This window comes from Cynocephalus volans, chromosome 8 (assembly GCF_027409185.1).
Source record: "Cynocephalus volans isolate mCynVol1 chromosome 8, mCynVol1.pri, whole genome shotgun sequence".
Taxonomy (NCBI): Eukaryota; Metazoa; Chordata; class Mammalia; order Dermoptera; family Cynocephalidae; genus Cynocephalus; species Cynocephalus volans.
The window spans coordinates 64,814,806-64,886,894 of NC_084467.1; the positions used below are offsets into that span (position 1 = coordinate 64,814,806).

Consider the following 72,089-nt stretch of genomic DNA (forward strand, 5'->3'; position numbering starts at 1 on the left):
GTCTTTATCTGTTGTTGATCTTTTTCTACTTTTCCTACTTTGCTTTTTTTTTTCATAGTTTGGGCTTTTGAGTAACAATATGAGGCTTTCACCTCTCAGGATTATAAAAATATTCTACCATGTCTTTGTTTTACATAATCTTACTTATTGTCTTTAAATCTTTGAACCACCTAAAAGTCTTTGATGCTAGAAGTGAAGTCAGATGCTATATTTTTTCCCAAATTGGTAGCCAGTTCTCTTATTAAATAACCTCTTTCCCCACTGAAAAGCTATTTTTATCATCCACAAAAGTGAGAAGCATTTCTAGATTCTATTTTGCTCCACTGACTTAGTTATTCTTGGGTTAATATGACTATACATTAGAAACTCTAAGGTGGAAAAAAATGTTCATTTCTGCTGGAACTGGTTCCAATTCATATTTTTTCTGAATTTTTCTGGTTACTTGCCTCCTTCTCCCCTCCACCAAAAAAAAACCTTTAGAAACATTTTGTCAAGTTTCTAAAAATTACTATTAAGATTTTGATGTGAATTACTTTGAATTTCTAGAGTGTGAAGGAAGAATTTACATGACTAACCAAGAATCTTTTCTTCAAGTATTCTTTCAGGTCCCCCAGGAGAGTTTTATAATTTTCTGTTTAAAGTTCCTGTATGTTCCTTGTAAATTTGGTCACTTATATTTCAATGCTTTTTTAAAATTAGAAATAGTAATGGTATTGCAATTGTGAATGAGATTTTATTCTATTATATTTTTGAACTGATCATTACTGACATATTGATTTTTGTGTTTATTATGCAATTAGCTACCTTTCTGAACTCATTAATAGTTTTTCCATTGGTTCACTTGCATTTTCCAGGTTTTGAATAACATAACTGTAAATAATTATTTTTCTACATACTCCCTACCAAATCTAAAATTTTTAAATTCCACATAAGTAAAGAATATGTCTTGTTACCAAGTCTTCACTAATCTTGTATAGAAATAATGCATATTGCCAGTAAATAAATTTAGCTCTTTTGTTTAGCTCAGGAAAGTTTTCTTTAATTATTACTCTTTCTGGAATATGTTTCAAGCGCACCTATAATTCAAAGATTGCATTTTCATTTTTTGTTTATTCTATCCTATTTTTCTCATCCTTTTTTTCTCTGCAGTATTGAAGTATCACATTTACCCACATGACCGAGTAAGTTTTCTGTAGTGTGAGTTATGCTCATTTGTACCCCCTATGGGGATTTGCAACTGGGGTTCCCCATTTTTGCATATTTTAAGGTGTTCACTTTTCACTCTTCCCCTTTATCTCAATTTACTATTGCTGTCTGTGGGTATTTTACATGAAGTTGGGAATAAATAAATCAGGAACTGACCATCTGTGGTCATATTTAGCACACGTTAAGTGAGCATCTGTATCACACAATGGTTTGGTGATCAGTATTGGACTGTCCCATGTATGACTTAGGGATCATAGACATTGACCAAAGTGAGCCTAGGTTTCTTTCTATAATAAAACATTTACATTTCTTAGGCTCTTTCCTTGGATGTAGGATATTCCCACAATATGAGCCGTATGGATTACTGAAATTGTCATATGACAATTTTTAAATGACCTTATTTTAAAGCAGTGTACTAAAAATGGTAGTATTAGAAAGAGATGATTAAGAATTGAGCTGAGGTATTTTTCTGTCTGTGAGATGTGGTTGAGAGGGCTCAGAGAGCTAGGTCAAAGTGACCTGGTAGGTTACGTCATTCTTGGGAGTTATCTTGTGCAGAAAAAAGCTCTTTGCACTGAATCGTGGAAGCTCCTGGCACACACATAATTTCTTGCCTAAATAAAGCTGAGTTAAGGACATTATAAAATTCTATCTGGTTTTATTTCTCCCTTTCAGAAGCATCCATGTTATTTTTTACTTTTATGGCCAAAGCTACTACAGATGGAAAGAGCTAACAAACGCATTAAAAGTATTAAATGTGTAACCGGAAATCCCAAGCTACCCTGAGAACCTCCTCTGTGTCCCTACGTCACCCCTTTGTATTTATGTGTTTACATGACAGTATCAGTTGACTTTAAGACAAGGAGAATTTCCCTCAATGTAGGTGGGCCCCATCCAATCAGTTGAAAGCCTTAAGAGCAAAAACTGAGGTTTTCTACTTTAAAAATTCTGCCTCAAGACTGCAACAGTAGAAACCCTACCTGTATTTCCAGTCGCTGGCCTGCACTACAGATTTTGATTTGTCAGTTCCCACAATTGCCTATGTATGTCCTATTGATTCTGTTTCTCTGGAGAATGCTGTCTGATATATTCCCTTATACTCTAAAATATTTTTCTTGGGTCTCACCCCTACTCAACTGTAAACTCAAGGATGTCTTATCTTTGTATCCTCAAATTCCAGCACGATACCCTCTCAAACTCTAATTACTCACTAAATATTTGTTGAACTAATGGATGACTAGAATAATCCCCTTCATAACAGACTGTCAAATCAGGAGATAGGTTAAAACTGAGGCAAGGAGGATTAATAGGGTCAGGAACTAGGAATCCCAGGCAAAGTGAAGCTGGAAAGCAAGCAGCTCAACTCCTACAAGAAGCTAGAGGGGATAGCAAGGTAGGAAAGCCGAAGGCCTAGAAGTTAAAATTTAGAAACGTATGGCTTTTTATCAACATCCTACTAAAAAAAGTCAGCTGAATTTGAATCTCCTCCCCAGTTATGTGACTTTGGCATGTTTCACATGTGGCTCAGGGTGTCCAATCAATTTGGTCTGTAACACATTATATGATTCTAGGTCACAGAAGTCAAAGCAAACAGGAACAGAAATCCAGAAGTTGAGAGGTGAAACAGCGCTTGTTTATTCTATGGGTTATTCTCTACTTTACATAGCCACAAGGCTACCTAAAGGTACCAACCAAGTAGTGAATGTAGTTGGCCAAAGGTTGGGACAACACTTGAACTGGAATTATAAGGAGATGGGTGCAAGGAACATATCTGATGCTATATAATCACAAATATGGGAGTTAATGCATACAGTTTGGCTAGTTTTGCCTTCGAAATTAACAGAACTGTATGAATGGATTGTGAACTAATGAGTTATCTGTGTGTTTTAGCTCATTTTACGGAAGAGGCAAATGTGCAAACATATTAAACCAACTTTTATGGAATAATTATTGTTTTATCTTTTTGCAAGGGATGAAATCCTCCACTTTAGGATGCACATAAAATGTGCATTGATGACATTGCTTTTTTAACACTTTTTTCAAAAAATGTTATCTTACAAGACAGTTAACCTATAAAAGAAATAGTGGGGCTGGCTGGTTAGCTCACTTGGTTAGAGCATGGTGCTAATACCAAGGTCAAGTATTCAGATACCTGCACCAGCTGGCCACCAAAAATAAATAAAAGAAATAGTGAATGAACCTGAAAAATGCTACTAGCAAAAACACTTCAGCCATGGCACACACAACCAGAAACCAATGATACCCCTTGATTATAGAAATTAGCAGTGCTTTCTGTTCACTACTGAAGCAGGATTCTATGTTCAAACCAGAAATTGTCATTCAACAGAACAATTCATGTCAAGGCAACCAACCACATAATGTAACAAGAGGCAGAAGCATGTATTCATGATGAAGAAAAACAAAAACAAAAATAACAAACAACCAAACCTTACTTCCTTGAACACCATATTGATGGCAAGATTTCCAAGAGGTCATCCCTCTATTTAGTTTAGATAAAGACTTCCATCACAGGACACCATCAGAAAGTAATTGTTAGGAGTTGAGTAGAAGTGATGTGAGGCAAATACTACACAAAGACAAACTACATAAACACAGGTTTTAATTGTCTATAGAATTTATTGCAAGTTACCATGTTATGAAAACAAAAACCACTCAGTGTGTCAAATTGTGAGCTTATCAATTTAAAAATATATGACCCTCATCACACAAATAACTTTAAATCTACTCTGAAAATCTAACCAATCAAGAAGCACCTACTTGGAGATTATGTACTTAGTATCATACTATACTAAAAAATAAGGCTGCTGTTTCCACAGAACCTACAGGGCGGTGGGGGGGGGTTCACTGGCAATCAACCAATAATGTAGTGAATATTCTAATATTTGGGGAAATACTGAAAAAACTAACAAATTTCTATGGGAATTGTTTATTCTTGCTCTTCCAAGAGACTTATAGATGCAGATGAAATTAGTTTGGAACATAATTTTTAATCCAGAAAATCTTCAAAGTCCAATATACTTATGGGCTAATCAGAGACTAAAGAACCTCTATAAAGATAAGTATACTTGGAAATCCTTGGAAATTGAGCAGTGTTATTTTGATTTAACATGTTTAAGTCAAAGGTATGAAATTAATGAAGTATTAGTTAAGAATTTCTGGAATGTACCCCAATGCGAAATGACCATCAAGATGCTATCTCCCACTATGATGACTCCTTGCTTCAAGATAGAACGCATGAAAAATATTGCCAGCTATAAAATAAATTTTACTCCACTGTCTCTGCTATTCAAAGAATTCTTGTTTTTTAATATAAGAAACTCATTGAATCAAATGAATTTTAATTAAAGATAGTGTAAGTAAAACTGGGAGAAGGAAAACTTCTAACCACATAGGAAATCCATGAAAGAATTAATAATCATAAGAGAAGAATCATTTTTCCAGCAGCCCCACTGCCATGAATGATATTTTCATGAGCCTGGGCCACCTTCTCCAATGGATACTGAGAACCTATTACAGGTTTCAGCCAACCAATTTCCATTCCAGCTTGAAGGCCTGCTGCGAATTGCTGAAATTCCTCCTAAAGGAAAGAAAAAAAAAATGTTTTGTCAGTGGACCATATGACAATTTTCAGAAGCATTAAAAAACTTCAGAATCTAAGATGATACCATAAAGACTCTCTTACAAACATGTGGCTTTTGTCAACCTGTCCAGAACTATAGAAAAAGTAGTTCTCTGTAGGGTTACCATAAGTCCCATTTGCCTTAGAGTATTAGTTTACAAAATTCCTATTGTTCTGAAATAATTACTAATAACTTTTCTCTCTCAAAAGCGTCCTAACTTAAATAATTACATCGTTGCCCTAGTTATCCTTCCAGTGACTAATCCTCAACCTACTCCTCCAGTCAGATAACTAAGTTAAACAATTATTCAAACTTTCAGTCTGCCTGACTAGGCAAACTGTAGCAATGTTTAAGTTAACCAAAATCAGAATTACTTCTTTTCCTACTTTAGTTGATGACAAGACAGCAACTCCAATTATACTAGTCTCATTTGCCATGGTGTCCCGTGGGTTTATTTCAATAGGACCTCTGCTGCCAACAATCTATTATGAAAAACAACATAAAACAGTTAAAGATTACTGTAAAATAGTGTTGAATTGTGATAAAACTTTAAAGTGGTAAAAAAAGAAGAGAAATACTTACCATTACTCGTCCTCCATATGACAGAAGTTTCAAATCATTACTAAGATTTACGTTAGCTAACATTTCAATAATCACATCAACTCCTTTTTCACCAACAGATTTCTATATAGTCAAAAAGAATGTAGAGTAAGATAAGTAAAAAAAAACTGTAAAATAACTATTATCATACCATATATTACAGAAATATGTTTCAAATGACATATAAAATGCTACATTTTTAAGACTAATGCAAATTTAAAAATGACCTAATTATATAAAGATGATGTAATTCCAAGGTACCAGCCACAACATGTAAAATCATAAAAATTTGTACTAAATAAATTGCTGTAATGAAAGAAAATTTGCCTGGAATTTTCAGGTGCTAGACATAACATGAGTATGAAATACTTTTTTCTTAGCTGAAAATTTTCTTTCTTCAAAATTAACTTTCATAGAGAAACAAACAACAAATCAAAAATCTAAAACTCCCAGGGGGCTCCCATTTTTATTAAAAAAACTAAAAGGAAAAGAAGAAATCATTGGCTGTTTGGTATTGCAGGATTTTTTTGGGTGTACACTCAGTTTTGCACTAAATGGTTTACAATCTGCTTGACACACTACATATTTTCTTTTGAGCTCTAAGATATTGGTTCCCAACATCCAAAACTGGCTTTTAAGCATGTTATACATCTCTACATTATATTCATTTTATTTTAACAACAACAAAAATGAGTACCTGTGCCAGGCACTAGGTATCAAGAATGCAAAGATTGACACAGGAGCTCAAAACAAAACAAGGGAGAAAGATGAAAAATACTACGGTCGTAGCTATAATGTAATGAGCTAAGTGCTACAGTAGCAGAAATACAGCACAGACGAAAAAAGTTAAAGTCTGATTGCCTGCAATGGTCACAGAAAGTTCCAGAGATGATGACCTGGGCCCTGAAAGGTGAATAGTTTTCTATGTAAAAAGGAAGAAAGATGAGCAAGAGGAAGTTAGATATGAGGCAGAGTCAGCCTGGACAGAAGAAACAGAAAAGCGAAGATGTAGGGGACTGAAGCAGAAGGAGTGAGTGGAAGAGATGGAAGCCATAAGACCTCACGGTGTTAAAATTGGATTATTGCTAAACAAAAACCATACTCTTAAGCTAACTGGCCATCTTTGATCTTTATAAATATTCTTGGACAATGGTATCAGGAGTGAGTACTGGATACTAGGTTTCCTGGACATATAACAAAGGAATGTCTTTGCTCAGATGATTTAGTGTTAATAAGCTCTCACTCATATTTTTCCACAGTTTGTAATGAGTACTTAGTACTCAGTTCCTGGGAAATTCTAATTCTTTCTAACATGAGGAAGTGGTTTAGGAATTAGCAAAGTAATCAGTGTTAGTAAGCTGCCACTATAGTTCAAATGGGGAACTTCAGAATTTGCTTAAATTCTGTTTAGTGCAACAACTAAATACTGTCTTACCACTTTGGGTGAGGAGGTGATTAGTTCTCCAAAACATCCAGTTAACAAATAAACTTTATTCCCTGGGCTAGAAAGGTCCTGTTTGTAATCTATAGATAGCTCACCTTCCATGGAAACTTCACATCAGTAGAAACTGTATTAAGAACACATCACAGCTATAAACACAAAGCTGTGGCTTTACTTAAAATGCATGGCATTAAAGAGCACCAATTCTTATCACTATAAGACTCTAGAGAGGATATTCTTAAATTTAATACACATAAATAATATAGAAATGATAGTGAAGGTTTAAAAATTAGATGTCTTTGCTTTTTAAATTAATTAAAACTTTAAAACACATGTAGGCATAAGACACACATAGGCATTAAAAAAAAAAAAGAAGCAAACAAGTTTAAGAGTAGTTGGTAAAAGAACTTATTAAAAACTACATAAGCTTCCAAGGAACAAAGTTTGACTTCTGCAAAATTTTAGAAAACTTTACCTTAATTTTATCAATATAATTAACTTCTCGGTGGTTAAACACTTCATGGGCTCCATTTTGCAAAACAATCTTTTGTCCCTCCTCAGTACCAGCCGTGCCCAAAACCTTTAAGCCATAAGCTCTAGCAATTTGGCATGCTGCTATTCCAACCTGAAAAACAAAAAATAACAGTAGTTATATACTCTTGCACTCCTGCAAACACTTATTAAATATATTCAATGAATTTAAGATTCTTCTAGGACCTACCCTATCCTTAAGGAACCTACACTATTCTTAAGGAGTGTAAATGAAGAAATAAGAAAAATAGCTAACTTTTGAGTATTATAATGTCCCAGGTACCCTACTATATACTTTTTACACATTGCTTTATTTCATCCCCACAATGACCCTATGAAGTAGATACCATTATTGTCCCTACTCTACAGATGAGAAAGCTGAAGCTTCAAAATATAAGTAACTTGGAAAAAGGAGCTAGACCAAATCAGACTGCAGAACTTAACTTTTTATCCATTGCATAAAAATGTTTGCTTAGCAACTGCTTTGTGCAGAAGGTAAAGGATTTAAAGATGGTCAGAACATGTTCACTGACCTCCTCTTTTAACTGTGCATATAAAATATTAATTAACACAGATGAGTTCTCTACCATTTAAGTAGAAGAGACAAGTACATGGGCAAATCAATTCACTCATCCATACGCTGAACATTTATTGAGTGTTTATTATGTGTTGGACATGGTAATTAAGAAACTTACATTCTAAGGGGGGGGGGAAGATAAAGACAAACAAATAAATGAATAAGATAAATTCTGAAAATAAGTGCTAAGAAAAAAAATAAAACTGGCTCTTGGATTAGAAACTGGCTATTGGGTTAGGAAGAGGGGCTATTTAGGTCATCATGAAAGGCCACTGAAGAAATGAGAATTGAAAGAAGTGAGGAACAAGCCACATGAACAACTGGGCAGCCACGTGGAGAAAGCTGCAGGCAGTGAATGGCCACGGCTAACCTGGTGAAGCGGGAATTCACTTGGGATATTCAAAAGACAGAAAGAAGGTCAGTGTGGCTCATGGATGGGGCACATGCGAGAGAGTGGAAGATGGACCAGATAGGGTGAGTCACACAGGCCCTTGAAGGTGGAGGCAAAAAACTTCAGATTATTTTAAGAACTATGCAAAACTATTGAAGAGCTTAAGCAGGGGAGTGATATGATCAATTTACGCTTTAAAGAGGTCACTCCAGTTACACATGACGCATAAACAAGATCAGGGGGGTGGTGTTTAAAAACAGGAGTACGAAGATCAGTTGGTAGCTGGTAAAATAGTACAGGTAAGAGATGAAGTTGGCTTGGATTAAGGTGGCAGCACCTGAAAGAATAAAACAATTTCAGATATAGTTTAGAGATAAGCTGACAGGACTTACTCATAGATTAGATGTGGGAGGTAAAAAAAAAAAAAAGAGAGAAAAATCAAGGATGTCTCCTAGGTCTTTGGCCAGATTAACTGCGTAGATTAACTGAGAGGAAGACTGGAGAGCATCGAGTTTGTGAAAGCATCAAGAATTCACTGTGAACATGCTGACCTGCACAGTGCTACCGAAGTGACGATGTTCAGTAATCAGCTGAATACGGGTATGAGCTCAAAAGAGTTCAGAGTTGGAGACACAAATTTGAGATTCATTATCTTACAGATGGTATTTAAAGCCATGGGATTGGGTGAAAGAACTAGAATACGAGGTAAGTGTGCTTAGCAGAAAAGAGAAATAAAAGTAATAGGAATATAGATAAAAGAGCAATTATTTCAATAACAATACTAGGAAGTATGTTTGATTACATGCCAAATGAATGACACAGATAAGTTTCACATACATTTAGAGCAGAGTTTTGCCAATTTGGCACTACTGACATTTTGGGCCAGGCAATTCTTTGTTGTAGGGGACTATCCCGTGCATTGGAGGATGTTTAACAGTGTCCCTGGCTTCTACCCACTAGATGCCGTTACCCCCCTTCCCCAGTTGTGACAACTAAAAATTCTCAAGACACGGCCGACTGTCCCTGAGGGGAAGGGGGATGATGCAAAATCACCCCCTATTGATAACCACTGATGTAGAGGAATAATTGGGTTGGTCAAGATAGAAAAGAATTTAAATGAAAAATGATGACAGAAACTAATTAAAATTGAAAGAAAATCATAGACTCCCAGACCTGAAATGGACCTTAAAGACTGTATGCAACATGGGAGTGATGAGCCTGAACTCAGTCAGGCTATGGCAGGATTTGTCTGATTTAACCAAAACAAAAAAATGCATGGAACTCCCTGTCTGAGCAAGGAGAGAGACAACCAGTTAGACCAAATACAATACACTATGGGGACAGCATGATTGATTTTTGCTACTTTAATTTTCAACTTAAAAAAACAAATCTCTAATAAAACCATATTTTAAACTGAAGATTCAATGTAAACATATCTCCTCATGCTCTAACTACTTTAAAGGGGCACTCAACAGCTCTTTTAAAGGCCCTCTTGATTCTTGTCAACTATTTTACTAGCAATACCAGTAGATTATGTACAAATATGTGTCAACTATTTTTCTTCTACTTATTCTGCTAAAATAGGCAACTGCCCACCAACATATCCGGATAATAGCTGTGTTCATAAATTCCACAACCATTTTAAACACACAATATAATCCCCAAGGAATTTGAATTCAATGAGGACAGAAAGTACAAACAGAAGCAAGGCAAAGTCCAATACTGTTTCCCTCTGATAGGGCAGGGAGGATCAGAATGCTTCACATGCCAGGTTGCCAGCCTGGCCCTGCCAGCCAAGGATTTAACAAACTCAGTCAGCTCAGGGAACAGTGTGGATTTTACTTTAAAAAAAAGTAAAAGCAACTCATGGTGAAGCGACTAGGCTTTTTACAAGAGGGTAAAGGGAATAAAAAGAGATTTCCTTTAAAGTCTTCTCTCCCCTTTCTACTGAAATCTTTCCCTGCTATACAGAGCATAAGCTTAGCTGTCTGAAAGTCACAACAATTTAAATAAATTCATGTGTTTGACAGACCCTTTAGTTATTTAGAGTTAAATTTAATTTAACCCAAAAATAGCCTCTTAGGTGAAGCTAAACAATGGGAATTTTTGACAAGGTATAACTTTCATATTTTCTCAAGCCTCATAACGACAATCTTTGTGTTTTTTAATAGTCTGACCTCTGAGATCCTTCAGAATTGATCTACTTGAGGTATATAGGAAATGAGGTTTCAGACCTTGTGATTCATCTATTTAAAGAAACAGAAAGACAAAATGGAATGATTTCTCTGTTTATCTAGCCACTTTTAGAGGTAAATTCACATTTTCAGGATTTCAGGGGACAATTTGCCCTTTATTAGGTTACTTCTTTTAATCTACTCCCCAGAATACACAGTGCTCTGAAAGGGTTAACTGGCTTCCTTAAGGTGAGCCATCTAGCCCCAGGCCCTTTATTTTAAAATGTGAAATCTTGTCTCCAAAATTTTGAAAACCTCTACTTGCAGGATAGAGTTCATGTGGATTTCTTGTTAAATTCCAACCTCAGAGCTCTAACTTTTCCTCTAAGCTCCTCAGAGGCAGATTGGCAGCCAGTTTCTGAAGAGGTATTTGACAGCCCACTGAAGGGCTTATTTTATAAGTTCTGAGTCCTCCCCTCACACTCCCGCCCCCCAACACATTAGCATTTTATGCCACGGGTTGTGGTGTTAAGGACACAGCAGTGTACTGTGCACTCCACGAATGTCATCAAAGCGCAGCAGGCACACAGTGGAAGGGAGGTAGAAAGGACTAAGAATTCACAGTGCAGCTTTGCGGTGCTGTCTGGGGCAACACAGGTAAAGCTTTAATGAGCCTTAGTTTCCTTATCTAAGGGAATATGGAATTAATATTAACCTTAAAGAACTGTTTAAAATTCTAAATAAATATTCTCATAACATGTGCTACCTGAAGGCACAAAAAAGGCCAGTTTATCTTAGTCCACACCCAATACAAGTGGAAAACCTAATTAATACACACATTTTTAATGGGGTGATCTGTTGAATTTATTAACCAAGAAATGCTAAACTAATGACAAAGAATCACCTTCAAAAGATAAATTTTTTAAAAGCTTCACTACATATAGGAAAAAAGGCACCCATGACCATATTTATAAATTCGGCTTTTAAAAACGACTTAAAGAACTATAATGTGAAATCCATAAACCCAAACCCATTTAAAAATAAACTTTAAAAAAATAATACTTACTCCTCCACTAGCACCATGAACCAGAACACTTTCTCCAGCTTTCACACGGGCACTGCAAAAAAATGAAAAAGCATAGTTCCTATCACCTTATTTTTTGAAGGTAATTAAGCACAGGTGTTTTACATTAGCTTTAAGGCATTTCTATCCTTAATCCAGCTAACACTTACCCAAAGAGCAAATATATCCCAAAATATTTTCCAAGCTCCACAGGATCAAACAATGGTTCTTCAGAGCCACAGATAAAAGAAAGCCTTCAATTCACTTATTCATTCAACTAATGTTTATTGGGAGTCTTTATGCACCAGGCACTGTGCTGGATGCTGGGATCACAGCATGGTGTTACTTCTTAGGGCCTGCAGTCCTTGGAGGTAGCATTAGTAAGACTGCTGAGCCTAAAGGAACTGGAGTCTCTCATTCCCACATGTTTCCCCAGAGTGTGTCTCAAGGCAGCTTTATTATAGCCCAGGCTTTATTCTGTGGTCCAGACTAATGCCCACATAAACACAGCATCTAGACTATTTTTTGCCAGGGCTAAGAAGATATTTCTACTTCTCCGTGCCTTTGAACATCAGGTTGCACCATCTGCTAAGCTCTCATTTCAGAAAGCAATGCTGAGTAAGCAACGGTAGGAGATTAAGAAATACCATAAATCCTGTCATAAAGGTTCCCATGTCACCCTCTAAAATGTCCATATCCTCTGGTGAAATTACATATTTTTTTCACCTCTTGATCATATTACTACTTTTCTGCTACATAATCAAAGCAAGAAACAAACGGCAAGATGGTTAGGGGGATGCTTTACCATTCCAGATGGACAAATGTTAATGTCACAACCAGCAGATGCTGTGTGATCCAGATCTGACTCTCAGGAAGAATCTTACTTCCTAGAACAGAGTGGGGTGGCCACACTGTAGAGATATTACCTTCAGTCTGGGAATGAGAACAGAGTAAACCAAAGTCCTACTGATGGCTGTGTGTCAACAGCTGGCAAATGCCAATAATGAGGAATAGATGAAGCTTTCTCCAACACTTGCTTGGAGATAAGGGCATTGAGGGCAGAGACTTAAACTGAGAGTCTGAATGATAAATTGAGATAACTATTTCCAAAAAACTACCACGTTTTAAAAAGAAAAATACAAATGTAAGAGGATAAGATTGCCAATTTTATAAAATGGTATATGAAATACTTTATAATAAATTTTTTAAAAAATTTTATAAACATCTCCTCAAACACTAAGAATACATTCTCCTAAATCCTCTGCCCTGGTGTGAATGGGGGAAAAAGCAGGCAAACTCGCTCCCGGACCCCCACTACTATGATACTTCTATCCTTGTATAGACTCACTGTGATGGTTAATTTTATGTATCAACTTGACTGGGCCAAGTTGTCCCTATATTTGTTCAAACATTATTCTGGATGTTTCTGTGAAAGTGTTTTTTGGTTGAGAATAAAATTTAAATAGGTAGATTATGAGTAAAGCAGACTACCCTCTACAAGTAGGTGGGTCTCATCCAATCAGCTGAAGGCCTGCAAAGAACAAAGGCTGACCTCACCTAACCAAGAGGGAATTCTGCCAGCAGACTGCCTTTGAACTTAAACTGCAACTCTTCCCTGTGTCTCCAGCCTGCTCCCCTACGCCATCAGATTTTAGACTTACCAAGGCTCTACAATTTCATGAGGCAACTCTTTAAAATCAATCTCTGTGTAATTATGATTGACAGATTGATTTTAATATATATACATGTGTACATGTATACATGTGTGTGTGTGTATATATATATGCACACACAGTATATATATGTGATGGTTAATTTCAGGTGTCCCCTTGACTGAATTAAGGAATACCTAGAGATTTGGTAAAGCATTATTCCTGGGTGTGTCTGTAAGGTGTTTCCAGAGAAGATTGGCATGTGATTTGATGGACTGAATGGGGAAGATCTGTCCTTAATATGGGGTGGAGGGGGGCACCATCTAATCAGCTGGGGGCCCATACAGAACAAAAATGCATTAGGAAAACCAGTTCTCTCTCTCTCTCCTGGAGCTGGGACACCCTTCTTCTCCTGCCCTTCTCCTGACCGAAACCATGTTGGGACCTAAGACTGCATGGGCTTTAGGGGGGAAAAAAAAAGATGGTTTTTCTTAGCATGCATTTCTCTGAGCTCCTTCTTTTCCCATGGTTACTTCATATTTTGAACCTTGGATACAGGGCAAGACAACATTTAATAAATGTAAAGTTGTTTTCCAGTCAGCCTGGAGTTGCAAACTTGCTATGAGTCACATACTATCCAGACCCTGAGAAACCAAGGAAGACGTCAGTAAAGCTATGCTGATTCCAGCCCTCTAGTAGGGCCCTAACATAACAGCAAGGATGGCAACAGAAGCCAGATGGATCCTTGGTGAGACCTTGTACCTGGCTCCTTGCACGGAGCCCCTACAGCTCGTGTCCCCCCCACCTCCTGCTTTTGACTTCCCAAGTTCCATTTCCTCAATCTCCTCTTTAAAAAGTCCTCAGTAAATTTGAGTCAGGGAGATAGCTATAGTCTGGCCAAGCTGCTACATGTTTACCAGAGAGATGGGATAGCCTAATATCTCTCCTCTAGTCACTGGTATTCCTGAATTAAAGCTGAATTAAAGCACTGGTTTTTGTTAGGGGCAGACAGCTGGACTACGGCCTGATAACACTTAGACATCAGAACTCCAGGATGTCTGGCTTTTGGACTCCAAGACTTAACACCAGCGGCCCCCAGGGCTCTCTAGCATTTGGCTGTAGACAGAGTTACACCATTGGCTTCCCTCCTTCTAATGCTTTCAGACTTGAATTGAGCCACACTACTGGCCTCCCAGTGTCTCCAGCTTACAGTCTGCCTGGCCTTCCAAGATGCTGTCTCCTAATTACTGAAGACTCTAGTACCTGGCACACAGGCTTTCTCTTCCACCCCAAATCCAGCCCCAATCTAGGAGATTTCAACATTCACTGATTTCAACATTCCTGACTCTTCTCCGCTTTGGCCACAGGGTCAAATCTGGTAAACACCACCAACTATTCTACCTGAGAAATATTGGACACGAATAACCAGTCCTACGATGACAATCTCCTATCCTCATCCTGTAAACCCATGCTCTCTCAATACCTTCTCTTTGGCTTCACAGAGATCACTGTCTCCTGACCACTCCATTTCTGCCCACTGGCTGCTCCTGACCTCACTTCCTTCCCTACGCAGCCTGGATCCATGGTAGATTGCCCCAACTTCTCTCTTTCTCTCCCCAGTGCTCTCTTTTCCCTTTGCACTATCCCATTTTGCCACCAATATTCCAGCACTGGGTTAACAGTAAAACCTAACTTCCTTGATACTTTATCCAAATGGCTAAGTACTGCAGAAGAAAATTACATGACCATGCATTCTGGTGTCCCTTCAGATCTGATTCTCAAAAAATCGCTTTACCTCCTACTTAATTATGAAAAGTGAGGCAATCACATATAAGCTCCTTCCAGACCCCACCTCCTTACCCACAAACTTTTCCATAATTATACCATCTTTACCCCTTCTAGGTTTTACAGATGAACTGTCCTTTTGATATTTGAAGTCAATCTCTCTAACTATGTCCTAAGTCCTTTCTATCTTCCCTTATGCACTCTTGTTCCATCTGCCACTTCTCCCTCCTAGATCTTTTCTCAGCTATAAAAATGTTCAAGTCTTGTCCATCCTCAAAAACGTTTTTCCCCGTATGATCCTCAAGTTACCTACTGTCACTTTGTCTCCTTCGTTTCTTTAAAGACGAGTCTCCATTCAAGGAATTGATTTCCTCTTCCTCGACCCACTCAATAAAGTTTCTGTCCCACCACTCGACTGAAAACGCTCTGACTAAAGTCACCAATGACCTCTTAATTGCTAAGCCCAACTGCTATTTTTTCTGAACAGACTTCACTGCTGCATTTGACAGCTGGCCTCCCTCCTTCACAGCAATGTTTACTACTCATCCTAACATTACCAACACTGATTGAGCACTCACTCTGTGCTGGCGCTGTACTAAGAACTTTGCATACATGACCTCATTTAATTCTTACCACCCCCAGGAGGTAGGAGCTGTTATTACCTATGGTTTTCAAATCATTAAACTGCAGTGGAGATGGGAAAGTAACTTGACCAAGGTCATGCAGTTAATATTAGGTAAAGACATTATTCTAACCCAGATCTTTGTGTTCAAACCTCACTCACTCGCTGGATGTTTAACAGATACCACAACCTCCAGACTCTCCTGGCCTTGGGATCTATTCCCTTTGGTTCTCTTAGGACTCTGTCCCTTTCCCGGAACTACACTCTTAAATGTTGATGTTCACTAGAGTTCTATTCTCACTCCACTGTTCTCTCACTCCCTGAGGGATTTCAATCACTTTCCATCTTTTCAGCTCTCACCTACATGCTGATATCCCCCAATTTGTGTCTCCAGCCTTCAAGCTTCAGACTGTTTTATCCAATAGGCTACTGGACTTCTCCATTCAGATGTCTTTCTCACAATTTCAAGTCCAAAACTGCACACAGCTTCTCTTCAAAACTTTCTCCTCCTTTTCATAGTCGACTTTGTCACAATTAAACATTACCCAAGCTAGAAAGCTGGAAGTACTCTTAAGCTCTTCTTCTCCCTCATTCTTTAACCACAGATAATCACCAAACATTCCTGACTTTGCACTCCCTCCTCCCCCGCAAATAGTTGTCCTTTCCTCTCCACTTCTTCCAGCATGACCTTTGCTCTGGCAAGGACAGATACATAAGGATTCTTTCTAGCGGAGATTCCTATAAGACCCTCCTGTCTCTCTCCCCACTCCTGTCCTCAAATGCATCCCTCACATAGCAGATAAGTGACCTCAATCAAACAAAAATACAACAATAGCACTCTCTTGAATAAAACATTTGGTGATTCCCAATCCCTTACAGAACATGTGTGAGCTCTACCATCTACTACCTTTTCACAATCTGAAACCTACCTATTAGATGATGACATCTGATATTTATAGAAGGATGACTATGTTCCAATCACATTCCTTGCCAATTTTTGCCTTGAAATCTTCTATGCAATAAAACCAAACTGCTATAGCTCTCCCCACACACCATGCTGTTTTTTCCCATACACGATGCTATTCCCATAATCTAGAGTCCTCTCCTCTCCCAGCTACCCTTCCCAGGTGAATTATCTCTTATCCTTTTCAAATACTTAGTGGGTTTGATCACAGTATATATTGTAAGGTCCCAGCCATGGAAACTGATCAGTAGGTCTTCAGTAGGGCCCTAGACTGTACTTTTAAATTGTTGCCCAAATGGTTCTCACAGATAAAAAGATTTCCGAATCATGGTTTTAAAATAATCCAAGTCTTATACTTCGCCAGGAAGCCCTACTTATCCCCACAGCCCATCCCTGTGATCCCATAAATGTCTATGTACATGTCTTTCACCATACTTTCCACATTATATGTGTCTTACGTCTAACTCCTGTGGAATATACTATAAAGCATATGTACTTCACAGGGCCTGGTTTTCCAAAGCCCTGTAGTTTCAAATATTGACCTTGCAAGGACAGGAAATTTTCCTCAGGCTAAAATCTCTGTTGCAAGATAAGAATTGTGGCACAGCAGGTTGCTGGCTCAAAGACAGACTAGTTACTGATGGTTATGTAAAGATACTGAGAAATTGCTATAGGAAGGAATGTTTGCTAAGATCAAACTGTTGTTGATAGGACCACTTAATTGTCTACTGGAATGTCATCTGGCTTGTTTCACTGAAAGTTACCAGCCTATACTGTTAAACTATAACCCCACCTTTGTTCTCTTCCTGTAACTTCCTGGTCTGAAAATAAATGCAGGAAGAGAACCCCAATTCGGCATTAATTTCCCAAGGAAGAGTTGCCTCTCACTGGAGGATGCCTGGGAAGTTAACCTCTTCGGGGCTTCTCACTGCTCGGAAGAGATGGGCTTTGAGTAATCCTTTGCGTCATCCTTTGCGTCTCTGTCACCCAGGGGAAGTGGGGTGACAAATCCGTGGGGGCAAAGCAAGACAAAGCAACAAACTCCCTTAATAGACTGTGAGCATCTTTAAGACAGTAATTGCTCTTCATTGTACCCTCAGTGATTAGTACAATCCTCCAAATTAGTACAGTTCCCACTCCATAAAGTTTAATGGAAACCAAAAATGATAGACGGATGGATGGACAGGAGCAAGGAAAGTAGTTAATAATGCCCTCCTTTGGTGTTGGCTATAAAATTGCCAGAGTGTGTTATTACCTGTGGAGCAGAGCTCGATAAGCAGTAAAATACGGGATCCCGATGGCAGCTCCTTGTTTAAAGTCCAGTTTTTCAGGCAGCATATAAACAGTGTGATCTGCTGCAAGAGCATACTCTGCATAGCCCCCAGAGATCGTATTGTTAGTGAAAACTCTGTCACCTTTCTAGGGGAAGAGACACATGAACAAATGCATGAGGGCTTTAAAATTATGTTAAAATGGTCACAATCCTTTGTAATGCAGCCTTCATAACGAGAAATAAATAAGTCTTTATATATCATTTTCTATATTGTAGGGTCTCAAAAAAGTAACTTTAAAATACTGAGCATTTTAAAATGTTTTATTAATGGGAACCAATGACAAAAAAAATTAAGGGAAATAGAAAAAGTAAAAGAAGAGGAAGGAGAAGCCCTACAATGGGTTCCCCTTTACCGAGAGCTGACTGTGCCAGGCACGGCATTAAGTGAGAATATTATCCAATTTGATCTTCACAACAGCCTGTGAACTGGGCACTTTTACCATCTTCTCTTTAGATTAATCCCGCCATACAGATGAGAAAACTGAGGTACAAAGAAGTTGCATAATTTCCTCCGATCAAGCAGTTAGCAAATGGCAGTCAATACAAACTGTTATCTTTTGTGCAAAGTATTAGGGAGAAGAAACAGAGTGTAGTTTCTTCCACACACCAAACTCCTGTTCTAATCTTTTCCATGCATTTCCTCATCCCTGCATTTCCATTGTCTTTCATGCGTATAACCTAAAAGCAGGAAACCAGGCCAAGATCATGACAGCAGGATGAGCCAAGACAGGCTTCTTCACTTGTCTCAGCACCAGAAACACAGTAAACTCTCAATAAACATCCGCTGGGTCCTTGCAATTGAAAAGCAGATGCATGACTGAAGGTACAGTAATGCCCTAGACAAGTATTACAGGTCCAGTGTTATTTGCACACCAGGGTAAATTAGACCGCCCACTACCACCACCTGCACTAATTCTTCCTTCTTGTAAAAAAATAAATAAATAAATATTCCTTGGAACAGGCAAAATATTAAGGCAATGACTGCTCAGTCTACTTTAATTGGTCCTATAATAAAGAAGTATGAAAAGGTAACAGCACTATGTGGTGGGATAAAAATGAAAAAGATTCAGAAGGCATCCAAGAGTCAAAGACAAGCATCCACACTTAACAGTTTCACCTGCTTATGGTCAAGTACAACTATGTTAAGACTAATCCCGTTTTTGCAGTTTAAAAAACATGGTGAATTGATTTTAAAATAATTCAAACATTTACTAAGAATCCACAATATGAAAAGCATTACTTTGAATTTGTTAAGGGATATTAAAAGCAAAACACTGTCCCTGATTTCAAGCATCCTAAACTAGGAGGAGAGATAGAAATAATTGTGAAGAAAGCAAACATGATGTGCCATCAAAGTTAGGCATGTGAAAAACAAAGGAATTACTTCTAAGTTGAGAAAATTAAGATTAGCTTTATTGAGAAGCTAATATTTGAGGTAGGTCTTGAAGGATAGGACAAGATTTTGGAAACTATAACAGGGATTACTCAGTACGTGTGAAGAAAACAAAGTCAGCCAAGAAATAGAGGGAGGAATAAATGCTGAGAAATTACCATTTATTCCCAATGCATAACCAGTCTAGTGTATGGTATGTAATAGTTTCAGAGACAAAATGGAAAGAAATTAAAGCTGGAGGTGAAATCCCTTGAATCCATGTTTGTAACTGTCAATTTAATTCTGTCAAGCAGAGGAACCAATATGTACAAAGACAGAGAAATGAAAGAGTATAAGATCTACAGAGAAGGACAAACAGTTCATTACTAAATAATAAACTATCATATGAGAAGTAGTGAGAGATAGGAATAGAAAGATAGGTAAGAGAGTCTTATTTCATAACAATTAGGAATTTCAACAGTGCCCTGAAATCTACAAGGAATGAACACAAGAATTAAAATAGAGGTGTAAAGCAATCAGAATTACATTCTAGAAAATGATTCTTTGTACAGTAAGGATAGATTCCAGGGAAAAGGAGAGAGAGTAATAATTTAAGTGTCTATTATAGAAATCTAGGACAGGAGCGTAGTTAAGTAGGTAAGATAACCTGAACTAACTACAGGCAGTGGGGATAGAAAGAGGAGACAGAAACCAGTTCTAGTAAGGGAGATCTGCCAGGGGAGAGTGAGAAGGTGAGCCCAGAAGTCACCAAGACAGTCACACAGGAGAAGAGCAGATCTACAGTAAGGAAAGGTAAGTTTGGTTTTAGACATGTTCAGTAAGAACGTGGAGGTTGACCATGTGGGTCCAGTGCTCTCCAACACAACTTTCTGTAAGGATAAAAATGTTCTACATCTCCACTGTCCAGTGGGGTAGTTGTTTGATGTACAGGACAATTAAGCATTTGAAATGTTGCTAGTTTGACTCAGGAAATGTATTTTCTATTTAAGTTTAAGCAAATTTGAACTAAAATTGCCACATGTGGCTAGTGACTCCTGTTTTGGACCACACAGATCCATAGCTTAGTAGAAAATTCTAAGCTAAAAATATCACATGGAATAATGGAAACTAAGAGTGCATGAGATCATCATGAAAAAGGTACAGAATACAAAAGGCAGAGGTCTAAGTAGGGACTGAGACCCCTGGGCAGCACTAAAAATTGAGGAGCATCCAGAGAAAAAGATGCCTGAAAAAGGATGCCCTGAGCGGAACGGGAGAGAACAGGAGAAAATGATGTCACAGAAGCTGAAGAAAAAGTTTTTTTAAAGAAAAAGTTAAGTGGCTGAGAGTGTCAAATGTCACAGAGAAGTCAAGAAAGATAATGACATAAAAGGGCCCATTAACTCCAGCAATATAGAGGCCATTAGCGACATTAGCAAGAATCGTTTCAGTGGAGCGATGGGGGCAGAAGCCAGATTGCTACAGGCTGAGGAGTGGAAAGCTGTGTGAATTTGCCCATCTTCCTGCACAGGGGCACGTTAATCTTTTCTGTCTCAGCCCCATCTTGGTAAATGTGCTGCCAAAGTTGAGCAGGTCAAGGAATTATGAGGGAAGATGCTAGAACATGAGTATACTATAAATATACTATCTATGTTTTATATGTCTTTTGGCATATAGATAACAAAAGCCATGATCATAACACTTTCATTGACCTTGGTCTAAGTCAGAGCTCCGAAACTGTATAGTGACCCTGCATTTTTTCATGTTTTACTTATTCTTCAAAAGAATTAACTTTCCCTTTATTTTGTGGAGCTAAATTTATAAAAGAAATTTAAAATTACATTGGCTCGTGTGCTATAAAGAATTAGGAAACAGTATATCTTCATTGTTTGTTTTCTTTCCTTACATATTTCTATTAAATCAAAAGGATCACAGTTCATTCTGTAGGGATGTGAAGAGGCAGAAATTACCCAGCATTTATTCCCAATAGCGCAAACAAATAAAACCTCTGGATAAAAAGTAACTTCTTTTTTGACTAGAGGAGTCCCCCAGGTGGCAGAAATTGTGTAATGGGCCTTTTAAATCCTTAAATATGACACATTTTAAAGCTATGTTGAAATATTTTAAGAAAAAATATTAAGGTAAAATAGCAGTAATTAAAAATGTAATACCTTGAAAGCAGATACATTATCTCCAACAGCCTCTACTACCCCAGCCACATCTGAGCCAGGAGTATAGGGTAAGAGTGGTTTCCTACTGTAAGTACCAGAGCGAATATATGTCTCCACTGGGTTTACTCCACATGCGTGGACTTTGATTAGAACCTGCAACAACAATATATTTTAGTTCAAACACAGCATTTGGGCATTCATTCAGCATTTTGCTAGGATTGTGTGATTAAGAGAGCTATAAAAATGGAAAAATGAAACAAAATGAAGTCCTTGCCTTCAACAAGCTCACATTCTAGCTTTGCAAACCAACATGTAAATAAAAAAACAGAATGTCTTATGTGCTGTATTAAAAACATTTTGGGAAAATAGTGAAAGAATAGTGAAAGAGGAGATATGTGGCAAGGACCTCTATATGTTTGTTCAAACTATTCCTCCTCTTCCTGGGTACATAGGAATAACATTATTTCCTGGCCTCCTTCATGGTATGAGTGTAGTCACATGACAGTTCTAGCCAATAGAATGTAAGCAAAAGTGATAAAAGCCACTTGCAGGCCTGGCCTATAAAAACCTTCGCAGGCAATCCACACTGCGCTTTTACCCTTTTACAGAGGTCTTGTAAGACAGGTGATGAAGGTGGCCAAGCCACATGATAAAGAAGCCTGGGTCCCTAAGTCACTGCTGGAGGAGAGCTACCCACCAACATGTCAGAATTTTGGAACTCAGTGAATGAGAAATACATTTCTATTGTTGAAGCGTTGAGATTTTGAGATTATATTTATTACAGGCACTAATTTTATCTTAATTAATAAAACATGATTACCCCTGCTATAAGAATAAGGGAAAGCCTTACAGAAGTGGTATTTGAGCTAGTCCTTAAAGGATGAGTAGAAATTCTTTAGGAATGCAAGAAAAACGATATTTCCCGTTAAAGGAATAGTATGTGCAAAGACAGAAGGAATGAAAGGGCCTCTTGGCGAAACTGAATAAAGTTTGATGTTATTTCAGTACAGTCAGTTGAGACAGATTGATAAGAAATAATCTGTAAAGATAGGTTATAGCCAAATTGTAAAAACTCTTACAAAGCATCCTAGGGAAATTAAACTTGGGAGTTATGGAAGATGCAGTAATAAAAATCCATAATTTTGAATCAAAGGTATATTGTTAAAGTCATTGGGAATAATTAAACTCTATATTTAAATTCTCTTTAGTCATACATGAAAAAGCATGAATGCAAAAGAAAACTGTTTTCCTACCATGCGCAAAATAAAAATCATGAAAGTTTGTAATAAAATAATTTATTTGAAACTACTTATGATTCCATTCAGAAAAATCCCAATTATTGCACTACATAGATAATTCTCAACTTCAAAATTTTTCTTATAATCAGAGGTTATTCCTTTTCATATGTCTACTTCACTAATTATTAGATTTATGTTAACTTTCTCCAACTTCATACATATAAACGTATAAACTTTGTCCTAATTCAATGTCTTTATAAATAATTATGTCTGCTTCTTTTGAACACTAACTTGATGTGCTAGACTCACATTCAATGTAATTATTGCCTGAGTAAAGTAATTATTTCCACCTGATGGCTTTTTGGAATTGGTACTGCAACATCCGACTGGAGTTTCAGCACTTCTGGTCCACCAAACTCAAAAACTCTAACAGCTCTCATCAACTTCAGTCCAGTTGCCATGGTGATCTAGATATTAAGAAAAAAAAAATTAATGTATTGTCATATTGTATCTAGGCTATCACTATGTTTTTTGCCCCTGGAGGGAGCAGATCAAATAATTTTCAAACAATAATTTAAATCATGAGCTTACCAATGATCTCATTTCATGCTTAAGGACCTTTCATCTTACAAATCCTTCAGCTACAAAGCAAAATACTTTACAGTACTTCCTGCAGGGATTCAGTGACCTCAACAAGGGAATTGAGCATGCAAACAAAAACATCTGGATAGACATAGTATAATACCGTATCTTTGGTTTTCTTTTGTGTAAGCTTGGATTGAAACCTCCTGGAAATTTTAGGAGCTAATATAAGTTTTATTAACAGATAAATAGACCTCTTTTTGTTAGATGATGAACTATTTCAAACATATAAAGAATAAAAAAATATATTTACCCGACATCCAGCTTTAACAATTCTTAACATTTTAAAAATGTAAAACATTATAGATATAATTGAAGCCTCCTCTACCCATCCACAAACCCATCGGTGGCTCACCCTTTCAAGAGGGGACTATAATATAAAAATAGTGCTCAACATTCCCAAGCATGTTATTCCATCACTACATACATATGCATTAAAAAGAATATGTGCTGTTGTTTTGTGTGTTTTCAAATTTTATTTAGATTGGATCATACTGTACTTAATTCTGCAATTTGCTTTTTTCTTTCAGCATTAAGTTTTTGAAATTTATCAATGTTGGAACAGTCGGCTTTACATAGTTCATTCACTTTAACAACAGGTAAAAAATATTAAAAACTAAAACACTGCTCGTATGCAATCTTTTATAAATTACATGAGCTCACCTAACCTGTCTGTCCTACCACTGATAATATTAAAATAAAAAGAAAACTCAGAGTTAAAATAAACTCTAGGAAAAGGCAAAGAACATTTGAATATAAAATTACGTAACTTTGGAAAATCTGTACCTGCAAAGATGTAATGAAAGGGTTTTGACTATATCTCCATAATTTTATGTGTGGGTTAACAAAATTTCTCGAAATTAATCAAACCAAATATTATAAGATTCTGACACCACACAGAACATCTTCCTCAACCACAAGCATTTAAACATCAGAAAGAGGTGCAGAAATTAGGACCTAAGATGAAAGAACTCAGACTTTTATTGTATTACAGTTCAGCACAGGACTACTCAGAACAGAGCCCATGCTGGCTATAAAATGTCATTCAATGTACAGGGAGGAAATTCAAAAGTATTTTGGTGATGTTATTGATGGAAAGTTCTTGATATAATTAATCAAAGTTTGAGTCCATTTTAAAACCCTTAAGATTAAAATGATTTAAAACAGTGCCCAGCACAAGGGAGAAAGTGAAATTTCCCAAGGTTGTTTAGCAATGATATATCCTGAAGAGCAGTCCTCATATAAAAAGCAACAAAGCAGGTAGAGGGCATAAACCAAAGGGCACTGTAGAACAGGGAGGCATCTCTGAAGATCTGTCAAAGAGCTAGGACAGGAAAAGGTAGCCCAGTCCTCCCCAGCAATCTCACTACTGTGCTTCCATTCATGTCTTCACTCAAGCTGGAAATTTCTTAGACAAGAAGTGAATGTATAATGAAAATAAAACAAGTATAATGAAAAAGAAAAGGTCACCCAGATGAGTTTTCCATGGGGTAAATAAGAACACAGAGCTTCTTTTTTCCTTTTCCTTTTTGCTTTCAACATGGTATTATGGGAAGAGTGTGGGCTTTGGAATCCAACAGTTCTCGATTGGAATCCCATTTCTATCATGGCCTAGCCACGTGGCCTGGGGCAAGGCAGTCAACCTTTTCAGCCTCAGTTTCTTCATCAGAACTGGGATCCCACTCAGAGTGACTGTGCTGGAGACATGGCAAGCTCCAAGCACAGAACTTGGCAAATGTATGTTCCTGTATATAGAAGACATTGTTATTCCTTTCCCATATATTCTTCTTTCCAATTTCTTACTTATAAAAACATACTCCACTCTATAATTCTATAATCATCTTTAATTTAATATAATAATATTTACAGGACTCTGGTTATAAAAACAATCTCAAAGAATTAAGTCTAGATAATCATTTAAACAAAACATTAATACCAACATTGGTTGTTATGCATTCATCATGGCTTTTCTGAACATTAACTGTATGCAAGGCACTGTGCCAACCTCAGAGAACACAAAGGGCAAAGAGAAAATGCCCCATGCCCCAGCTCCTGTGTGCTCAGAGCTCTCACCCTTACACATATACACACACCATGTAACATGCTCAGCTCTTTTCCACTTTCAATATCAATTCTTCTTACCTATTTATTTCAAACATTCGCATCGATCTCTCGACCAACAGACATCATTATCATCCTCAAAAAATTCTAGCAATAATAAAATCAAAATTATTTTGAAATAGGGATCTATATCTCGTATCTAACACATATTTTCCCCTCTACATTTAGCATTGACTAAGTTGGAAGAAAGGAGCAAAGGAAGGAGGAGAGTCATCCTTAACATGGATTTAGAAGACCTACCTGCCTTGCCCAGTACTACCACATTATCCTATGGAGCTTATAAAGAGATGGGGCATGACCTTGACAGCACTATCTCCTACTTTGCTTCTGTTGATCTTAATTCCACTGCGCCTTAGCCACTGTGATTGATCAGGCTCCACTCCGCACTCATTGCCTTTTTACTCAACTACCCACAGGATCACCATCTGTTTCCTAACACAGATGCTCTGTCAAAGGGAATTATAGAAAGAACAAAACAATGTGGCACACTAATAGCAATAAGAAAAATTCTTAAACCCTAGCAATAACTGACTTCTGAAAAGCACATTTTTCACCTCCATTGATACAATTATTTTCACAACAGGTATTTTCTGCTGAAGTAAAAATAAAATCAACATCCATTTTATGGAGGAGAAAACATCACAAGAGATTAAGAGACTTGGTCAGGGTCACACAGAAGCAGAGCTATATTTCAAGTCCTATACTTTAAATGTTGTTAGCTGACTTTTTTCCCCTTACTGTATAATCCTTTTCATCTCACCTTTTGAAACATTGGCACAGAGGACCCTTATTTTCTTAGAAATAAACTTTATATTGATAATAATGAGACAGACTGAGATGGAAATGTGAAACTGACCTAACCTGCAGGTGGAATCTCATATTTCATGACTAAGGCATCTGCTTAGAGTATGAAATTTCCCATATGCCCATAAGTCAGGAGATGCAGTAGAAGTAGAAAAGATATCATTCTATTAGGAAAATTAATAATTCCTTTATCTGTGAAATGGGAATAGTACTATCTAGCATAGGATCCTTGTGAAGTTTAACTACAACAGCACTGGGAGTGTCCTTCATAGCACGCCTAGCATACAGTAAGCTCTACATTATTTAGACTAAATCATCTATATTATTCAGACTAAATTACAAATGATTTAGGGCGGGCCTGTCCATTGCTTGTTTTTTAATTAAACTGTGCTTCAAATAGGCCTTTCTATTTATCAAATATAAACTTTAAAAAATTATTTAGAGTACCTTGGTTTAATTTTTGGTTTTACTTTTTACTTCTAAAAGATTGTCAACCTTATCTTATAAATCTAGGAAACATGAAATTTCAAATTTTTCCTCAAACAGTGATCTTTTCCAGACTATGCTTGAATCTATTTGGTTTAAATGAAAATTACAGGAATAGAAAAAATGTTAGAAGTATATTTTAACATAGAATGAACAGACCAATTCACAAAGCCAGAGCAAAGGCACATTAGGAGACAACAGCAGAAGTAAAATAAGAATTTCTGGCAAAAAATATAAAAATGAAAATTTGGAAAGAGAATCATGTGCTGCTGTTGATCAAGAATGACTTATGTAAGCATATGGTTTATTACTCTTAACGCAGAAATGTAAAAAAGAAAAAAATTCAAAGCGGCCAGAGAAAGTCTGTTCCTGGCTGTGTGATCTTGCCAATTTACTTCACTGGTCTGGATCTCAGTGCTCGTTTCTGATAACGTGGGGGAGGGAAGATTTTAACAGATCATTCTGAACCCCTCCAGGTTTCTCTGATAAGTTAGGATGGAACAGACGGCTCCCCAGTGCTAGGGGAATACAGCTCGGTGAGATTTGCTGCTGATGACCAGACATGGAGAGTCACAGTGGCTTCATTCAGTGTGACTCACATGGCCATTTCCATTAGCTGCGGACAAGCGGTCCAAACTTTGGCCTTTAATGGTTTAATCATTAACGCCCCTTCACTGGTCAGTGAGACGAGCCTCCTCTGGAAACATCCAACGATATATACAGGGCGTTTTGCAATTTTTTTCTTTTGAAGATTATTATGGGCGAGGGCCACAGGGTAAATTAAACTACACATTTCCCTACAAAAGTAAGACTGCAACCCTGACGACAAAGCTTGCAGGAAGGCCGGGCGGATAGCGCCGGGAAACCCGCAGTTGCCCACGGCTGGGCTGCGGGCAGGGGCCCTCGCAGACCCGCGTGCGCTGCTGCAGGGATGGCCAGGCCCCGGCCGCAAGGGAAAATCAGGCGGGTGGCGGGCGAGGGGCTGCTGGGAGGGAGCCGCAGTGTGACAGCCGAAACGCAGACCCTACTGGAAACCACGGCTGGGAGCCCGAGACCAGCAGGTCAAACTCCCCAGGTGATGTACTCCTAGTAACTTGCAGCCCCTGCAGGGGAATGGCTTCGGCCTCGAACTCCTTAGGCACCGGTTCTCGGGAAGGACAGAGGTCAGGAAAGGAGCGCAGTCAAAATCAAGCTCGGTTCCATTTGGACGAGCGGCGGGGAGATTCGCTGTCTGAACTAAGGAGACTTTTTAAAACCACTTACCCGGCTCTAGAGTGGAATCAGAGTCTGCGAGGGATCCCTCAGATTCCACACAAGGAGGAGGCAGACCCACCTATCGCCAACTTTTATAGGCTCCGCCTTGCCGGAGTGCCTCTCCCCGCCCCCAGGAAGGCGAACGAGACTCTCTGGAGTTCGAAAGACGAGGAAGTTTGGGCCTCTTCGGCTACCGCTCGCTTCAAGATGGCCGCCCCCGAGGAGAGGCGAGGCTAACGGGAAGGTGGAGAGTGCAGCCTCTCTCTCACGCATGGATCGCAGCGCAGAGTTCGGGAGGTGGAAGGCGCAGTGTCTGAGCAAAGTGGACCTCAGCCGGAAGGGCAGTGTGGACGAGGATGTGGTCGAGCTTGTGCAGCTCCTGAATGCGCGAGAACAGTTTTTCACCACCAGCTCCTGCTCAGGCCGTATCCTCCTCCGAGATGGGGTGAGGTGCCTTTGTGCCCTTCCAGCACTGCCCTCTAGTGAGCAACTTTAGGAGCCCTGTGCCCACTCAGTGCAACACCCAATCCGGCCTGTGTGTGTTTGTCCCTCTGGTGGGTGGTCTTTATAGGTGAAACTTAGAGGGTAAATTAGACAGGTGTTTCTAAAACCTTAAGTATCTAATAATCATCTGGGGATCGTTTAACGTGCATTGATTCTGTAGGTCTAGGGTTGGGCCTGATATTGTGCATTTCTAACAAGTCCTCAGGTGATGCCGAATTGCTGGCCTGATAACTATCTTGATTGGCAAGAGTTAGAGAACTTGATTTTGTGAATACTAAGGGAATTTAAACACTTCCTTGCCTGGCGAGGTATTGAACGCTGCTCTTCAACTGCTTGCCAAATCTTTACCGCTGCTCTTGATTGAACATCATCAGTGTTTAGGAGTTCACTGCCTCCTAGTGGCCCACTCTATTATTACAGCTCTGGTAGTTTTTACGTAGTTCGAAGTACAGCAGATGGTATGAGATACTAAAGATCTCAGGCTTTGGAGTGATACCACTTAGATTCGAAACCAGTTATCGGAATTACTGGCAAATAATCTTACGAAAGTTATCTAAACTCAGCCCCCTTCCTGTTTCCTGAACCGAGGATACTAAAGTGTATCTGCTTCATAGGGATTTTGTCCGGAGGAAATGGGATAATTTATTTGAAAGATTTAGCATTGTGCCCGGACCAAGTTAAATGCGCTGTAACTGTTGTGTATTGATTTTATTAGTAGTATTAAATTTAGTGCGTGGAAGACAACATATTTATAGGCTCATTCTTTAGGTCTATCATTGATCATTCACTGGTCTCCCAGGTTAGCAGAGCCTGTTCATTTTTATATTGCTTCCATTCCCTCCTGTGCACTGGCACTCTTGCCCACACATTCTCTCTTCCCCCATTTCCACTACCCTATCTTACCTGGGTTTTTGCAGTGGTTTCCCTACAAGTCACTGAACTACAAGTCTTTCTCCTCCAAACCGTGTTGCACACTGTTAACAGATTTGCCTTTCTAAAGCACACTCTGCTTGCTGCTCATCTTATGCTGAAACCTTTTATTACACATTTTTCTACGTCAGAAAGTCCAAACCCTTACTCTAGTGTACCTTTCAACCCTGTTTTTCACTACTTCATTTTCAGCTAGTTATTGAAACTAAACTATTCTTTCTCATCTTGTATTTACCTGTCTTTGCCTTTGCTCATGGTTTTGTTTATTTTGTTTTTCTCCCCCTGAAATATTTCCCCCATCTCTGCATATCTGAGGCATGACTCTTAGACTCACCTCCCCCACCTGAACAAAAACATGCACACACAAACTAATACATACTGCCCACTTGGAGTTAATGACTACTTCTTCTGAACTGGCTTAGGACTTTATCTGAAACCTTTTTAATTTTTTTTATCTTATAGCTTGAATTATGTTTATTTTTACTCTGCCTTATTTCAGGAACTATTTGGAGCAACTTAGAAAAAAACAACACAAGAAAAAATGAAAATTGGGAAAATCTGGATGAAGAGAATATAGATAAGATGAAGCCAGTGATGGCATTAGTTCCTGTAGGCTTACTAGAGGTGTTCCACACATTTGGTTCTAAGATATAGAGCAGCCAGCACAAAATCAGATACATCAGGTATGGAAGTCTTACAAAGAACACAAAAGTTATTCAGGACATGCACAGCTCTTCCTGGTTCCAAGGCCAGACAGCAGTCTCTTGAGGACCCATTGTATAAATAGTTGCTTTGTAGAAGTGCAGTGATTTCTGTCCATGTGGTTCCCTGCATAATCTTTCCAGTGTCCTTGAGAGTAGGATCTGAGTATACCCGTAGTACCTAACAGAACTTTGCAAATAACCGTTTGTCCAGTTTAAGTCAATGTTAAAATGTTTGTCTTCTTGAAACTTTGAACTTTCAGTCTTAGCTCCACCCTTTGGGACTACATATAAAGTCTAATCCAGAGGTCACAATTTATGTGTACAGAGACCAGGGAAGTATTATAAAGGTATGATCAGCACAGGTGTCAGTAAAGAGTCTTGTGAAGGATTGGGACAGTGCTGTCTTAGAAAAGGAATTCAAATTCCTTTTTTTTTTTCTTTAAATACTGTGCTAGCTAAATAAAACAGCTAGAGTACAATTCAGGTGCTGCTAGTATTACCCCTTGGAATGGTCCCTTTCCCCTCACAAAATCATGACCATATTTCAGAAAATATTTATTACATACGTTTACCTTTCAAATAATTTATTCTGTCAGATTTTTGAGTTCATTTTTGTTTTGGGGTTAACTTTACTCAAAAACTCATTGAATTGTTTTCAGTAGTACTTAAAATCATAGCTTAGGTTTATTAATTTAAGAAAGCCTACAATATACTTTGCATTATGCTTATTATTTTTGTAAATATTATATGATTAAATTACATTATTTGTTATTTTAGGATATAAATAGTTTTGAAGTTCAGAAACAAAACTGTTGCTGGCTCCTGGTTACACACAAACCTTGTGTAAAAGATGATGTGGTAAGTTTTTATATATAAATTTAGAAATAAACTTAAATTCACAGTTACTTTAAATACATATGAAAAGAATAGAAAAGTCAAGGTGATTTTTGTATATAATTATAATGGCTGAAGATTATACAGCCAGAGAGCTTTCATTACAATGGCTTTTTTGGGTTGTAGGAGATAAAAATGTGCAAGTAAAAATATGCAGGCATTACTTACTGCTTCGACATAGCAGAAAGCTCATGGACATTGGACACAATTTAGATCCAAATATCTTTCACTTCTGGCATTTAATAACTCTGTAACCTGGGACAAATTATAGAAGGAGAAGGGGATCAGCACTATCTATATTTTACCAGCTTCACTGATGTAAATAAATTATACATTATTTACCTGGATTGCTTCTTGAAAATCTTCCTATCTGTGGTGGGTTATTTAATTTCCCAAATTAAAGTGTTTAGGTGAATTCATATAAGTTTGTGTTAGCCAGGCCCTCTTCATTCCCACTGAATTTAGAAATTCAATTCTGTCTTAAGCAAAGAAGATAATTTATTTAACTGGAAAGGACAGGGTGGAGCTAGAATAGGCATTGCTTATTCAGATTCTCAAATGTTGTCTTCAGAGTACTCACTCCATCTCCATCTCTGGGTGCTGGTCCTCTCTTCGTGTTTGCCTTTATTCTCTACTGCTGCAGATGGTCTTCTTTGTGGCAGGAATGATAGCTGCCAGCAACCCCAGCAGAAAAAAGATCTCTTTTTCCTAAGATTCATGTATCAGCTTCCAGAGAAGGACTCTGAGTTGTTCTGCTTGGATTAGGCGTGCTCTCCCTTAGATCAATTATTTTTGCTAGTGGGATGGAATAATATCCTCAGTCAGACATAGGCAATTGGTACCTCCGATATTATGATAGGGAGAGTGATGAGTGACAGTGTCATGATTGAAAGTCCCACTAGAATCAAATGGTGTGAAGGAGGGGGGATGCTGCCCAGGGAAATAATAACTCTCCTGTATAAATTCTAGCTCAGACATAACATTACATATTTCACTAGGTGGTCAGGCAGTACAACAGGATAGACTATAATACAAGTGCAGCCAGGGTAAAGAGGTAGGTAAGAGCAACCCGGAGAAGAGAACGGTGCATGACTCAAGGTTATTAAGAACAGAGAGCACATACACCAGGCTCAAGTGGTATAGTGTTTACTTACAACAAGAGGAAAGAGACAGTATACAAGATCCAGCCTTTTGCAATGAGTCAGTCCCCATGGCTAGCAGATTGTCCCACAGCTGATGCAGGCAGAGTGGCTGCACCCACCTCACTTCATACCGCAGTAAAAGGACCCCAACCCTTGCCCCGTGGGGTCCAGAATAAAAAAAGCTGGGGACATACATGAGGGCTACTGATCCACATGTGGCTAAGCAGTTCCAAGGGAAGTTTACATGTGCCCAGTTCCAAGGAGCAGGAACACACTGGCTGTGCCCTGAGCTCTTTGTATACAATGCGACTTGTGACTTACCAGTGCTCCTGGTTCCTCTTGGGAATGAAGGGGAGGCATCAGGCTGTGCGTGGACCCTTCTCTCACATCACATTTGCGTCTATCTCAATCTAATAACAAAGAATTTAAACAGTCCTCCTAGTACAGTTTTTATTATATCACATTCCTTAATGAAAAGTCTGTTACAGAATTAAATACATTTGTAGATTACTTTTTCAAGGTACAGTTATAAATGGAAAAAAATGGTACAAAAGATTTATGGGAGAATTGGAAATGAGGTCTTTTAAGAAAATAAAAAAATTAATAAGTTTTTGGTGAAAGAAAACCAAGATAGCAGAGGGAATAGTTACTGCAGAAAAAGTATGCTGAGCATCTGAAAGTTTCTATGAAAAATGTAGTTATGTATGGAGCAAAGCGTCACCAAAGGACAGGATCATACAGTTGGGTCTGATATTATCATTTTTCATTTATTTAGATTAGAGCGCTGAAGAAAGCAAATGGTGATGCCATTTTGAAATTTGAACCATTTGTTCTTCATGTGCAGTGTCGACAGTTGCAGGATGCACAGATTCTGGTAAAATTTTGTAATAATACTGGAAGTTATAGGTCTTTGGGTAGATTTAATTTTAGGTTTTAAATCTTCTATAAAAAGTAATGTGATATTAATGTTAGTTTATTCAACTAGTTTTTAATTATTCATTTGTTGGATCAGTCTATTTATTTATTTATTTATTTTTAGTATTAGGGGGGAAAAGTAACTAATAATTACTAGCAAAACATAATATCCAAATTGTGGTTCCTCTTTTCTTCCTTAACCTTTCTATTTATAAATTTTGCCTCAACGTTTTATATTTTGTTTTTGTTTGTTAAGCTTTTAGAAAAAATATTGTGGAACTGTATGTAAAATTAAGTGTTTTAAAGAATATTTCATTTTCTCGTCATTTAAATAAGTATTAGGTAAACATCTGTTTAGTCTTCATTCTCTATTTCATCTCCTTGTTTATTTTTATACTTTTTATGTGTTTATATGTAAATTTAAATTTCATTGCGAGCATTCATTCAGCAAAAACGCATCCCCATGTATCAGGCACTAGCTGTACAGTGATGAACGAGGTTAGTGACCTAAAAGTTGGGAGACAACAAAAACAAATAAGTGAACAGGCAAATAAAGAAAACAACTCCAATTTGCCAAATGTTCTAGGAAAGAAAAAAACAAGCTAGTAAGAGAATAGCGTGAAGGGCAGCCTACTTTAGGACCGGCTCCTCTGAAGAGGTTTCTTTAAGCTAAGACTTAAAGGGACAGGAAGAGCTAGGCATGTAAGTGGGAAAATGAACATTCCAGGCAGATGGAAAGGTATATGCAAAGCTTCTGTAGCAAGAAGAGCTTGGTCTGTTCACAGAACAGAAAAAACAGTGGGTCTGGAGAGGAACTGGAAAGAGAGGGTGAGAGAGGGAGGCCAAGTGGTTGAGGGCCTTGTAGACCAAGATAAAAAGTTCTGATTGTGTTTGGAGTGCAAGGAGAAGTTATGGAAGGGACAGTTCTAAGCAAGGGGTGGCCGAGTGAGGTTTTTGTTCTGAAAAGCTCAATTCTGCTCCAGCTTAGAGAAAGGAATGCAGTAAGTGGAATCAGTTAGGAGTTGGTCGCAGTGATCTAAGTGGGAAATGGTGGTGGCTTGGCTGAAGGTGATAGCACCGAAGAAGGCAAGACGGGGATAGAGTCAAAATATATTTGTGTTTGAATCAACAAACTTGTGGGGTTGCCTAGGAAGGACAGCCAGAGGGAGAAGGGATGAAAAAGGATCAAGTATAACTCTTTAGGTCTGGCTTGAGCAGCTAGATGTATGGTAGTTCCTTTACTCAGATGGGGAGTGCTGGAGGTTGAAGGGGTGAGAATCAAGAATTTGAATTCTCTCTTAACTGTAAAGTATCTTTTTTTTTAATGTTCTATGCAAATACTATGCCATTTTATTTTATTATTATTTTAACATTTATGTGTACATATTTGTGGGGTACAGTGTGGTGTTTGAGTACATGCACATACTGCACAATGAATAGTTTTGTATCTGTTAGTCCACTACTTCTCCTCCTCACCCCACCTGCCAGCCTCGTAACCATTATTCTACTCACTACTTCTATGAGAACCGCTCAAGCACATGAAAAAATGCTCAAAATCACTAATCATCAGGGAAATGTAAATTAATGTCACCTTCTGTTCTAGCTCCCTAGACTCTCCTATTTTCTATTTTCAACAAATAACCTATTTCCTAAATAGAAGTGGCTTACAAAATGACTTACAAAGTCATCTCATAAGTTCAGAATGTTTGTAATGTGTATGCTTTTCACATATTATTAAAACAAAGGTTGTTTTAGAGACAGAAAGGGCACTGATAATCCCTGTTCTTAGAGAAAACATTTCACTCATTTAAAAGAAAGATTTTGATTATTTTGTTTACTTTTAAGCAGCATGGTTACGGGAATGATTTTTTTTTTAATTTTTATTTTTTGGTTGTTTTCTGCTTTATGGAAACAATCACTAGCCAAATGTCTCTGTTTTATTGAATTCTAGTTTTTGCCTTTCTCAATGACACTTCCAAAGTTGATATTTCAGTATGTCTAGTAGGAATTCTAATATGGCTTTTAAGCATTGTCCATATTGGTTAGCAAAAAAACCTTAATAAGTTTTGGGATTATACATGTTTCTGCAGTTTGTGGAGCTAAACAGATGATCTGATTAGCTAGGGTATCAGAATTTAACAAATTTTATTTTCTTACAGCATTCAGTGGCAATAGATTCTGGTTTCAGGAACTCTGGCATAACAGTGGGAAAAAGAGGAAAGACTATCTTGGTAAGATACCTTTCGGTAAAGAGCAGTTCTTTGAGTGTGAAGTGATCTGAATTATTGAATAACCTTCTAATTAGACTCCTTCCTTTAGTCTCTCCTTATTCAAATCTTACCATTTCCTTGTTCAAAAGCCTTCAGTGACATACTTTCTCCTATAGGGCAAAATCCAGAGTTTAGATACACAGTTGAGGTTTCATTTTATAACACTGTCCTTCAATTACTTTTAACCCAATTCTTGACTCTGTGCCTTCCTCATCCTGAGTAGTCAAGGCCTAATTAAATAAGCACCGTGATGTAGTGCAGGGAGTCACAGACAGTCAACATAAAGTCTTCTATATTGATACCGCAGGACCACAGCTATGCTATATGAACTTGGGAAAGCTCCTTAATCCCTCAGGATCTGAATTTTCTCAGCTACATCAGGCGTCCGGCAAAATACTGTCCTAGAGCCAAGTCCATGGGGAGCCAGATCCCACTATACTCATTTGATTAATTATTGGCAAAGGTTGCTTTTGTGCTACAATGGCAAAGTTGAGTAGTTTTGACAGATACTGTGTGGCCTGCAAAAATATTTACTGTCTGTCTTTTTACAGAATAAGTTTGCTGAGCCCTAGATTAGGTGATCTTTAAGGCCCCCTATAAGTCCTACAGTTTTTTTTTTTTTTTTTTGAGTCCTTTCTTAGCCAAGCCAACCCCTAGTTATTCTGCCCTATTCGGATCTCCTGTGTTGTTCACTGTTTGACATGGCATGCACTGTTTGTCTTTGAACGATTTTATGTTACTCTCTTCTAGCTCCCTAGACTCTTCTATTTTCTATCTGTTTTCAACAAATGGCTTATTTCCCTAATTGAGGTGGCTTACAAAAGAAACCTATAGAGCATGGCTAAATAGAAAATCAAAGGCCACAGTACTAGTTTATGTCCAGCACTGCATCTGGTGTCCCAAGTGAGAACAGAGCCATTTTTTTTTTTCACCTTCCTCTCCTTTGTCTTCCATATTCAATTAGTTACAGACTATCATTTCTGCCTTTCATTTCTCACACCTGATCCCATCCCAGGCCCTCTGCCAGTGCCCCTATTTCAGCCCTCTTGTTACCTCACCTCAGTGTTTACAGTACTTTCCTTCTGGTTTCCTCCTCGAGTTCCTCCAATCAATACTGTCAGAATCCCCTTTTAAAAATTCAGAGTCTCCAGATATTTTCTCTGATATTTAAGGCTTACCCAAACTAATCTGTATCTATCCATTTATGTTCATCTCCCATTAGCATACTTATGTTCCAGCCATACAGAACTATTAGTTATTTACCAAATGTATAGTGCTCTTTCATGTCTCCATGCCTACAGATAAGTTTCTCCTCTGGCTGGAATACCCCCTCCCCATTTTTATGTCTGATGAAATCCTTTAAAATCCCAACTCAAATGCTGCCTTTCCCTTAAACCTAAGTCCTCAGACTCAATTAGTTGCTCCTGTTCCACATTTTCTTAGCATTGTGTTTCTTCTGTCATAGCACCTATGTTGTTTTGTAATTTTTGGTTCACTTGTTTATTTCCTGTTCTAGAGTGTAAGGTGTTAAAGGCAAGGTCAATGTTATATTCATCCTGTATCTTCATACCTTACAGGGGGTCTAGAATATTGCAGATGCTCAGTAAATGTTCATTTAATGAAGTCGGATTCCTCATAATAGTTTTTGCAGAGTTGTTGTTCTTAACCTCTATCTAGTGCTTGGATCAACTTGGAACATGTTGGCTGCTTCGTCACCTGTGTTACTAAGATTGGCAACCCTAAAGCATTGAGAAAGCAGCCACTTTGTGTGGTATAGGTGAAAGAGTTTACTCTTAAAACCACATTCTACTCAACAGTACTAAGAGACTTCAGCATCCAGTCCCTTTGTATTTGTCCTTGAGACTTCTGTTGAAGTTTCATTTATTTCTTTTCTTTAAATTGTGTATTATAGCTTTCTAAGCTATAGTGAGATTGAAAGTATTAAAAGTTATTGGATTCTTTGATATTAACTTCTGCTTTCTCTGAAAGACAATGTGTAGAATGCCTTTCTTTAGAATTGACTGTATATATTGGGAAAGTCTATTTAATTTCTTTTGATTCAAATGTGTTCAGCTAAATTATATCAAAGCACAAACTTAAATGCTGTAATGGAACTAAACTATGTTCAAACACAGTCCTGAGTGGGCCTTTTCTTTAGTTATCTTTAGTGTCTCTAGAACATGTCTTCATATCTATATTGTTTTTTCTTTGTAGGCTGTCCGGAGTACACATGGCTTAGAAGTTCCATTAAGCCATAAGGGAAAACTGATGGTGACAGAGGAGTATATTGACTTCCTATTAAATATAGCAAATCAAAAAATGGAGGAAAACAAGAAAAGAATCGAAAGGTATATTAGTTGTGTATTTCCACGTTATTCTTATATACCTGGGTAATCCTTGAAATTATTGATACATACCATCTTCAGTTTATAATCCCAACTACTTATCTACTTGTAGCCTTATGAACAATAATAAGAAAATGACCAAGGTAATAGAGGGAAGTAGGCCAGTCTGTAATGGGCACCAACTAGAGCCTAAGGCAGAGGCTCCCTGGGGTATGATGGGACACATGACCACCAGAAACGGGCATCAAGGAGAAAAACATAATAATTTAGGAAAGACAGCCCAACAGCTACAGGAACCATAACTAATCAAGTTGAAGGCAGCCAGGTAAGAGGTGCATCTTTACACTTCTCTTGTTCTTAAACTTCACCTCCTGGCAAATGAAACTCTTTTATTACTTTCGTTTTCAACTTTTTCCTAAAAATAGAGTTGATATATAACAGTAAGTATTCTGCCTTTCATATATGAAGATATTGTCACTGACCTACCATCAGCAAGATATATATTTCTGAGTCAGTCAAGGAGTGATGGTCAATTTGATGTAATTTATAATTTCCTTTTTTCCTTTTCTTCACCCTCTTGGCCACCTCACATCCAGTCAGTCACTGCCTAAATGTCTCTTCAGCCATTCTTCTCTCGCCCATCTTACTGCTACTCTTTTTGCTCGAGACCGTTGCAGTAGCCTCATTAGCTGGTCTTATAGTAGGGTGTTTTGAGTATGTCTCTCTTCTAAGCATTCTCCACATCATAATCAGAATCATGTCTATAAAGTACAAAGGACTCCTTTTGCTTATCTGCTTAAAATTCTTTAGTACCTACAACTTTTTTGAAGCAGCTAAGGCCAGAAGTGCCAGTGGTAGCAGTGTAGCATGGCGAAAAGAGGTACAACTAGGCTCCAGAAGCAGAACTGGGTTCAAATTCTGGTTCCACCAAGTTACTCAATTATTTTGGCTTCATTTTTCTTATCTCTAACTTGAGGGTAATACCTATCTTAAAGAATAGTTACTAGTATTCATTAGATAGCATATGTATAAAGACTAGCCCTGTCTCTGTCATGTCATGGACTCTCAGGGTAGGATAGCCTCTCTCCTTCTTCGTTGACTCATGGAGAATAAATTTATAACCACAGCAGTACCACCATCCAGGCTTTCTCAACTGAGGTTCCTTATTTGAACCATAGAATTCACAAAATTATCCTAGTGACTATTTTCTGAATTCTCCTAAGGATGGTGTATAACATGTACCATTTTAGATACATTGAGAAGTTAATTCATTATATACAATGGATGTCTTAGGGCATTAAGGCATAATTTTCTAGACAAACCCTAATTGAGAAAAACTGACCACAAAAACCTGGCCACAAGTGCTTGCACAAACATTCTAGTTAAAGTGAAGATTTCAGACAAGAAACTGAAAAGTACCTAGCCACTCCACTGGAGTACAGAGTTTAAAGTATAGATAGGCACTTATTGGTACCATTTCAAAAGTTTACTACATTGTTAGATAGTAATCCAGTAAGACTACTTGCTAAAACATAGGAGGTAGCAAATCAGTTTTCTGTTTCCTTACTTGAATTTCAACAAGCTTATAAATATAGCCCAAGATCAACTAACTATACACCTGGTGTAGTTAATTGAGCCACGTTCACCAACTATAAAATCAAATTATGCTTTAAATCCATTGACTCAAAAATATGTTTTGAGATTATAGTGTGCCTGCTGCTATCAAGAGCGACATCCTCATCATATAAAATCAGGGAAAAATTAAAGAAGGGTCAAAAGTGTCTTAAGATACTGATTAGAAGATTACATGTGAATTCAGAAAGTGTGAACAAATTAGGTAGCTCTTTTGGGAAACAGCTGTACATTTAACCAAATGCAGAGAAAGAGACACTCTTCTGATGGTGAAAAGAAAAAATAATAATAAACACTGGAGGTGATGAATTATACAGTCAGATATTGAATTCTAAAACTGGTTTGTCATAGGACCAATGTTTCACAATTCAAATATCTATAATAGGAGAATCTTAAAAACTCAAAAAATCCTGAGCAACATTTCAGAAACAAGAAATATTCTGGAAACATGAAAATCAAAGTTAAGAGGTAAAATACTTTTAACAGAAAAAGATCATGTTTGTTAAGAACAATCTCAAACCCACTTCTTAGTGGGAAGAGATTTGTCTAACAGTAACAGTTGGGTTCCTGTTGTTTCTGGAGCTGGGCAAGACAAGGCCTTCAAGTAGCAGCCTGTTTTATATACAGCCGATTTGGAGACTGGAAGAGACAGGGAGTGACACCAGACATAGTAAGGTAATTTCATACATAATGATTTCCAAGCGATAAGCATGAAGTTTGGAGATCTTTTTACTAGTTACAAGAAGGTCTATCTTTGTAGACTATTAATAAGAAGTCAGGACATGGGTCAGATGAAACCACCATTTGATTATGAGTAGAATGAAATTAGCCATGCTCTTCTTTTTACCAACTGTGTAACAAGAAAATGTTAAATAAAATGTAGAATAAAAGGGCTGAATATATTGGCATATAATATGTGACATATAATATGTTGACAAAAATAAAGCAGATCTGGAAAAAAAGTAATTCAATCTACTTCCAAAGGTTGATTTTTTAAAAAATTTTTTTTAATTGTGATAAAATATACATAACATGAAATTTACCACTTTAACCAGTGGCATTAAGTACATTCACATTGTTATGTAACCATCACCATTGTCCATCCCCAGAACTTTTCTTTTTCATCTCAAACTTAAACTCTGTACCCATTAAACAGTAACTCCCGATTCCCCATACTTTCAGACCCTGGTAACTACTGTTCTATTTTCTTGTCTCCATGAATTTGACTATTATAGATATATAAGTGAGATCATACTATAATTTTTCTTTTGTGTCTGACTTATTTCAGTTAGCTGATATCTCCAAGATTTATCCATGCTGTACCATGTATCAGAATTTCATTTCTCTTTAAGGCTGAAAAATACTCCGTTGTATTTATAGACTGCGTATTGTTTATCCATTCATCTGTCAGTGGACATTCGGGTTGTTTCCACCTCAGAGCTATTGTGAGTAATGCTGTTCTGAACATCAGTGTACAAATACCTGTTCGAGTCCCTGCTTTCAGTTCTTCTGGATACATATCCAGAAGTGGAATTGCTGATTCTTATGGTAATTCTATGTTTAATTTTTTGAAGAGCCACAGTACTGTTTTCCACAGCAGCTGTAGCACTTTACATTCCCACTGGCAATGGTGGGAACCATATCCTTGCCAACACTTACTATTTTCTGGGTTTTTTTCGATAATAGCCATCCTAGTATGTATACAGCGGTATCTCATTGTGCTTTTGCTTTACATTTCCCCAATCATTAGTGATGTTCAGCATCTTTTCATGTGCTTTTTGGCCATCTGTCTATCTTCTTTGGAGAAATGTCTGTTCAAGTCTTTTTTCCATTTTTTTAATTGGATTGTTTTGTTGTTGAGTTGCAGGAGTTCTTATATGTTCTGGATATTAATCCCTTATCAGATATATGATTTGCAGATATTCTCCCAATTCTGTGGATTGCCTTTCACTTTCTTGATATTGTCCTTTGATGCACAGAAGTTTTAAATTTTGATAAAGTCCAATTTGTCCATTTTGTCTTTTGTTGCCTGTGCTTTGGGTGTCATATCCAAAAAATCATTGCCAAATTCAGTATCATGAAGCTTGTCCCTATGTTTTCTTCTACAAGTTTTATAGTTTTAGTTTTTACATTTAGGCATTTGAGTTATTTTGAGTTAACCAATGGTTAATTTTTAATAGCAATAAGTAAATGACTGAGTCTAAAGGCTGATGAGACCTTTTTGCTACCCTTTTTTCTGCCACAATTGCTCTCCAAGTTACATAAAAACTCCTTGTGTAAATCAGCCTAGCTCTTATGGGTGACATAGTATTTGGTTCTTGGCAGCAAGGATGCCAGTTGCCTTTAATCCATTGTAAAGGTGATAGACTGGGTGAAGGTGAATACATATTTATTTGTTCTTTCAACAAATATTTATGTAGGGCCCTGTAAAAGTTACAGAACTGCTAGACACTGGAATTCAGAGATGAATCCAATATGGAATGTGCAGGGACAGCTCTTGTAGTAGCTTAATTGGGAGTTAGGCATGTAAATAACTATAATCCAACATAGAAAGTGGCAAGTACCTTAAGAATGGTATAGAATATTCTAGGATTTCAAAAGAAGAAATAGTTAATTTCATTTGTGCAGAAGAAGTGTAATGAAAGAAAGCTTTATGGAAGAAGTCGTTGAGCTGGGCCTTAAAGGTAGGCAGGATTTTTATATGAACAGCCCTGAGGAAGGAGGAAATGCATGATAGGGAGAAGGAATAGTATGAGCAAAGAAAAAGAGATGGCAATACTTAAGCCATACATAAATAGGGATCAGTGAATGGTCTGATCCCCCCTTCTTTGCTTCCACGTAAATTTCTTATTCTACCTCTTTGTATAATATTGTTCTCTTGGATTCTGTCCCTGGCCCATGGCTTCAGCCACTTCCCCATATACTGGTACATCTTCCAAATCTCTAGAGTCCTGAACCCACATATCCAATAACCTATTGAACATACCTAATTAAGATATCCCACCAGCCTTTTCTTAATGTTTCCTATCCTAGTCTCAACTCCGCAGTGATTTCCTTGGTTTTTCAAATTTTTGTCATTTACCAGCATCATTACAGTTTATGCCTCATTGCAAAACAGTGATGTGTACCATATTAAATTACAATTAATTGTAATTAATTTCACCTGTCTTTTTTTTTTTTTTTTTTTTTTAACCACCGCAACATGGTCAGTTTGAAGATAGGACTTCCCTCCCCCACCCCACTAATTTCACACACATACACACACACATGCTTGAAATGTCTCTTATCCTAAAACATAACATAGTATCTGGCTCATATTTGAAGCCCAATAAATGTTTATTAAATTAATCATAAAGGATAAAGGAACTTGAAAATTAACACATTATATCAAGTTCTCCAAAGGCAAAGACAGTTTCTTATTCATCGTTGTATTCTGAGTGTCTAGCGTGAAAATAGTGGTTGATAAATGCTTATTAAATTTAGACTGACTTTTTCTATAAATAGTGCTTTTTTGTGTGTGTGTGTGTGACTGGTAAGGGGATCGCAACTCTTGGCTTGGTGCCGTTTGCACCGAGCTCAGCCAGTGAACGCACCGGCCATCCCTATATAGGATCCGGACCCACGCCGGAGCACCGCACTCTCCCGAGTGAGCCACAGGGTCGGCCCTAAATAGTGCTCCTTTTAAGGCTTCAAAGCATTAGGATGATTATTCTGGAAGACATGTAAATGACTTAGAGATGGGGTAAGCAGAAGTGGGCTCTTGCTACACAGTCCAAGTAAGAAGTAACAGGACCCGGAGTACCAAGATGAATGGGAGTGATACTGCAGAATATCTAGCAGGTTGGAAATGAGGGTAACACAGAGAAGGAGGAGGAAAGAATAACACGTTTTAGACTCCTCATAGTTGCTGGTTTTATCATCTCTGAAAATGGAACTAAAGGAGCTAAATGAATAACTCACATTTCTCCATGTACTTAAGATCAAAGAAGTAAATATAAAGTGAAAACATGTATTTTATTTTATGATAGTTTCTCCTTGGATATCTACCCTGCATGCCCACCCCCCACCACCCCCATTTTTTTTTTTTTTTAAGATGACTGGTAACGGGATCTTAACACTTGACTTGGTGTTTTTAACACCATGCTCTCCCAAGTGAGCCACGGGCCAGCTCTCGCATAGCCAGCTTTCATTCATTCTTGCAATTCAACCCAGGCATTGGATCTTCTTCCAAGGAGAATTTCATTTTCACAGCTGGAGCAGTGCCCCGGTGTACTCCCACTTTATCTTATCCTGTTCATGGCATGATGAATGTGGCTTCACAGTTCTGCAACTCCCCTTAAACCATAAGCTCCTTGAAGGCACAGACCACAGATCTTACCTGTATCTCCAGTATCTGGCTAAGATTCTGTCACATACATGTGTTTTTTTTATCAAAAACGCTAGAGCTTAATCAGTTAAAATATATAACATATCAAAATAGCCGTTTTTGATATTTGTGAATAATGGAAGGCTAAAAGGGAATGAAATTGTGCCTACATTTCTCAATTCAATGTTCCTGTTGCAGATGTCAGAAATTGTAGCTTTTTACTGCAGGTGGTTCTCTGACCTTGAAAAATAAGGGGTCAGTTTCTCAGGGCTGGCCTAAGAAGTTCTTTCTCATGAAGAGAACCCAAGTACAAGTGCAAGTTATCCTATAGCATGATAATCTTGACTGCAGAGGTAGAAAAACTGAAGACAATTTGATTTTCAGGGGTGGAGGCAGGGAACAGTTGTCTGAGCATACCTTTTTTTTTTTTTCACAGCTCTTTTTGTTGTCTGTGAGAGCTGAGAAAATTACACTTTTGAGAAGTGGGCTTTAGAATGCTGTAGTATGAAGGGAGAACAAATAATTGGAAAACAAGTTTCTGACTTATTGAGTAAGACAGTTTCTCAAAGGATTTTTAAAGTTACCTTTAGAAAAGGGAAAGAAAAAATAGTATTTGAAGTTTTTCTTCTTGAGTTTCAGCAAGAAAGGATCTTTGTTCCATTTTACCCGTTATTTTTTGGTACCCTAAAGATGTACCTTTGAATTCTTAGCTTCTGTAATGGAAGATTAAAGTAAGGTATCTGTTCCTCTCTAATTACCTTTTTTTATGTGACTGACAAGACATTTTACACAAGCTGTTAATTCTCTGTGATCATAAAAGAGCAATTTAATCTTATCTTTCATTTTCTAGGAATAAAATATAATCCAAAAAGAAACTTGGTTACCTAAGCCTATAGTACAAGGTGGGTGAAGAATGGTAGGAGATGAGGTTATGTATCAGGGATAGCATCTTATCAGATAAGGGTGACATACCATTTCCTGGCATGCTCAGACACATTTTAGATAAAATGGGTCATTTTATCAAATAGGCATTGTGGAAGATAAGAAAATCAGTCATTGAAATCACTTAAAATATCAAGCCAAATGTAGAAATTTTCATGAATGTAAGGGACCAAACAGAGTATAGGAAGATGACTTGAGGGGCAGCTGAAGGAATTTAGTCTGTCAAAGTATTGATGAGCCAGTTGAGTTCTGACCTCAAGTCTGTGGTAGGCAGGATATGGAGAGAATAAGCAGTCTCCACTTGAAAGACACCAGGGGAGATGGTGCCTGTGGGGGAGCCAGGTTTCAGATAAGTAAGGATATAAAGGGTACATCAAATGAAAAGTTATGTATCAGTTTTTCTCAGTCTTTTCCTTTTACTATACCTCCTTCTTTGAAATTGATTTATTTATAGAAGAAATATTTATTGAGTACCTATTTACATGCCAAGCATGATACTGGATATCAGATGTACAGTGGTGAGTACATAAGTTCCTGAAATATGGACAGGATATGTAGTGATCACATTGTATATGTATTAGAATTATGTGCAATATTTGGGAATAGGTGGGTATTTGGGGTTTTAGAGTTTTAGGGCCTTTGCAGGTATAACTTATCGTGTTCATTGAATTAAAGAAAGAAGAAAATTGGTCCAAAAAAGCAATCTGTTCTGTAGATGTCAAATTTTCCTGTCATAGTCTCCAATTACAGTAGGATAAAAGCAAGATATGATCCCTACTATGGCAAGTGAATTCTCAACTTCCAGATTATTCTAATTTGGGACCTAGGAAAGTATATCCATAGTTACCTTTTTCATTAGTTATTCATTCATTTATTTGGCATATTCTTACTGAGTGTGCCAGTACTGTAGTACATGCTAAGAATATAACAGTAAGCAAGTAGATAAGGTCCTTGGTCTCATGAAGCCTATATTCTATAAAAATAGTTATTACGGAAAACTAACTCTGTGCCAGGTATATCATCTGTAATGCCTCTTGGTATAGGATAATAATATCCAGTTTTATAAATGAGGAAATTTGAGACTCACTGAAGTTCATTGGAATTAGATACCTCAGCTTCCCAAAGGAACCCAGATGTCAAATGCATGCAACACTCCATGCCACTTGCTGCCTTCCAGCATATTCTCAAGGCTACTGTGTCAAGCAGAGTAGTATGTTAGGTGTTAATGTGGGGGTAGAAAAGAAATGAACCCCATTTTTAGGACATTTTATTCTATCACAAAATAAACACTAAACACCAATAGAAAAATGAACTACACTGAGATATCATCTTACCCCAGTTAGACTGGCTATTATCTAAAAGACAGAGAATAACAAATGCTGGTGAGGATGTGGAGAAAGAGAAACCCTCCTATACTGTTGGTAAATTAGTGCAGCCATTATGGAAAACAGTATGGAGTTTCCTCAAACAACTACAGATAGAACTGCCATATGACACAGCAGTCCCACTGCTGGGTATATACCCAAAGGAATGGAAATCTTCATGTCAAAGGGATACCTACACGCCCATGTTTACTGTAGCTCTATTTACAGTAGCCAACAGGTGGAACCAACCTACATTTCCATTGACAGATGACTGGATAAGGAAAATGTGGTATATATACTCAATGAAATACTACTCTGTCATAAAAAAGAATGAAACTCTGCCATTTGCAGCAACATAGATGAACTTAGACAAAATTATGTTAAGTGAAATAAGCCAGGCACAGAAAGAAATACCACATGGCCTCATTCATTTATAAGTGGGAACTAAAATAAAAAAAGAAAGAAATAATCACAATAATGTATTGAACTTTTAAAAAAGAGAGAACAGAACTGCAGTTATTAGAGATAGGAAGGGGGGATGTAGCAAGAAATTAATGAAGGGTCACTACATTTTGTGCACGTATTGATATTCAAATCTGTATCCTACAAATATATATAATCAATTATGTTTCAATTTAAAAAGTAGCATTTTTTTAAAAAAATTTTTTAAAGAAAAAAGAATAAAGAGAAAAATAATTCATATTTTAAAAAATTCAAACAGCTAATAAGCAAATGAAAAACATTCAATTTTACTTGCAAACAAAGAAATGAAAATTAAAATAATGAGACACCACTTTCACCTATCAAAGTAGAATGTGTTTTTTGATGGTAATATCCAACGTGTGGGTGAAGTACTTCTGTTGTAAGCATATTTTTTTGAACATCCATTCTGGGAAACAGGATTTATGAGAGCCTCAGAATGTTCATACCCTTTAACCGTGTAATTATGTTTCCAGGTGTCTATCCTAAAAAATGGCTAGAAACTCAGATCACATCATTTTCAAAGATATTTTATCACATTGTTGTTCAATATTAGGAAAAATATGAAAATAAAGGCCAATCTAGATGGCATAACATTATACTACCATTAAAAGTTATTATTTTGTAGTTCATTTGATGATTTGGAAAATGTTCTCAATAAATATTAAATTTGAAAAAACATTGTAAAACTTTATATATAATATCCTAATTATGTAAGCAACAGTAACTATGTGTACATGTATAAATACAATAATCCAAACTACTTTAATAAACTAGAAAATAAAAATATCGAGAGTGGTTATATCTAGGTAGTTATGTAGAGGTGGTCTGTTTTTGTAACTTCATATATTTTCCAGATTCTCTAAAGTGAGTGTCTATTATATTCAAGATTTTTTAATAAATAATTTTTGTTCTTTTTGACCATTTTGTTTGACCCCTATATCTAGGATGGAAATTGAGGAAGGATAGAGGTTGTCAGGAGGTGATTCCAATCTAATTTTCAGGACTGTTCTTAAAGAACTGAGAGCACATTTGTTTTCCTATTAAACAGTGATAAAGGCAAGAAGCATGTTATGTCTTTGATTTATTTTATATTTATAAGGCTAAGATGGGACATTGTCAAATTTAACTAATTTGTAAGCTCTAGGAGTACTTTAGTTGTTCCGTTTCAGAACACACGGATGTAACAGTAGTGCTTATTTCTTGACAGGTTTTACAACTGCTTACAACATGCTTTGGAAAGGGAAACTGATAGTAAATCACATCCCAAGATGAAAGAGAAAAATAACTCATCATATACTCACAAGAAAAATAGAAGCCCAGAAAAAGCACATGGCAAAAGTATTACTGAAGAAAATGTTAAAGAACTTGAAAATGAAGATGATGACGATCCAGGAATCATTGTTAATATCTTTCCTGATGATTACTAAGATTTGGTTCTGAAGTGTCTTGGTAGAAGAATATTTCTAATAGGTTTTATAAAACTGCTCTTTATAAGAGTATTTTAGTTCGTTTAGTGTACCAGCCATTTAGAAGAGCAAGATTTAATTTCTCTATATTTTAGAGAAACCCAGCTTATAAACATACATAGCTTTTTAAGATAGCTGTGTATATTTGCTCATTAAATACCACCTTTTTTAGTCACATAGAGATTCACTGCAAAAATAAAATTATGATTTTCAGTGCCTCTTTTTTTGTTGTTGTTTCAGTTTCTACTTCTGCAAAACAGGAAAAATAAGTATAATACCCTCTTAAGAGAACCTTAACATCAGGATTATTTGAGTAAAAATCATTGTAACGTTTTATTTATTTTTAACTTTGAAACTTCCAGCCTTTAAAGGAGGATCTGTTACCATGGAGTCCAATGACAAGTTTTTTCCTCCCTTTTCACCTTGTGCATAAGACAACTGATACCCTTTTTGTTCAGGACAAAATACCTGAACCTTCTTTCCCCTTTATTTCTCACAAACCAGTGCTTGCCACTGCCACAGTCTGTGATACACACGAGTATAATTTTTCACTAAGCCTGATCAGAAATGATAACTAAGACACAGGCATCCATCCTAATGGAACAAATGTCCTATGGAAAATTGCAAGGATCAGAAACCTTGAATTTGAATTCTGACTGCTACACAGAAGTTGGAAGTCCTTGAGCAGATCACTTAATTTCCAAGAGCTTCCATTTCCACTTCGTCATGGTAGTAATTCTAATACCTGCCTTAGGCTTGACAAGATCAAGTTAAAAATATGAACTCATTTACTAATAGAGCATTATGTATATGTTAGTATTTACTTTTATTATAAAATGAAGATGCTTTCATGCTGTATTTTCAGAATATACCAAATCATAAAAATTATATATTTAAAGGAAAATTACTAGTCAGTCATAGAACTAATAGATTATAAGATTAAAATACCAGAATGTCAAATAAAAAAATTATATAATGTAGTTAACTTTTGAGTTGTGATTTTGGCATTTCTAATATTTTTATAATTTCTCTAAGCCTGAACTTTATATATAAACCTTGTATAGATTTATACCCCAGATGCTTGCTTTCTGACAGATGGCATTTTGTACTCATTTTTTAAATATGTTGACTTCATAGACATCTGTTGTCTTCTAAATAAAATCATCAGGATTGGTGTGCAGGCAGCTCTAAAGTTATTATAAGGTTTTTTCCTACTCCTGTTTTCTATCATAGCTCTGAACCGCTCTCTTTTTGGCCTATAAAATAAGATACTAATATTTATGGCCCAGTTTCTTTTAGTATTCTCACAACATTTAGGAAGCCTTCAAACCCAGTTCTCTGTTTCACTGTTTGAGAAGGAGCCTCCTTTGAGTCCTCACTGTCATGTAGTATTTGGTGCTGTTGGCCACTTTCACATCTGTGAATCTGCCCTTTCATGGGCTTCTTGAATGCTGTCTTCTGAATCATTTCTCTGTTTATGGTGAATCCTTCTCAGTTCTTTTTCTCTACAATCCTTTAACAGTTTTCAACATTTATTACATCTTAGAATCATCTTTAGAACAAAAATACAGAAAGCAACCAAGAATCTCCAGGGAGAGACACTAGGCTTTGTCATATTTTTAAAGCTCCCAAGTTGTTCTAATTGTAAACCAAAGGGTAATGACTCTGTAGACACCCCAAGCCACCTCATCCATTCCAGTAGACTTAACCTGTCAGACAGTGATTCCCAACTTTCTTGACCTGATCTGTCTCCTGACCTTTGGCTCACTGCTAGACCTCGCCCACAGAATTGTTATTAGACTTCTTTCCTGATTCTTGGCAAAAGAGAGCAGGTTTTGTTGAGACTTTTGTCCGAGTCCATGGGTATTTGGGGGTTGCTGGCTTTTCCAGTGCCCAGGCTGGGATATGTGAGTTTAAAAAAAAAAAAGAAAGAAATCAGGGAATTCATACTTGTTCTTCAGATGCCAAAATCCCCTTGCTGGTCTACTTTCTTTTCTCCACTTTTCAGAGTCATGTTTGTTTTACATATAATGTCCAGGTTTTAGTTGCCCTTAGTGGAAGGAATAGAGAAAAGTATATCTACTCCTTTTCAGAATCAGAAGTCTAATGTATTTTTTAAATTATTGATAATATCAAATTGCTAGAGTATTGTTAACACTTGTGGAACCCCATCCAGATAGCCACAAGTCTGTAATTTTAATGCTGTGGTCTGTCTCCAAACTTGTGTGTTTTGCTGCTCTTGCTTTAGCTTACTGGTGCCTTTCCACCCTAAAGGAGAGAAGGAAAAGTATGTTTTCTGCCTGCCCCCTCCCACCACCACCACCATGTATACACATATCCACTGTCCCATGACCATTAATGATAAGTGCAGAGATTCAAAAGGCAACTCTGTTGCCCAGAAATTGGATAAACTTGGATGGGCAATCACCACCTATTCCTAGCAGGATCGAGTTGATCCTAGGACTTTCCCTGAAATCCTATCATGTCTCCACTCCCTTACCAGTTCCTTCTGGGAACACCTGCTTAATAAATCACTTGTACTAAAATGATGTCTTCTGCAAGAACCTGACCTAAGACAGGTATTTAGATTATTTTGGGGTATATTTTTTAAAGTAATGGCATAAATCTATTTTAAATAAATATTTATTTTAAATAATAGTTGTTATCTTAATGCTGGAAATTAACATTATAGTTGATATGCTAGAAATTATATCCTTGGTTGTGATTTAAACTTACGATGCAAATAAAGTTGATGACATTAAGTCCATAATTTTAAAAATTGTTTTAGGGGTTATGCAACAAACATTTTTTTTTTTCAGGATACTTCTACAATACATACTGTTACAGGAACCGGGTGGTGGGAGTAACTGATTCTAGGTGAGGGAGTACTAGAAGTCCAATTGAAGGAGATACCATTTTGTCTAGGTCTTTAAGGAAAAGATACAAGTTCACTTGATGGAAAAATCTTAAGAAAAGCTCTTGGCAAATAGAGGGAATGTGTAGTGGAAATGAGGCACCAAAGAGCATGGTATATTCAGTGATTGCGAATATTACAGAAAAACTGAAACATGGCATAATATGGTATGCAATGAGCAAAGCTGGTTGAAGCCCAACTGTAAAAGGCCTTATAGTCTAGCTGGGAGGTAGACCAGTGTTTCCTAAATGTGGCTACACATCAGACAGGATGGGACATGGGCTGCTGCTTTCTAAAACTCTGACTCCTAGGCCCTACCCCACATCTCCCAAACCAGAATCTTCATCTGGAGTCTAGGAATATTTATTTTTTAAACAACTCATCCAAATGATTCTCATAAAATCAGCCCAGAACTTTTAGAATCTACTGGTAATAGATTTATTCCTGAAGACAGCATTGGAGAGAAATGTAAATTTTTTTAATTAAAAAAAAAACCCATAATCAGAAGTTACAGTGTACCTGTGCCATACATTTCGTGCATACACGTCATAGGAGAGAAAGCAGGAGGTTCCAGTGTATTAGTTAAATTACTGTCCTTACCCTAGTGTCTAAGGCAGTTGCCAGGAAGACATGGCCACATGTACAGCTGTGTAACTTGAACTCTGTACAACTCCAGGAGGGACAGTCTCCTAAATGACAAATTCAGTGGCCCTCCTTGAGGTTATGCAGTGCACATTCTTATAAACCAACATATACAGCAACCCTGCCAGGAAGGGAATTTGCGCAGGCAAGGAAACTTACAGTGCCAGAATGTCTAGGATATTTCTTCTAATTTAATAAATAGAATATGGAAATATGTTCCAGGCAGGTAGATGAGAAGAGAAAGAAATAAAAATAAGCCCTAAATAAGAACTGTAGGAAGTGGAGAGTGGGAGTGGGGGAAGGGTATCCTGTGGTGGAATGACTATGCATTTTGCAGTTTTAGAATATCTCTAAGGGGTTCATAATTCATTGATTTTTCTTCACTTGTTTAAGCTGATCCGCAAGGGAACAATGTATTCCAAAGATTCCATAAACTGAAAATAATGGATGAGAATGTGGAAGAGAGGGGCTGCCTCCTAATCTCTTTACCTTAGGAAACAGACCTGCTCTGGACCTCTCAACTTAACATAGATGAGAAACCAGAAGAGAAACCAGCCATAAACCCCAGATACATTGAATCCTACTCAATCCTTAACATCCCTTAATATATCATTTATATATTCAATCCACATGCATAATCACCAATATTAATAAACGTGGCACAGCAATTTAGTAATAATTTAACATACAAGGTAACATATTGAGAATTACCTTGTGGCTTGTTTTCATTGTAATTGTATTTCATCCAAAATAAAAGGAATTTTTTCCTTCTTCCAGGATGGAGGCAAGTATTTATTCCTAAGATCTGGATTCTCCATGTCACCTGCAAGTTAACTGCTTGTGCCCTATGGGCACCAGCATTGGCTACCCCTGGTTAGAAGTTTGAGGAGAATTAAACTATATTATTGTGTTAGCATACTAAATAATAAAAAAGAGATAGAGCAGTACTGGCTACATAATTTGTAGAGGACAGTATAAAATGTTTAAGCAGTAAAGATTGCAACGGAAGAGCGTTAAATCAACTGCAGGGCACCTCTAATCATGTCGCCCTATGCAACTGCACAGGTCACACACCTTTGAAGCCGGACCTGGATTGGGGGCTTGGTGCTTCAAGAGCTGAAGAGGGTGCCTCCCCAATCCCCTTCCCACCTGTGTGTTTAATCCCCCTATCCCCATTAGGAAAGAGGCAGAGTGCTACATGTGTCCTGTGGTGGCAGGACCATGGGATTCCTTGGAAGCCTGCAAGGAATCAGCGCTCATCACTGATATTTTGAAGCAAAAGTGTCAGTGGTGAAACTCAGACAAAGTAAAATGGAGCCTCTTTCAGAGCTACCCAATTTCAAATTGTGAGCAAAGGCAGTGATGAGCATCATGTTCTGAAAACAAGGGCTTTACCCATTTTGAAAAGAACTATGTAATTTCCAGGGTTAAGTGTTCAAAAACCCTGAAAAATGACTGTTGTCATCCTTCTTATGGGTGAGCCCTTGAACTGGCTTTAATTTGGTCAGAGGTTGGGGAGTAAATCTAACACTCCCTTATTAAGTGTCCAATAATGAATATCTTCTGGTTAAGATTTTTGGCCTTTAAAAATGGGTATTGACTCTCAAGCCTCTTCTTTCCCTTCTCTATCATACTGCTTTTAATACACAGGCTTCTCTTAATGTACTAGGATTTTAATACCCATAAATGCTAATGTTTTTAAACCTAACAGTAGTTTAATATCCTAGATTTTTATACATTCTATTCTTGCTAAGTGTATTTTTCTTAGCCCTTTTCATTTTTGCCTTTAATATGGTTCCATTTGAACTTTAATTGTAATTCATTGTGCATTTTGCCTATTCATTTATTTTAATAGACTTTTTTTTTAGAGCAGTTTTAGGTTTAAAGAAAAATTGAGAGAAAAAGTACAGAGACTTCCCATTTACCTCCTTTTCATCCCCACACAGTTTCCCCTATTATCTTGCATTATACATCTTACATTAGTGTGGTACTTTTGCTACAATTGATCAACCAATATTGATATATTATTATTAACTAAAGTCTATAGTTTATGCTTCTCCTCATTTCTCTTAATTTTTGTTCTCTCCTTCTGAAACCATTATTAGTATATTAGTCATATATTGGACCTATTTATGGATCTATTCTCCAAATCTTTTAACCACTTTCATCCTCCCTTCCCCATCTTCTCCTTATGTGCTGCATTCTGTGTCTTTTACTCAGGTTATCTTTCAGTTGACTCCCTCCTTCTTCACCTGTGTCTTATCCACTGTCTAGCCAGCCCATTGAGTTTTACATTTCAAAGTCTTTATTATTTCCAGAAGTTCTGCCTGGTTCATTTTCAGATCCAAAGCAGATTATTTAAAAGTTCCAAGGATTTCTTTCCCTATCTATATACCTTTTCCAGATACTTCTGTAAATTTTATTAACATAAACTTTTCATACATCTGTATATCATAGAAATGACCTACTTTCTTTAGCTATTCCAAAGATAGTTGAAAAGAAAGTCCCCACCAACACCAAATATAAGTCATGCCAGAGGAAAGGGAAATCTTTCTCAATAACCAGATCATTCACTTGCCATTTATGCATGTATAAAACAATTGCCCAAACGTTTCATTATTCATTCATTTCTTTGACAAATATTTATTGAGCACCTACTGTTAGTCACTTAGACACAGGACAAAATCCCTACTTTCACAGAGCTTCTCTTTTAGTAACATTATTAAAGACTCTGTATTGTGGACACTTGCCTAGGATCATGTACTTGCCTAAGAGCTTTGGTGCTCTTGAAATTCTACCTATCGATCAAGGCCCAACTGAAATGTTGCCTCTTCTGAGAAGCTTTCCTAATAGCCCTTTTCAGAATTAACTTCTTCCATTTCTGTTTTCCCATAGTACTTTCCCATCACTACACATGCACGGCATTTTGTTTATACCTCTATCACCACACAAATCAAGACGTGGCTTGATATTTATTAGTTGCAAACATGTGCATGCACCATCACCAACTTTTGACTAATTGAAGGAGAAAGCTGTTATTTCCATCACTTTTGCATCCCCAAGTGTCTTGCACATTGTTGGTTTCCAGCAAGTACTTTCTAAACTATTTTGTAAATGCATTGTATGCATATGTGTGAGAGTTCAAGGGCATTATCTAATGACAAAATTTCTAACCAAACTCTATTACTATTCATTTATCCAAAGAATCCTGATAATATGATTTAGAAAATTAAAGAACTATAGTAAAGTAAGCTTAGAGATTCGTAAGTATATAATATTATGCTTTATATCTGATAAAATTTCCAAATTTCCATACCACAGCACTCCAAGATATACTTTGTGACTAATGGTGAGAAGTCCTGTCTGGTTTTTTAGAAGAACTCTTTTAAAAACACTTTTTATTTTTAAATAATTTCAAATCTGCAGAAAAGTTATAATAGTTGTAGGAGAAAGAAAAACACAAAAGCAAAGTCCTTTTCCTATGCTCTTAACTCATCAACACAGAAGACTGACTTCTGATTTCTGTGACCAAATGTGTGGGGACTTCCCGCCACTGTCAAGCAAGCAACCAGTTCCACAACAGACACCAGCTGAATGTCCGCTAATTCAATTCTGACACTATCTACTTGGAGATAGTGTCACATCCCACAGGTTGAGGGCTCAGTCCCCAAGACTGCCCCCACCTCCCTTTCAGATGCCAGTCGCAAGTCCAGGCTTCTTGAACTTCTGACCAACAGCTATAAATCAGGGTTCCCACAGCCCCCTCCTTGGGTTCAATTAGTTTGCTCAAGCGGCTCACAGAACTCAGGGAAACATGTACTGATGTTTACTGGTTTATTATAAAGGGTATTACAAAGGATACAGACACAGAGATGAATAGGGCAAGGTACGGGGGAAGGGGCGTAGAGCTTCCATGCCCTCCCGGGAGTGCCACCCTCGAGGAACCTTTATCCGAGAACCTCCATGTGTTCAGCTGTCTGGAAGCTCTCTCAATTCAGGCCTCCTGGGTTTTTATGGAGGCTTCATTACACAGGCATGATTGATTAAATCATTGGTCACTTGTGATCAACTTAACCTTCAGACTTTCTTCCCTCCCTGGAGGTTGGGGTGGGACTGAAAGTCCTGCCATGGTCTTTCCTGTGACCAGCCCCAACCTGAAGCTAAGTAGGAGCTGCCAGCTATTATTAGCATTATTAGGACTTTAGGAGTTGTATGTCAGGAGATGGGGATGAAGACACAATATCACAATAGTACAAAGAGCTCCTGGATACACTTTACCCAGATTGACCACTCCATCCCTCTCTCAATAAGATCTCATATAAATATACAAAAATTTGGGAGTAAATTGAAGATATCATGCCTCTTCACTCTTAAACATTTCAATATATATTTTCTTAGAATAAGGACAGTCTCATATAATCCAGCACAATTATAAAATCAGAAAATTTAAGAATTATGCAACATAATTATAGAAGCTACAAACCTTATTCAGGTGTTGTCAGTTGTCCCAATTATATCGTTTGCTGGATAAACTGAATTGCATTCAGTTTCATGTTTCTTTAGTTTTGTGTAATCATTAATAATCAGTTTAAAAGCCTTTGTCTTTGATGACATTGACTATTTATAAGAATACAAGAAAAGTTACGTTTAATAGCCATCAATTTATATTTTTCCCATATTTATTCAAACATTGGATTCAAGATATGCATTTTGGGCAGGAACACTACATAAGTGATGTGTTCTTGCCAATGTATCACTTCAGGAGACACATGACTTCTTTGTCCCATTATTGGTAATGTTAACTTTGATCACTTGGTTAATGTGGTGTCTGCTGAGTTTCTCCACCCCAATGGTAATATTTTTTTCCTTTTGTAATTAATAAAAAATTTGTGGAATGCTATACTTTGAGAATATGTAAATAACCTGCTCTTCACCAAACTTTTAAGCACTAGTTTTATCATCTATTGATAATTCTTGCCTGGAAAAGTTATCATTATAATTGTAAAATGTTGATTTACTATCTCTGTTATTCCTTTTACATTTATTAGTTGGTATTCCACTTTAAAAGAAAGCTTCCCCTTCGTACCATACACACATACACATACACGTGGGTGGGAGTATCAAATGGACTCATGGATTCCTATTTTATTCAATGAGTTATAATCCATTCCTATAATTATTTATGAGTATTTTAATGCCTAAATTGTCTCAGATTTGGCCAGTGGGAGTCTCTTCAAGTTGATCCCTGTGTACTTTTGACACATTCCCATCAGTTTTTGAGCATTTTTAAATTATCTTCCACAAGGAAACGTTCCAGGCTCATCTTGTGCATTTCCTGCCTCCAGCCATAAGATCAGCCAAAGAGCCCCAGTTCCTTTGGTGGGGATTGGTATCTAGAAACCTAGCCCTGAGCACTAGGTGTATTCATGACAGCAAGTTCTTTTTGTGTATATGAGTGTAATTATGGAATGATTCATCAGTGTGTAATAATCAGTTAGTAAATGATCATTATTCAAAGGTTGGATATTGCAGTTGACATCACCATGAGATGTGTTGACAGAAATGACATCTAAAACTGTCTAGTACATTTATTTCTCTGTGGTGTAGCAGCACAAATGTTCATATTAATACACTTGAAATGCTCTCTCATTACTTTCATTTAATGAATCCCTTTGTTCCTCAGCTTTTCATGATTTTATATCTACCCGTCCCTATTTTCTGTGACATGGTAAGACAACATAGACTGTTCTTAACTCCGTGGAGAAAAACACTCTCCAGAGATCAAGAAATTTTGGCTAATTTCATTTTACTTAACAATTTCCAAAAACTTATTCAAAGCTGTTAATCTTGTGGCTAATTTGTAGCAATGCTTTGAAGGGAGGCAAAAGAAAATGAGCAATCATATAAACTAGCCAAGGTCTCCCACAGCAACAGGCATATTGTCAAACTGAAGTTTAATTCATCAGTTCTATACAAGGAAAGCTGAAGAAGGAAAGAGAAACAGAAAGCCTGAAACGCGTTGATTGATTTTTCATAATTAGCCACCAGGTGGCAGAGTACTACACACAGTGGACACAGCAGAGTGGTTTGAGGCTCATGTGAGACTGGGCTTTGGTTTGTTTTATTTTCTTTATGAAACCAATTCTAGAATATTTTGATGGTTTTATTTTTGAGGAAAAATCATATTAGGAAAATATAACTTCCACTTACTCTTCTAAACAATTAAATTATCTAATGTCAAACGATATATTAGTCATTCGATATTTTAATAGCAAAAGCTATTTATCCAGAAGTTTTCACCTTTGTTATTCCAGTATGCCATGAAGATTATATTATGTCTAAAGAGTAAAATAAAAGAAATATTGAGAACAATATTTACTTTAAATTTTTAGTCTTCTTGAGTCTAAAATCTGCATAGAGTTAGAATTGTAAGATTATCTTCATATCTTTAAATATATTTCACACATCAAGTGTATATGTAAGGAATTCATAATCAACATCATTTTGTACAAATACAAAAGATTAATCTATATACTTGTGTACAGGCCTCTAAGGAAATTGCTCCTTTGGTATATTTGTATTAAATCTACAAGTGTCCTAGAAAGAGTGGATAATTTTACTCCTAGTTAAGTGTATCAGGATTATAGATTTCCCTGTCAAATTGTTTTCTTTTGTACTTTTAATGTTCCTGTTCCTCATACAGTTCTGCTTATTCTTTATCTTTACTATAATATTCGATACTTAAACAAAAAATGTTAACAAAATTTAAATATCTACATTCAATCACCAAGTGTGTAAATAATCCATGCTGTTAGTTTAAAACAATCATTCTGAGATTGATGTTCATTGATTCCCAATGACATCTTATTCTAGATTTTGTAAGGCCATTAATTATTTTTGATCCCTTGATTTTGAGGGACTCTGAGACACTGATTTTCATTTGATTATATGGTAAAATGTAAACAGTACACCTTCAATTTAGAATGCAGTGCTGAGGATTTCAAAATAAAGCACAGGTGGGTACTTAGGACTACAATTGTGGTTTGGTGGTAGAAAACTAGAGATACATTAACAGCATCCAGAAGTAAAAGCTTGTAAAAATATTTTCCTTAATACAAAGATAAAAATAATAAAATGCTGTGAAATCTTTAGTGATTTGTTTCCTTGCTACAGCTATTGTGTTAGATCATAAACATCTGGTTTATCCTTGTAATCTCTAGTTTACACTTTTCCTTTGAAAAACAAAGGAGCATTTTTCTCAAATATCACATTTGTATTTTCACTTACAAACTTATTGAGGTATTTGGCATGTGTTCCTCTGTGAACTTAAATGCTTTTGCTTTCTTGCCTGGATCTCCTTTTTGGATCCTAAACCTAACTGTTTCCCCAGACTTTTCTATACTGCATTCTTAAGTAAATCAATCCCCTAAATGGGAAAATAGTATTTGAGGGGACATTCTTTCACTCAAGGGATGAAGAATAGATCTTTATAAGGGTTACGTTTCATCAGCCATTTCTATGGTCACTTCTTTTTTCTGCCTTTCCATATTTTTAAAACTGAAAAGCTACATATGATCCCATAACTCAGTTGGTTGGTCAGTAGGCTGCTGCCCTATTGAGGTTGAGCAGTCTAAATAAAGAAATGAGCATATAGCTTGCATCAGTTCCAGTATCATGCCTTCTTTCTATGGAAAATACACGATTCAATTTAATTACATAATCTGTCGTTCTCTAAGACAGGGCTTCCAGCAGGGCCAAACAATTCTGAAGCGGGTTTGTCTCTTTTTTTTTAAGAGGGCTAATCAGAAGGGATTTGTGATATTGAAATCACTAAGAGGTAATTATGAATGATTTAGAGCAATTCAGAAATGAAAATTTTTTCCTGAAAGCCCCAAATCTTAGAGGCTATTTTGTTTTAAAATAATGGAAGTTTGTTGTTTCACTTACATATCATGCTAGTGTTGTACGTGGATTTCTCAAATGTCAAAAATGAAAATACGCTTCCATCAAGAAAGATGAACGGATTCCAACTGACAATAAGAAATGACATATAATTCTGGAAGCAGAAATTTCTACAATAATAAAAGATGAGGGAATTTTTTTCACAAAAATAATATTAATGATGGGTTGCAACACTGAGATTTTTCATTGTTTCTTTACAATCAGAGAAGAAAAACATTTTCCAGAAAACTTTCCATAGTCTGTTGACATGAACACCAATTTTTGCTATTAAAGGAGAAACTAGTAATTACATTTTTAAAAATGACACTCTTGTAATTATATATTTAAAATATGAATCCTAATGTTTAATTAGGTCGTATGACTGTAATACCAGCTTGCATTAGCAGCAGATTATCAAATCCTAGCAATTCATCCCATAGAGAAATACAAGTAGAAAAGGCTGCTGTAATTGTGATTTAAATAGAATAAACCATAATGCAGTACAGTAGTCTTTAAATATTTTAATGTTTACTAATGTTATTGAGTAATGAAGTTTATCATCACAGCATATTCTTCTTAGATAATTACTCTGGTAGCAATAAGCACATAGGAAGCTTGGTATTTTTTTCTTTCAGGAAAGCTTTCAAGTTAGGCTCAGAGTAGAATTCAAAGCACATATTTAAAGAAATTTTGTATATTTTTAATATGCATATGTATGTAGTATTAATTTTTTTCTGAAATTAATTACATTGTGCTTGAATGTTAGGTAAGTAATTTCATTTTTTAACCTGTATCATAAATCTATATCTTATTAGTTCTTACTTTCACTTTTTTGTTTTTTGTTCATTAATAATGCATCGCAAATAAAACCTCGTATTTTTAACATAAGTATCCATCTCATTTTTGATAGTTTCTAAAAAGCTTAAACATATGTCTGTATTTTGTATTTTAATGTTTCATTTTGTATTAATTATAGTCAATGGAGGTTTTTTGTTACTTTTTATTTTAATCTCCCTTTTCTTCTCTAAACCACACTAATATTTATTAGTCTTATTTATTTGCCACAAATACAAAAAAAAAATCATAGTAGAGTTTAGTTATCAATTATTGTATCTAAATGTAAACCTCTTTCAGCAGTGTTTTTCCTAGTAAAAAGATCTCTTTACGATGTAGGTGTTGTACTTCTTTGACACACTTTGGGGATTGTATTTCTTAATGTAAAATCCCACTCCCCAAATTTGCTCTTTGAGATATAAAAGTTAACTAAGTGGCTATCATAGAATTCATTTGCATAGGTTTAATGATACTGGTGCTTTTAAGTATTTATAACTTTTAGAGTCCCCTTATAATGTATCTAATGATTTACACAGCTAAAACAACTTGAGTACTTTTCCATTTAGTCCATAAAAGCTAGGATTTCCCATATATAGGTAACTTTACTACTCAAGAAACTTGCCTTGAAATTCTTCCACACATTGTCCTTGACGTGCTACCACAATTTTTATTTTAAAATCCTACCTTTTTTTCTCTTTGTAGCTACATCTGTTATAACTCATGGTTATAAGTGTATATTGTGTAATAGGAGAAAAGTCCTCTCTGAATGACAAAAACCTAAAATTGCTTGAGTGGATCTGAGGGTTATATATTCTTTTATTTAATGAAAAGAGAAAAGAGATTTTGTTTATCATACACTTTGTATCTTTTTGTATTGAAAAGAAGCCTTTTTTTGTATTACAGGCTGTGATAAAATGCGTGTATTTTTAAATAATTATTGTATTTTTAAATAATAATTGGCACCTGTGGTTCACCATAAAGAATTTATTTCCTAACACTAAGGATCATTTTAATTTGAAGTAATAATGTATGATATTTAGTTTTAATCAAAGAGAAGGTTAGAAATATGACATTTCCTAGAAAAGTGCTACACTAGGAAGACAATTTCCTGGGCTCGAATCTCTAATTTTTCCTCTACTTGAACTGTGAATAGATTTTGTTACTTTGTGTAATTTTTAAAATGTAAAACAAAAATTGCTTTGAGTATCTTACCTAAGGTTCATTTTTGTTAATTCTACTAAAATGTTCAGGCTTCCCTTCTGAGGACATGATGCTTCATCTCATGTTTTGCCCGTAGTTGCTACTTACTATTTTGTCAGCTTTGGGGGTTGCTTGGCCCTTTTCTTCAAGCCTTTTCATGTTCTGATCTTCCTGAGCCACAGTGAAAGCCTAATTATTTTTCTCTAATTTTCAAACCGCTGTGGAATATAGTAAGTATGTCAGTCAGAACAGAGCTTTGTTCTTCCCGTAACAAAAGGAATACTTTCTTATTACAATATCTCGGATTTTCTACCCTGAAAAGTTTTTCTAAATTTTAAGCTTCTTCCTAAAAGTCATTTGTATTTCCTATCTGGGACTTAATAATGTAAATTGCTTATATCTTTTTAAAAATTCACTTTAAGGCTGTGGTGCCAAACATGAGAGATGATATAAGGAATTTTTTTTTCAAGATAGCAATATGTATTTTTTAATGTGCTCAAGATTATATAATATGAATTATGATCCTGTTTATATTGAATGGAGTGGGTAATTGCAAGCTGTAAATCAATTATGGGTATCTGAAAAACTTAGCCTTCTGACTCTACTTATACACATAAATAAGGATAGTTATATTTGTTTTCTTAAATCCAGTTTTTTTAGATCTGCTTAAAATCTGTTGTGCTTTAAAAAACATAAGGTATTAAAATCAAAATGTTTCCTTTAACTCAAAAACTAGTTACATTTCCTATACTTAGTATTTGCTAAACATATGGGAAATACCAAAAGAAAGTTATTTTGTCTACTAAAAATGAATTAATGATTAAAATGTTCATTAAGTTTACATTGATGCAAATGATAGGGAATTCCCCCTTTTCTAACTTAGAATTATGGCCTGATTTTCCAGACATGTCAAAATTGCCCTGTGTTTAGCTATGGCTGCAAAGGCTTGTATTCTGCCCACAGAATTCTTCTGTTGTCAGTTGCCTACCTGAAAAAGAGAAATGAAAGAACAATACTGTGTTTTGCTACTAATTGTCTGTTCTGTTTGATGTAACTGGTCTTAATTCGGGAAGTAAGAGAGTAAGGCATATTTTCAACAGGTGACATTTTAACATTCTCAGACTAGGCACAAAAGGGTCCTAAATGACAGGTAACTCTTATTATAAGGATAATGGGAAGTAGCAAAGCTGCAAAAATAACATTGTTTACACAATAGGCTCAAAGTTGCATGTTGATGTCAAGCATATCTTATTACCAAAAATCATTGGACTGTACTATATGAGGCTAATGTGCCACGTTCCTAAAAATGCATAATTTAAAGCCATTTCGAGGAATGATGTTGAAAGAGTAGGCTATAGTGCAAAAGGTGTAGTAGTAGGAGTAAGGCCACCCAAGTTTTAATTTAATCTCTGCCATTTGCTAGCTGTGTGACCTTTAGGAAATTACTACCTTCTCCGGGATTCTGTTTCCTCATTTGTGTAATAATGAGAGGCTGAATAGGGTGTCCTCTATTATCCTTCCTGCATCTGTGATTCAATATATCTCTCTGTCCTTTACTCTTATAAGCCAATTTTCTTTCTCAGAAAACAGCATGGTCCTAACCTCTTTCAGACAATATTACATTTGATATGTATGCTTAGCTGCTTTATGAAGAGAATGTTATATACACACATGTGTGTATGTGTCTTGCTCAGTGGAAAAAAATTACATTATCTCCAAAATAGTACCTATGTAAAAGGTACCTCATTTTTATGGATTAACATATTAATGAAATGATTAGCTATAAATATATATACATACGCACACACATTCTAAGGTAGAAGTTAAAAAAATAAGAGTGTAGAAGATGACTGTATATTACAATATTTCTAGTAATAGAAAACTTACTTGAACCAAATCCATCAATACTGAAAGAAAAACTCATTGGAGCATTTAAGGGTATTAATCTTTATGAAGTCAAATTCTCTGAAAGGTCAAAATCTCTTCCAAAACAATGATACTCAAGGACAATCACCAAAACTTATTCAGGAATATCGGAGGTAGATATGTACAGAGGAGTTCACAGCTTCACTAACTCCCTTATTCTCCAGCGACCATAACTTTGATCATATTGAAAGATGTGATGTGGCATGCAATATCACCTTCTGCTAGTTTTCTTTTTCAAACATATTTCCAATATATATTAGTTTCTATCTAGCATGACAGCAATGGGATTTGATGTCGTGAAAATGGTAGCCCACAAGAGAAACACGTTACAAAAGCAACTCCTTTCCACCCTCCTCTCCCCCTGAAATAATAACAATTTGCTAAATTGTTGGGAAGTTGTTATAATTCCTTTTCCAAATTATTACTCGCCCTTTAGATTAGAAATGAGGCCAGGGTTAGCAATCAGCTATAAATGGTAGGATTTTTCAAGTAAGAAGCACTTGTCTGATTGTGAAGTGGAGGCCATTACTGCCTTGATTGGGCTTTTTTTTTTTTTTTTTTTTTCCAGCTCGCTTGATTTGTGGTTGAGAGCGCATATTCACTCCTGTACTCTGAGCAATCAGAGCCTCCCCGCTCTCATTTTTGCTCAGCGATTTAGGGTCCACTACTTTGGCACAGCTGCCACCTTTTAGCCTCCATCATGCAGAATATATCTTAAAAAAAAAAAAAAAAAGGTGGAGAATGGGAGCAGGTAACTAATGTACATTTCAGTTAATGTGCCTATTCTGTATTTTCATAGAGAAGTTTTTCACTGGAAATAATCATTTTAGAACTCGGACTTCTACACTCAATAAATAAGTTTGGAAAGAGACTTGAAGCATGTTAGAGTATATTTTCTATTAAGAAAAAAATCCCTTCAGAAGAGGTGTAAGGGTACGAAGCTGAGACTAAGGCATTCGAGGGCACATTTAATTTTAAAACTATCACAGTCTTTGTTCTCTGTGAACTAATACAGAAACAGGGGTTTTTGTGTTTGCTTTGTTTTGGAGGGCACTTCATAAGTTTTTCATCAAATTTAAGGTCTATGGGAAGAAGGTATTAAAAGCTCTTGAAACTGGAGTTCTATTTTGTCAGGTTTCAAAATTACTTAACACCTCATTTAATTTAAGAAAACCTATTCTCCTTGTCAATAGTAAGGGATATTTTTGTTATAAGTTAAGTTCAGTACATCTTACTCCTTGGAACTCAATAGAGAATCCCCAATGAAACTGGAGTTTCAAAGTTGGAATTAGCTGGTCATCTGGGGCATCTGCCCAGATCCTGTCAGTCGTCATCAAATAATAATGCACATGTAAGAGCCTGTGCCCTGTCTCACCTCTTCTGCTCCTGTTCCCCCAAGTCAATATGCTCAAACAACCTCCATGAAACAAATTTTTCTAAACACACTGCCCATTCTGCGTTATAACAAACCTGCATAATAAAGTTAAGCTTGCCAAAGATAACAATACCCTCTGGTAGATAGTAATTCCCTTAAGATCTGGGTCCAAACTCATATGAATCTCCTTGTTTTCACTGGGTTCATTGGGATAGAATTTACCAACCATAAAAATCATCCATTTAATGTATGATTCAATGAACTTTAGCATATTTATAGAGTTGTACAACTATCATCACAATTTAATTTTAGAATATTTACATTATCCTAAAAGGAAACATTGTATCCATTTACAGTCATTCTCCATTCCCACCTCAGACCTATACAACCACTTATCCACTTTCTGTCTCTATGTTTTCCTTTTTTATTAGGACATTTCATATAAATGGAATAGTACAATATACGTTCATTTACGGCAGGCTCTTTCACTGAGATATTTTTGAGGTTTGGACGTTCATCTATGCTGTAGCATGTATGGTCCTTTGTCCTTTTAATTGATGAATAGTACTCCATTGTATGGATTCATCACATTCTATCCATTTATCAGATGGCAGACATTTGGATGTGATATTGTTTTCACTTTTTGGATATTGTTATTGATGCCATTACAAACATTCCTGTACAAGTCTGTGTGTAGACTGTATTTTTGTGGGTAGACATGAAGTAGTAAAATTGTTGAGTCATATAAAAAATCTATGTCTAACTTTTTAAGAAACTGACAAACTGTTTTGCAAAATGGCTACACCACTGTACATTCCCACTGGCATTATATAAGAGTTCCAATTTACCACAACTTTGTCAACCCTTGCTACTCTCTGTCTTTTTTATTATAGCTGTTTTACTGGACAAAAAATTGATCTTCTGGTCTTGATTTGTATTTCCCTAATGACTAATGATGATGACAACATTTTCATGTGCTTATTGTCCATTTGTATGTTTATTTAGAGAAATATCTATTAAAATCTTTTGCCCATATTTTTAATTGGATTGTTTTCTTATTAACGAGTTGTAAATGTCCTTTATATATCCTGGATACAAGTAATTTATCAGACATATGATTTGCAAATATTTTCTCCCAGTGTGTGGGTTGACTTTTCACTTTCCTAATGGTGTCTCTAAAGCACAAAAGTTTTAAATTATGAGCAAATCTCTTTTGAACTGTCAATGGATCACAATATTCCATCAGTTCTGAATATAATTGTTTTAAAAAAGAGGTAGATATAGAGAAAGAAGTAAAAGGTAAAAAAAAAAAAAATTAACAATTATACTTGGGTCAACATGAGACAGAAGAAATGGTTTTGCCATCCCATTTCCTTTAAAATAATCTGAAAAAGTTCACTAGGAGAACAAGTTGGATGTTTTTTGTTCATTTCTAACTTCATATTCATCGCTTGAATCTTTTCTTAGCTAGGGTAGTAGGAACTCAAAATTCAGCCTTACCCAGGTCTCAAGTGGTTTTGAACAATGCATATATAAATAAATCTGAAGCCACAAAACTCTACTCTTTGTGCTTCTACCTCTGAGTCACAGTAAATAGCCGAAGAAAAATAAGGATGGAAAGAAGCTTATTCTCAGGCAGGAGACCCTGAGTTTTGCCCTCCTGGGCCCACTCCAGTATGTTATTTGTAAAATACCGTCTTCTCAGGTACACCTACAAGAGTGATTAGTAGTAGCAGCAACTTCACAGCCAAGCTTATCAGACAAATTTGGTAGAAATGTGGACAAAACTCTTGGTAATAAATGCATTTGTTTAGAAGTTCCTTGGCAGGGGATGAGGGGGGAGAGAAAAGGTGGCATTCTTGTCTACTTATATGTAATATACATGGCTCAGCTCCAGTGTAAGAGGTACATGTACCTTGCTTTTAGCAATAAAAGTAGCAAGCATTTTAATACTTTCTGGAGGCTACAATTTAAAAGCACCCAGCAATAAATCCTTTTGAAAATGAAATTATCAACTCTTAATGAGTTTAATTTGTAAGTCCAAATTTTCGTCTGGCATTCGTTATACATCACCAACAAAATATACCTGTAATGTAGTTCGGTTGCCCTGGATGCCTCTCGCTTCTTTCTCATCTTGTACCATTGTCAATTTAGGCACCAATACTCAAAAGGCCTTTGCACAAAATACAAAGGAATACTTTTATTTGATTTAGTAAACTTAAGGATTTTTTTTCCTTAAAAAAACTCTAAATATAACTAGGAATTCAGTAATTACCATTGTTATATTTTCTTATGAATGCAAATGTTGTTACACATATAGTGTTAAAAATGGTAAGTGTTTTGTGGCCTGGCTGTTTCCACCAAATTCTGTTGTATGGAAATATGAAGAAGTTATTATCTTTTATATTATTAATTTTTATGATTTGTACTATTTTTATATTGACTTGGTATGTTTCACCTCAATTATTTATTTATTTATTTATTTATTTATTTATTTATTTATTTATTTATTTATTTATTCTCAGAGTTTATTTCTGGCTAATATTGTGTCCATTATATGTTATGATTTTTTTATTTTATTTTATTTCATTTTTAATTTAATTTTGTTTTTGTCAATATACAATGTGGTTGATTATTGTGGCCCATTACCGAAACCTTCCTCCCTCCTCCCCCGCCTCTCCCTTCCAACAATGTCCTTTCTGTTTGCTTGTTGTATCAACTTCAAGGAATTGTAATTGTTGTGTTTTCTTCCCTCCCACCCCCCAGGTTGTTTGTGTATTTATTTATTTATTTTCAGCTCCCACGAATAAGTGAGAATATGTGGTATTTCTCTTTCTATGCCTGACTTGTTTCATTTAATATAATTCTCTCTAGGTCCATCCATGTCATTGCAAATGACAGTATTTCATTCTTTTTTATAGCAAAGTAGTATTCCATTGTGTTATATACCACATTTTTTGTATCCACTCATCTGATGATGGACATTTGAGCTGGCTCCAACTCTTAGCTATTGTAAAGAGTGCTGCAATGAACATTGGAGAACAGGTATACCTTCGACTTGATGATTTCCATTCCTCTGGGTATGTTCCCAGCAGTGGGATAGCTGGATCATATGGTAGATCTATCTGCAATTGTTTGAGGAACCTCCATGCTATTTTCCATAGAGGCTGCACCATTTTGCAGTCCCACCAGCAATGTATGAGAGTTCCTTTTTCTCCACAACCTTGCCAGCATTTATCATTCACAGTCTTTTGGATATTAGCCATCCTAACTGGGGTGACATGGTATCTCAGTGTGGTTTTGATTTTCATTTCCCAATTTTTTCATGTGTCTGTTTGCTATTTGTATATCTTCCTTTGGGAAATGCCTATTTAGCTCTTTTGCCCATTTTTTAATTGGGTTACTTGTTTTTTTGTTGTAAACTTGTTTTAGTTCCTTGTATATTTTGGATATTAATCCTAGGTCAGATGTATATTATGCAAATATTTTCTCTCACTCTGTTGCTGGTCTTTTAACTCTGTTAATTGTTTCTTTTGCTGTGCAGAAGCTGTTTAGTTTGATATAATCCCATTGGTTTATTTTTCCTTTGGTTACTCATGCTTTTGGGGTCGTATTCATGAAGTCTGTGCCCAGTCCTACTTCCTGAAGTGTTTATCCTATGTTTTCTTTAAGAAGTTTTATTGTTTCAGGGTGTATATTTAATTCTCTAATCCATTTTGAGTTGATTTTAGTACATGGTGAGAGGTATGGGTCTAGTTTCATTCTCCTGCATACTGATGTCCAGTTATCCCAGCACCATTTGCTGAAGAGGCAATCTCTTCCCCAGTGTATAGGCTTGGTGCCTTTGTCAAAGATCACATGGCTGTAGGTTTATGGGTTGATTTCTGGATTCTCTACTGTATTCCATTGATTAGTGTGTCTGTTTTTATGCCAGTACCATGCTGTTTTGGTCATTATAGCTTTGTAGTATAGTTTAAAGGCAGGTAGTGTTATACCTCCAGCTTTATATTTTTTTGCTCAGAATTGCTTTGGCTATGCTTGGTCTTTTGTTATTCCATATAAATGTCTGGATAGTTTTTTCCATTTCTGAGAAAAATGTCACTGGAAGTTTGATGGGGATTGCATTGAATTTGTATATCACTTTGGGTAGTATGGACATTTTCACAATGTTGATTCTTCCAATCCAAGAGCATGGGCTATCTTTCCATCTTCTCATGTCCTCTTTAATTTCTCTCAGCAGTGGTTTGTAGTACACATTATAGAGATTTTTCACATCCTTGGTTAACTCAATTCCTAGGTATTTTATTTTTTTGGTGGCTATGGTAAATGGGCAAGTTTCCTTGATTTCTCTTTCTGCATGTTCACTATTGGAGAATAGACATGCTACTGATTTTTGTGTGTTGATTTTGTATCCTGCAGCCTTCCTGAAGTCATTTATCAACTCCAAGAGTATTTTTGTAGAGGCTTTAGGCTGTTCGATATATAGAATCATGTCATCTGCAAAGAGGGACAGTTTTACTTCATCTTTTCCAATCTGGATGCCCTTTATTTCCTTCTCTTCTCTGATTGCTCTGGCTAGTACTTCCAACACCATGTTAAAAAGGAGTGGTGAGAGTGGGCATCCTTGTCTAGTTCCTGTTCTTAAAGGAAAAGCTTTTAGCTTTTCCCCATCAGGATGATATTGGCAGTGTATTTATCATATATGGCTTTAATTATGTTGAGATACTTTCCCTCTATACCTAACTTATAGAGGGTCTTTGTCATGAATGAGTGCTGAACTTTATCAAATGCTTTTTCAGCATCTATAGAGATGATCATATGGTCCTTGTGCTTGATTTTATTAATATGGTGTATCACATTTATTGATTTGCGTATGTTGAACCAACCTTGCATCCCTGGGATGAATCCCACTTGATCGTGATGAATAATTTTCCGTATGTGTTGCTGTATTCTGTTTGCTAGTATTTTAGTGAGGATTTTTGCATCTATATTCATCAAAGATATTGGCCCATAGTTTTCTTTTTTAGTTGTGTCTTTACCTGGTTTTGATATCAGGATGATGTTTGCTTCATAGAATGAGGTTGGAAGATTTGCCTCTGTTTCAATCTTTTGGAATAGTTTGTAAAGAATCAGTGTCAATTCCTCTTTGAATGTTTGCGTAAAATTCTGCTGTGAATCCATCTGGTCCTGGGTTTTTCTTTGTTGGGAGCCTACTGATAACAGCTTCAATCTCCTTTATTGTTATTGGTCAGTTCAGATTTTCTACATCTTCTTGACTCAGTTTTGGTAGCTTGTGTGTGTCCAGAAATTTATCCATTTCCTCCAGATTTTCAAACTTGTTGGCATATAGTTGTTTCTAATAGTCTCGAATGATTCCTTGTATTTCAGACGTATCAGTTGTAATATCACCTTTTTCATTTCTAATTTTTGTTATTTGGATCTTCTCTCTTCTTTTTTTTGTTAGCCATTCTAATGGTTTGTCAATTTTATTTATCTTTTCAAAAAACCAACTTTTTGATTCATTGATTTTTTGTATTGTTGTTTGGGTTTCAATTTCATTAAGTTCTGCTCTGATCTTAATGATTTCTTTCCATCTGCTAACTTTGGGTTTGGGTTGTTCTTGTTTTTCTAGTTCTGTAAGGTGAAGTGTTAGGTTGTTCACTTGCCATCTTTCCATTCTTCTGAAGTAAGCATTTAATGCAATAAATTTCCCCCTTAGTACTGCTTTTGCAGTATCCCACAGGTTTTGGTATGATGTATCATTATTTTCATTAGTTTCAATAAATTTTTTGATTTCCTGTTTGATATCTTCTTGGACCCACATGTCATTAAGTAGAATGCTGTTTAAATTCCATGTGTTTGTATAGTTTACAGAATTTCGTTTGTTATTGATTTCTAATTTTAATCCCTTGTGGTCTGAAAAAATACATGCGATAATTCCTGCTTTTGGATTTGTTGTGACTTGATTTGTGGCCTAGCATGTGATCTATCCTGGAGAATGATCCATGTGCTGATGAGAAGAATGAATATTCTGAAGTTGTTGGATGGAATGTTCTGTAGATAACTGCCAAGTCCAATTGGTTTACAGTGTTGTTTAGATCTTGTGTTTCTCTGCTGATTCTTTGCCTAGATGATTTGTCCAATATTGACAGTGGGATGTTCAGGTCCTCTGCTATTATGGTATTAGTGTCTATTTCCTTCTTTAGGTCTAGTAGAGTTTTCTTTATAAATCTGGCTGCTCCAACATTGGGTGCATATATATTTATGATTGTTATGTCTTCTTGATGGATCAATACTTTTATCATTATGTAATGGCCTTCATTATCTCTTTTTATGGTTTTTAGTTTAAAGTCTATTTTATCAGATATAAGAATAGCTACTCCAGCTCATTTTTCATCTCTGTTTGCATGGTAAATCTTTTTCCATCCTTTCACTCTTAGTCTATGTGAGTCTTTATAGGTGAGGTGGATCTCTTGAAGGCAGCATATAGTTGGGTCCTCCTTTTTAATCCACTCAGCCAGTCTGTGTCTTTTGATTGGGGAATTTAATCCTTTTACATTAAGAGTTGTTATTGAAAGGTGTTGATTTACTCCTAGCATTTTAGTGATTTTTGTTTGGATGTCTTAAGTGTCTTTTGTTCCTTTCTTTGTGATTCACTGTTTGTTTTTTGTATTTGTTGGTTCCTTGGGTTGTAGATAAAGTTTTTCGTTGTTGTTTTCTCTTCATTGTTGCCATTTTTATTTTACTAGTGGGTTTTGACTTTTCTTGAGTTTTTATGGCCGTGGTAGTTATTTTTCAGGTACCAAACCCAGTATCCCCTTGAGAATTTCTTGTAAGGGTGGTCATGTGGTAGTGAACTCCTGCAGTTTTTTTTTTTTTTTTCCCTCTGAGAAATATACTATTTGCCCTTCATTTCGGAAGGACAGTCTTGTGGGGTAGAGTATTCTTGGCTGCCAATCTCTGTCTTTTAGTATTTTGAGTATATCATCTCATTCCTTTCCGGCTTTTAGGGTTTGTGATGAAAAGTCTGATATTAGTCTCATTGGGGCTCCCTCATAGGTGATTTGATGCTTCTGTCTTGTGCCTTTTAAGATTCTCTCTTTGTCTTTGAGTTTTGCCAATCTGACTATAACATGTCTTTGAGAAGACCTTTTTGGGTTGAATATGTTTGGGGATCCTTGAGCTTCCTGAATCTGAAAATACGTGTCTTTTCCTATACCTGGGAAATTTTC

The 72,089-nt window shown here is 36.4% G+C and overlaps 2 protein-coding genes across 4 annotated transcripts; one reads left to right on the top strand and one right to left on the bottom strand.

The window, feature by feature from the left end:
- Positions 1–3,823: 3,823 nt before the first annotated feature.
- CRYZ (crystallin zeta) lies at positions 3,824–28,507 on the bottom strand. 2 transcript variants are annotated; one of them, XM_063104651.1, is made up of 9 exons: positions 28,078–28,507; positions 23,112–23,228; positions 21,524–21,676; positions 17,903–18,066; positions 11,628–11,679; positions 7,364–7,513; positions 5,430–5,531; positions 5,234–5,329; positions 3,824–4,804 (listed from the first exon to the last, which is right to left on the bottom strand). In XM_063104651.1, exons 2-9 carry the CDS (start codon positions 23,220–23,222, stop codon positions 4,643–4,645), a joined length of 990 nt encoding a protein of 329 aa, XP_062960721.1. In that variant the 5' UTR covers positions 23,223–23,228; positions 28,078–28,507; the 3' UTR covers positions 3,824–4,642. The 2 variants fall into 2 exon arrangements, with proteins under 2 accessions (XP_062960721.1, XP_062960720.1); XM_063104650.1 differs by having other exon boundaries at positions 5,222–5,329.
- On the top strand, positions 28,238–48,804 carry TYW3 (tRNA-yW synthesizing protein 3 homolog). Of its 2 annotated transcripts, XM_063104652.1 has the most exons (6): positions 28,238–28,513; positions 30,984–31,064; positions 33,018–33,116; positions 35,317–35,388; positions 37,642–37,775; positions 47,767–48,804. In XM_063104652.1, the coding sequence occupies exons 1-6, from the start codon at positions 28,340–28,342 to the stop codon at positions 47,984–47,986; spliced, it is 780 nt and encodes a 259-aa protein (XP_062960722.1). In that variant the 5' UTR covers positions 28,238–28,339; the 3' UTR covers positions 47,987–48,804. The 2 variants fall into 2 exon arrangements, with proteins under 2 accessions (XP_062960722.1, XP_062960723.1); XM_063104653.1 differs by lacking the exon at positions 33,018–33,116.
- The last annotated feature ends 23,285 nt before the right edge of the window (positions 48,805–72,089 follow it).

Excerpts from the sequence above, each read along its gene's own strand:
- CRYZ (XM_063104650.1), bottom strand. The coding sequence starts at position 23,222 with ATGGCAACTGGACTGAAGTTGATGAGAGCTGTTAGAGTTTTTGAGTTT. Across the intron at positions 11,680-17,902 it reads TATCGAGCTCTGCTCCACAG|TGCCCGTGTGAAAGCTGGAG; the intron begins GTAATAACACAC and ends ATTTTTTTGCAG. Across the intron at positions 7,514-11,627 it reads TTCATGGTGCTAGTGGAGGA|GTTGGAATAGCAGCATGCCA; the intron begins GTAAGTATTATT and ends TTTGTTTTTCAG.
- TYW3 (XM_063104652.1), top strand. The coding sequence starts at position 28,340 with ATGGATCGCAGCGCAGAGTTCGGGAGGTGGAAGGCGCAGTGTCTGAGC. Across the intron at positions 31,065-33,017 it reads CTTGTGTAAAAGATGATGTG|ATTAGAGCGCTGAAGAAAGC; the intron begins GTAAGTTTTTAT and ends TCATTTATTTAG. Across the intron at positions 33,117-35,316 it reads TGCAGGATGCACAGATTCTG|CATTCAGTGGCAATAGATTC; the intron begins GTAAAATTTTGT and ends ATTTTCTTACAG.